General features: G+C 41.7%; 1 protein-coding gene and 1 long non-coding RNA gene across 3 annotated transcripts in view; one reads left to right on the top strand and one right to left on the bottom strand.

The window, feature by feature from the left end:
* The first annotated feature begins 3,605 nt into the window (after positions 1-3,605).
* On the top strand, positions 3,606-33,620 carry tiparp (TCDD inducible poly(ADP-ribose) polymerase). Of its 2 annotated transcripts, none has more exons than XM_003218217.4 (6): positions 3,606-4,094; positions 7,028-8,034; positions 25,448-25,616; positions 27,054-27,235; positions 31,123-31,392; positions 32,876-33,620. In XM_003218217.4, exons 2-6 carry the CDS (start codon positions 7,118-7,120, stop codon positions 33,321-33,323), a joined length of 1,986 nt encoding a protein of 661 aa, XP_003218265.3. In that variant the 5' UTR covers positions 3,606-4,094; positions 7,028-7,117; the 3' UTR covers positions 33,324-33,620. The 2 variants fall into 2 exon arrangements, with proteins under 2 accessions (XP_003218265.3, XP_062832769.1); XM_062976699.1 differs by lacking the exon at positions 3,606-4,094 and adding an exon at positions 6,227-6,653.
* Positions 33,621-61,091: 27,471 nt separating this feature from the next.
* LOC134297877 (uncharacterized) overlaps positions 61,092-72,089 on the bottom strand; it is a 17,539-nt gene continuing 6,541 nt past the window's right edge. The window contains exon 2 of the long non-coding RNA XR_010004780.1: positions 61,092-72,089. This exon is cut by the window's right edge and continues 21 nt beyond it. This is a non-coding gene — a long non-coding RNA (uncharacterized LOC134297877).

The following is a 72,089-nucleotide window of genomic DNA, read 5'->3' on the forward strand; positions in this document are numbered from 1 at the left end:
AGAGGAGAGGGGGGATAACCCAATATCTTTTTCACATGTACTGCTATCAAGCCAGGCATTCCACACACACACACATATGGAATGCCTGGCTTGATAGCAGTACATGTGAAAAAGATCTTGGGTTATATAGGATACCTGACTATCAATAGCCCATACCTGTGAAAAAAGATCTTAGAGCCCTCCTGGGCAACAAGTTAAACATGAGCCAACAATGTGATGCGGCAGCTAAAAAAGTCAATGGGATTTTGGTCTGCATGAATAGGAGTATAGTGTCTAGATCCAGGGAAGTTATGCTACTCCTCTATTCTGCCTTGGTCAGACCACACCTGGAATACTGTGTCCAATTCTGGGCACTGCACTTGAAGGGAGATGTTGACAAGCTGGAATGTGTTCAGAGCAGGGCAACTAAAATGATCAAGGGTCTGGAGAACAAGCCCTATGAGGAGCGGCTTAAAGAGCTGGACATGCTTACCCTGCAGAAGAGAAGGCTGAGAGGAGACATGATGAGGGCCATGTATCAATATGTGAAGGGAAGTCCTAGGGAGGAGGGAGCAAGCTTGTTTTTTGCTGCCCTGGAGACTAGGACATAGAACAATGGCTTCAAATTACAGGAAAGGAGATTCCACCTGAACTTTAGGAAGAATTTTCTAACTGTGAGAGCTGTTCAGCAGTGGAACTCTCTGCCCTGGAGTGTGGTGGAGGCCCCTTCTTTGAAAGCTTTTAAGCAGAGGCTGGATGGCCATCTGTTGGGGATGCTTTGAATGCGATTTTCTCACTTCTTGGCAGGGGGTTGGACTGGATGGCCCATGAGATCTCTTCCAACTCTAGGATTCTATGATCATTGATGCAGCTCTAGCCCAATATGTATTAATGTATTTTTGAAGGCTTTCAAGGCCAGAATCACTGGGTTGCTGTGAGTCTTTTGGGAGGTATGGCCATATTCCAGAAACTTTCTCTCCTGACATTTCACCCACATCTGTGGCAGGCATCCTCAGAGGTTGTGAGGTATGTGGAAACTAGGCAAGGGAGGTTTAAATATCTGTGTAAGGTCCAGGGTGGAGTTTTTCAGGCTGGATCTACACTGCCATATAATCCAGATGATCTGCTTTGAACTGGATTATATTACACTGCCATATAATCCAGTTCAAAGCAGATAGTCTGGATTTTATACAGCAGTGTAGAAGGGGCTTCAGTTGTATTCTGTCTTTACCTGTTAGATCTGCACCAACATTGAGGACTGGAAGCAACCTTTCTGGTTTCTAACCTCACCTGCCTTCTACTTTTTATGGGCCCTTCCACACAGTTGAATAAAATCCCACATTATCTGCTTTGAACTGGAATATATGGCAGCGTGGCCTCAGATAACCCAGTTCAAAGCAGATATTGTGGGATTTTCTGCCTTGATATTCTGGATTATATGGCTGTGTAGAAGGGTCCTATATATAAGATGTTTCTCAGTCCAAGTCTTACCAACCTACAAAGCCCATAGTATTGAGCAGTGGCAGTCAAAGGCCGGATCTACACTGCTCTATTACCCCAGTATCACAGATTATCTGGCAGTGTGTTGCTGTTTATTCATTAAGTCACTTCCAACTCTTCGTGACCTCACAGACCAGCCCACGCCAGAGCTCCCTGTCGGCCACCACCACCGCCAGTTCCTTCAAAGTCAAGCCAGTCACTTCAAGGATACTATCCATTGATCTTACCCTTGGTCGGCCCCTCTTTCTTTTTCCTTCCATCTGGCACTGTGGACTCATATCGGTAAAGGATTTTCCCTGACATTAAGTTTAGTCGTATCTGACTCTGGGGTTGGTGCTCATCCCCATTTCTAAGCCGAAGAGCCGGCATTGTCCGTAGACACCTCCAAGGTCATGTGGCCACCATGACTGCATGGAGTGCCTGTTACCTTCCCACCTATTCATCTACTCACATTTGCATGTTTTTGAACTGCTAGGTTGGCAGAAGCTGGGGCTAACAGCAGGAGTTCACCCCGCTCCCCGGATTCGAACAAGTTCAGCATCTGCACCACTGGGGGCTTCCCTATTACTGCCCTATTATCCTATTATCTGCCTATCACAGATTATCTGGCAGTGTGTTGCTGTTTATTCGTTAAGTCACTGACTCTTTGTGACCTCATGTTCCAGACCACGCTAGAAATCCCTGTCAGCTGTCAAGCCAGTCACTTCAAGGATACCATCCACCCATCTTCCCCTTGTTCGGCTCCTCTTCCTTTTTCTTTCCATCTGGCAGTGTGGACTCATATAATCCAGTTCAAATATGGGATCAGATCCTGGGATATAGGGCAGAGGAGATCCAGACAAAAGTGTCTCCTTTGTGGCGAGAAAAAAGCAGGGAATAAATAATAATAACAATACAGTAGAGTTCTGGTTATCCGACATAAACAGGTGGGCCAAATGTCGGATAACCAAAGATAAAAGGTAAAGTAAAGGTTTTCCTCTGACGTTAAGTCCAGTCGTGACCGACTCTGGGGGTTGGTGCCCATCTCCATTTCTAAGCCGAAGAGCCGCCGTTGTCTGTAGACACCTCCAAGGTCATGTGGCCGGCATGACTGCATGGAGCGCCGTTACCTTCCCGCCGGAGCGGTACCTATCGATCTATTCACATTTGCATGTTTTCGAACTGCTAGGTTGGCAGTAGCTGGGGCTAACAGTGGGCGCTCATTCTGCTCCCGGGATTTGAACCTGACACCTTTTGGTCTGCAGCTCAGCACTTTAACACACTGTGCCACCAGGGGCCTCTCACTGCAATGAATCACTCTGACCAGGAGGTCATGAGTTCGAGGCCCGCTCGGAGCCTATGTTTGTCTTTGTTCTATGTTAAAAGGCATTGAATGTTTGCCTATATGTGTAATGTGATCCGCCCTGAGTCCCCTTATATAAATGCTGTAAATAAATAAATAAATAAAACCCTTATCCTTTCCAGCAAGCAACCCGTTTAGAGAAGCCTGCTGGGCAGGAACAGACAGCGGGCTTCTCCAAAGTGCCAGGTGCTTGCCAGGAAGGAAAGTCTGTGCCAGCCACTCTCTTCCCACCAGCAAGCACCTTGCACGTCGGATAATAAGGTAAGTCGGATAACCGGAACTCTAGATTCACCCTGAACCAGACGTGACCGGCAGCAGATCCTTAGTTTCCCCAGGAGATCTGCTTCCTTGACATGACATAGAGATCCCTGGTTGCTTCCCAGTATTGTTGATACTGATAGACTATGATTCCCATTCCTTGGCACGAAAGGGGAGGCTCCGCACGCACCCCAGGCGCACCGCGCTGGTTTCGGAAGCTCAGCAGAGGCCCGGGCCGGTTAACCGGCCCGGGCCTCTGCTGAGCTTCCGAAACCAGCGCGGTGCGCCTGGGGTGCGTGCGGAGCCTCCCCTTTCGTGCCAGTCCTCTCCACGCCTCGCCCTTCCCAGTGACCCTTGGAGGGCAAGGAGGCAAGGGTGGGTGACTCTCTGAGCAGCACACACAGTGCTGCCTATGCAAACACAGTCAATGCATGCAAAGACAGTCCGGCAAGCCCCTCCCATGCCTCCTCCTCTTGGGGGAGGGACGCGCTCCCTTAAAGCGCAGCAGGAGGAGCCTTTGCGCTTCTCGTTTGCTTCGCTCCTCCCTCGGACCCTGCAGCTGCTGCCCAAGCCCTGGGCTTGGGGAGGAAGCGGTATTTAACGCGGGGCCCCATGTGAGAGACGCGGAGTGGAGACGGAGACGGGGAAAGGGAGAGGGAGGGGGGAAAGAAAGGCCAGACTTGGTGCAGGCGCCGCGCCCCCTTCTCCTTCCTCCGCTTCTCCTTCCTCCTCGGCATGGGCGCCGGATCACGTCCGGACGGAGGAAACGGAGCAGCAGCCTGAAGCCGCACTGTCGCCTTTGCAGACTCCTCGTCGCCCTCTCTGCCTTCGCTTCTCCTTTCGGGGCTCCTTGGCTTCGTTGGGAGACCTGTGCCGGCGCCGGACGTTGCGCCAGAAGAGCCAAGTCGGGGAACTTAACTCTTCCTTTGTCCTTTGCGAAGGAGAAGCCAGGAGAGGAGGGTTTCTCGCCTACCCAGCCTTGGACCTACTTCGGACAGAACTGCAAACCCCTACGGTTCGTTCCTTCCTTTCTTCCTCCCTTTCTCCTTCCTTTCCAAGCTCTCCAGCGCCAGGACTTTTGCCTCTTTGCGCCCGGCGTCTCCAGATTCGGGTCTTTTCCCCTTCTGGGAATCGCAGGTTCTTTTTATTTTGGGGTAAAGCCTCTCCCTTCCCGGAGTTGAGTCGCTGGAAAAGGGCTTCTTCATCCGCAGGTTTGGTCGTGTTATCCTGGCTCGTTCCTCCAGTAAACATCACCTGAGTCCTCCTCGCACCTGAGTCCCAGTGCTATCTTATTGACTCCCAGTCCACCGAAGCAAGGCGACTGTCCTGCGACTGGACCTCATCCCATTGAGCTTGGATCCACTTTAAACCCACTTTAGGAAGGAGGCTTTAAACACCTCAGTCAGACAGGTCCTGGCATCACCAAACTACAAACCCCAGAATTCTGCAGGAGGCAGAAACCGGATTTAAAGTGGATTCATGCTCTAGTGGGATGAGGCAGTCAGAATCTTTTTATTTATTGTAGCAGAGAGGACTCACTTCCCCGTACTCGCATCAGTGAGAAAATGGTTAATGGGCCCAGGAGGTGTGCCGCACAGATAATAGATTGATTTGTTGTGGAAGGCTCTCACGGACCTTCCACCAGCCATATAACCGCGAATATCAAGGCAGAACATCCCACAATATCTACTTTGAACTGAGGGCCCTTCCAGAGAGGCCCTGTATCCCAGGATTTCTGTTTGTCCCAGATTATCTAGCAGTGCGGACTCATATAATCCAGTTTAAAGCAGAAAACCAGGGATCAAATCCTGTCTGGAAGAGCTCTGGGTTATCTGAGTCCACACTGCCATGTATTCCAGTTCAAAGCAGATAATGGGGGGTTTTATTCAGCTGTGTGGAAGGGGCCTGGGTTGCTGTGAGTTTTCCGGGCTGTATGGCCATGTTCCAGAAGCATTCCCTCCTGATGTTTCACCCACATCTGTGGCAGGCATCCTCAGGGGTTGTGAGGTTTGTTGGAAACTAAGCAAGCAAGGTTTATATATCTGGAAGGTCCAGGGTGGGAGAAAGAATTCTTGTCTGTCAGAGGCCAGTGTGAATGTTGCAGTTAATCACCTTGATTAGCATTGAAAAGCTTTGCAGCTTCAAAGCTTGACTTGTTCCTGCCTGAGGGAATCCTTTGTTGGGAGGTGAATTCCAGACATGAATCAATCAGGGCCAGCTAATACCTCCCAACAAAGGATGCCCTCTTTGTTGCTCCTGGAACATGACCATACAGCGCGGAAAACTTGGAGCAACCTGATTGATTGATTGATAAGTAGGGCGGTTTCAGTGCCCTTTGGCAATTCTGGCAGGGTTGGTCTGCTAGACAACAGCAAGGAGAGTGAGGAATGGCTGAGCATCTGGTGTGCAACTGCTCCTTGTTTCTGAGGCACTAGAAGCATCCCCAAGAAGCCCACCTTATGTGCCACACAGGCTGCAGGACTCTTGGGGATATGCGGATATGCACAGGAAGGCCATTTCTGCAGACAGGACCTCATAGTTCACACTGAGTGTTCTTGTATGTAAAACTTTTAAAATTGGGACCTAAACTTATGGCTGGTGGGGTAGAGAAGGGAGGCCCTTGCCTTTCTGCTGGCAGAATCTCAAGGAATAAGGACTAGCTTTGTGTGGGGAAAAGTGAAAAGACAAGTTGCCTGTGTTTGTCTAAAGCTGGGCTTTGCAAAACAGAAGGCTATTTTGAAGACCATTTGTGGGTGGTCTTGTAAATAAACCCACCAATTGCAAAAACAAAAATCCTCATGTTCCTTCTGCATTCTGTAATAGTTTTATGTATAGATTTCTCCACACTTTGAAGCAGAGTGGCAGTTTTCCTTTCCTTGCCATGTTGTCTCATAGTTGTATTTGGTGCAGACAGAAGACAGGGCAACTTGTCTTCTGTCTACATTCATTGCAAACTTTCTTCCTGGGCCCTTATGTCTGTTCTTTCCCCCTTTGCAAACTTTTTCTTCTGGGAATCTCTCCCTGGGGCCTGCAGGTGGCAGGCGAGGCAGGCCGGGCTCCTCTGCTGTGTCATTTGAAGTCAGAAGGGCCTCAGCGCTTGGCGTGTGATTCAGAGCGAATGACTGGCAGCATGTGGGAATGTGAAACTCCTGAAAGGGCTCGGAAGGGGGAGTGACGAGGCAGTTCTGAAGCCACAAGTGGTGTGTGGTGTGAGTGACAGAAAGACGGTCCCTTTGAGGAATCTGTCCTTCCGGGGAAGAGCCGTTTTGAGCAGCTTCACATTCCCACATACTTTTAGTCATCTGCTCTGAATTGCACAGCTTGGTTTGGTAATTTCAGGGCTCAGAGATCCCTTTGTGTGACTAAAGGAGATTGTGTAAAAAGGAAATAAAGCAATTTAATAGCACCTTGGTGGATACTGCCTGGAAAGAAGATAATTCTAGCCAATGCTTTTGGGGACACAATTTACTTCATCAGATGCATTTTTAAAAAAATACCTTGGAACAGACTAACACAGCTGTCTCTTTGAATGCTTCTGGCTAAAAAGAGTGTGTGAGAGGAGTCTTTTGGAGGGGTAAGGAATGTGCAAACTGGCATGGATGGGACAAGTGTGTACTTGGTGAATGTGAATCCTTATGAGCCGGGTAAAAGAAAACACAGGGTATTTGTCCTCATGAATTCACAAAGAAATGGGGAAATCGGAGAAGACTTTAGTCTGGGGAGGTGAAAGACAGGAGAAGGGTGAATGTTTGTATGGAGGACTGAGATTTGAGTGGTACTTTGTGCCTGGGGTTAATCCAGAAGATAAAATAAAGCAGGTGCTGGTGAGAAATTAGCTGCCTTTTCAAAATCTTCTCTTGGCTTGCGTAATTGTAATTTGTGTTGGCCCTGAGCAATTAGAGTGATATTAATTGCCTCTCCTTGTTTTTTTCTCTTTTTTTGCCCTAGGTCTGGATCATCTTGCAAAGTGCTGGAAACTTGCAGAGTGACTCAGAAGAGGGTGGAGGGCGGGAGGCTACAGGAAGGATCTGAAAAGGGATGGAAACAGAGCTTGAACCTGCCTGTGTGGTTCAGCAGGCCCACTGCCAGGAAATGCAGCATTCTGCCCCTTCCGAGGTCTTCCCTCCGCCGATGAGGATTCCTGAGAAGATACCACCGATCAAGCCGTGCTTTAAGAAGAAGCAGCAAGGGCAGAAGAGGTTGGACACGGAAGCCTTGAGGGCTTTGCGGCCGATCTTCACTAGCTTGCTTGGCACAGGAACCTTGGATGGCATCTTTGTGCCCAGGGGGCAGAACAGTGGCCATAGTAACTTGTGTGAACCTGTTGCGAAAAAGAACTTGGGGGTTACGGCTCCATGCCCACAGCCAGCTAACAGTGTTCCAGTGTTGGTACCTGGAGCCCCGGATGTTCAGGGACAAATCTCAGATGGACACCCTGAGCAGGAGGCCCAAACCAGCGAGCAGGGCTTCCCCTCGGCTACCTCTCCTGCTGATGAGCCATTCCAGGACCTCTCCTTGCAGGCTGCCTCCAACAACTCTGCTGCCGCTGCCTTTCTTTTGTGCCCTGGCAAGATACTTGAAGGTTACTCTCCTGGACTGATCCAGAACAATAACAGCTGCCTAGCCCAGTGTAACACAAACCCAGTGGATAAGTTTGGGGCTGGGCTTTTCCAGAACAAAAGTGAGGAGGCATCTCTTGACCTCGTCTTTGAACTCTTGAACCAGCTGCAATATCACACCCACCAGAAAGACGGGATTGACATCTGTGTGGATTTTCTGCAAGGTGTGTGTGTATATGGCAGCGATTGTCCCAAACACCACACAGTCCTGCCATATCACTGGCAGGTCAGGAGGACTGCATCCCAAGTGTGGCAGAGTGTGACCACTGACTCACAGGAGCATCTGGAAAGACTCTACTGCAATCCAGACAATGACAAGGTCAAAGTAAGATACGGGTGAGTCATGAGCACATTGTTGTACTCTAGACAGAGCTAAGCACAAGTGGGGTTGAGAATGAAAATGAAAAATGAACCTGAGAACACTGTCCCAGATGCACATCCTTGCTTTCTATTCTTCATCTAGAATTCCATTCCACTCATCTTTCATCTAACTTCACTTAGTAGCTTTTAATGTGAAGACTTTCCCTTGTTTTGTTAAAGTATTCATAAGTATTAAATATTTTAAGGAGCTCTTTATTATGTTTTCCTTTAAAAATCAAAACCAAACCAGCAACTCTGTATTTGATTGTCTAAACTAAGAGTAGAAGAAAGACACTGGGGTGGGTTGATATAGCTGGAGTTTCTTCCATCAGTCATCATCAATCTATTGGTTATTATAGATTATAGATTCATTCATTACTATTGACCAAACCAACTATGGTAAACACAGATGGCTGGTTTTGGTTATATGGAAGTTGATATTCAATGTATTTGGTACTAAATTTTCAGGGACATCAGTGTCCCAATGAAAAAGCAAAGCAGTTTTTACTTCTTCTTAGTCAGTAACCATATGATGATTGAGGAAATTTGACTGAAGAGGGAGGGAATATTCAGAGCTGTGTGGTATTCACCCAGTGGGATGTGCAATCCAATCTCCTATTCCCATAGATTATAAATGTATGTATACAAAAACATGTATTTTGCTCCTGTAGTTTTCAACACATTACTCAAGGTAGTCAAAGCAATAAAATATAAGAAAATTACAAAGCATAATAAAAAAGTGTAGATAAAAATGATACATTATATATGACTCAACAAAATGCCAGCCAGAAATGGAATATCTTCATTGTACAGTGATATGCAGTCAGAGGGTGGTAGCATAGACTCTCCAATCAATGAATGTCAATGTTTTGGTGCAGCCACTGCAGAGGAGTTGCCTTGTATCCCACCAGGTCCCTCTGGGAAGTCCACAAGCAGGACACGGATGTAATGGCCCTCTCCAATTCTTGCTGTTTAATGAGTGGAAACAGAATAATAGATCAGCATAGAGGCATGGTAAAAGTTATTTGCTATCATCATGAAATGTTGGTGCACTTAAAGGCTTGGATTATAGAAAAGTGACTTTGCAGTTTGAACAAGGAGCAATGTAAACAAGATGAGACTTCCATACCAGACACTGACTAATGCAGGATAATAGGGTCAGGTGATGTTCCTATTTGCAACTATTATAAAGGATCACATTCCAGATATTGTAAAGTCAATAAGGACAAGAATTTGCTCCCTGTTCTTCAGTACTCTGTTACCTATATCATGGGATGGTTGGTACGAGTTGGGGTTGAGCATTGGTGATCAGAGTCAACAGCTTCATGCAAATGCTGTGGGTCCGGAGGAGATGGGTAACCTGTTATGGATCCAATACTATGCATTCAAGCTTTATCTCTTAAAGTTTATAACTATAATTAATGTGAGGCATCAGGATCAGCAGTCAAACCACTATCCCCATTATTTGGGTCTGATGAGCCCGGTAGCATTTTGGAAATGGAATATAAACATACTTCCTGATTGTGTGAGTTGTTGTTGTTGAGCAGGCACTGGCAAACTCCTGCCCTCCAGGTGTTTTGGACTCCAACTCCCACAATTCCTAACCGCCGACAGGCGGTTAGGAATTGTGGGAGTTGGAGTCCAAAACACCTGGAGGGCAGGAGTTTGCCCATGCCTGTTGTAGAGGATGGAGGAAAATGTCAGTATAATAGTTGTCTGCATCTTGTGCAGCTGAAAGAAGTAAGCCATGGTTCTTTCAAGCCAGCCAGGAAAGTATGCCAAGAGAAACCTCTTGAAGCTAAGCAAGTGTTTAATAAGCTTGAACTCTGTCTTTGTAAATGCATCCCTTTTTTCTGTTTCCTTCCTGTCATGATGGCATTGCCATGGGTTTATATTAATACAATTGTGTACTGCCCCTTGTAGATAAATCCCTGGGCTCTTGGCTAGATTTGACCTGTGTGGCTGCAGTTACAATGTTTTGCCACTTTTAAAAACTTTCTTTACTCTTGAGAGTAGTAAGGGATCAACTGCAGCAAATTCTGCGGCAAAGAGCAGATGCGGATTCTATAGACATTCTACCCAAGTCCAGGGCATTTTGCCAAATGAAGCTGTCACACTCTGTGACTCAAGAATTTTTGCCCAGGTAACCTTTGTGACATCCAAAGAATCCCAGGATATACTTAATGCTTTAAAAACAGTAATGGGTAGATGCTGGGATGCCACAGAGCTTCTCAAAAGGGACTGTAGTCTGTTTTATTTAAAAGATATTTCACATCAAGGTTGCTCCTACATACATCCCTGAGGACTACTTTAATCCCAGGAGATGCCCTTTCTAATCTAAAAGTAAACTGGAAACTGGTTTATTTTTTCTAAAAGTCAGGGGATATTGAAGGGCTGCAGTTTTCATTATCCCTGCTTAAAATCTGTTGTGGCCCCATATAATTGTTTCACTGCACTTGCATTTGGTCCGATCTTGGAGGCAGTGCTCAGAATTCTGGAACATGCTGCAAAGGGAGCAAAGGAAACCCGTAGTTCTTGTGCTGATGAAGGAAGAGCACACAGTGAAGTTTTCAACTTGCATCTGTTGAAGATCTTGGAGAGAGGAGGTGGGGCAAGGAGGCATATCTAATAGCAGGAACAGCTGGGTGGCTGAACAGCCTGGGGATGTTAATGGCATTGCTGTTCCTGGAACTAATGAGCTGCTGGATGAACATCTATTAGGGATGGGTTGGAGCTGAGAAGTCTGTCAAATATGCTCACAGTGAATAATAAGTAGATCAGTCTCTTGAGTCTCTGGCCTTCAAACTCACTTCATGCTCAGGGAGCAAGCAAAAAGTCTGTTGCAATAGAAATAGCTGTCTGGTGGCACCTTAAAAATAACATGGGTGGGAATCGTGTCTCTTGAAATACTGAAGTGTAAGTTCTAGCATTTACTTGTAGTGATTCTGGGAACTGAAATTCAGTAACATCTAAAGGTCCGTAGGATTCCTGCCCCCAGATTAATAGGTTTTGTTTGGCACAAATTGTGAGGTGTGGAGTGAGAAGTCAGAAGTGCAGAATGTTATGTGAACAGCCAGGTAACTTATATACCTGTTTGAGTAGGAGTGGGATATAGGGAAGCAGAAAGCTAAAAAGTACACACAGTAATGATTATGTTAACAGTAGTTATTTAGCACAGCTGTTGTTAAGTGCCTTTAAGTTGGCTCCAGTTTATGTGACCCTGTCAGGTGGCTTTCTTGGCAAGATTTAGTCAGAGTAAATTAGCCATTGCTTTCCTGTAAGGTTGAGAGAGCTCGACTTGCCCAGGTTCACACAGTCAACTTCCATGGCTGAGGAACAATTTGAACTGAGGTTTTCCAGACTCTTGACAATCAGACCACTGCACCATGCTGTCTCTAGTTGTGCCAGCTAGGAGTTTGAGATTGGCACTGAAGAGAACTGTGCAATTCCTACCTGTCTCAAAGTGTACCTTGGTTTCCCTATTCTGCCCAGGTGATGTTGTGTAACCTGGCAACCTGATGCAGATTGCCATGTGTTTGAACCTGGATACTGTGAGCTGCTGTGTTCTCTGTAAGCTTCCAAGTTCACATAGTGACTGCTCATATTAATCTCTTCTGGTCAGGCTGGCTTTAGAAGCCTTTCTGTGAAGCTTGCCGCCAACAAGGAAATGTCTGTTTCAGCAATTCTGAATATCCCAAGAAGAGACAAGCCGAAGCCAGCCGCGGGTAGTAACCAGCAGGGGGTGGTTGTTTGTTTCTGCTTTGTTTTGAATACAGCTTACATGGCACAGTGACCCATCATTACAGTTTGTGTCCATAATATCTTCATTGTTCCATTGCTTCAAGTAAGTTCATGGTTCTGGGCCGCTGACTCAATCAGGGCTTAAAGAACTATGTGTCTTACCACCCTGGTATTCAATACCTCTCCCCTTCCTCCCATAGCATTTCGGAACTATTTGTGCGTTTATGTTTGTGTAGATCCTTCCTGTTCCCCTAGTTCTGCTCCTTCTGCTTATACAGCTGCCGTGTTCAGGCATGCAGACCTTAACAAGGGCGAGAGGATGGGTTATAATCCTCCGGTTTCACTCTCCCTGCAGGCCAGGGGTGGGCAGTACGCATGCGTTTTTTGCAGTTAACATCACTGCAGAATCAGTGCTGCTGTCAATACTGGCAGAACAAGGTAGCTCCACTGAGACAGGAGGAGCTGGCAAGGAACTTTCACTCTTGTCTTCCAGAAGGGAAAGAAATATTCTACTCGTCCAGTCTGTGTAGGACTCTGTGGACTAGATGGTAGATTGGGGAGGGGGGTCCTTCCCAAAGTGGCTGCCCACATCTCGTGGTGGCTGCTACTTTTCAGTTGGGAAAGTTAATGAGAGGCAAGGATCCCACACTTCCTCTAGGGACAAGGTGAGACAGGTGCAGTCACTGTTTATCTATGTGCTACCACATAACCTCCTGAAAGGAGCTGAAATTTATCCAGGAACAAGCATCCTGATTTACATTTTCAGAAGCCAAAATAATTTCTGGTTTCCACATTTGTGGGCTTTTTAAAAACTGTTTTTGGTGTTGCTGGAGCTTCCAGGTGTGGCAGCATTCTGTTTATGAATATTTTACCTACATTCCTTGTCAATATTCAGGGGGACTTTGAGGAAGAAAAGCTGGGGACTATAGGAGAGCTTCCAGTGGCACCGCGGGTTAAACCACTGAGTTGCTGAACTTGCTGACCAAAAGGTCAGCAGTTCGAATCTGGGGAACAGGGTGAGCTCCTGCTGTTAGCACCAGCTTCTGCCAACCTAGCAGTTCCAAAACATGCAAATGTGAGTAGATCAATAGGTACCGCTCCGGCAGAAAGGTAACTGCGCTCCATACAGTCATGCTGGCCACATATCCTTGGAGGTGTCTATGGATGCCGGCTCTATGGCTTAGAAATAGAGATGAGCACCAACCCCCAGGGTCGGACACAACTAGACTTAATGTCAGGGATAAAACTTTACCTTTATTATAAGAAAACCACATGGGGCCAAATGAGGAAATTGCTTTCTTAAAAATGTCGGGCCCCAATGTAATGTCAGATTGCATTAAACGGTATGACAGTGTGGATGGGGCCTGGGAGAACACACTCTAGCAATTTCTGAATCTTCCAGCATGACTCAGATGGTCAGTATGGTCAATGTCTGCTGGAAGCTGGCCAAAAGATCACTTTGAGGACATAGAGATTCCGAAACAGGTGTTCTCTACAAATCTCTGGATAACTGAAGGAAGGGTCCTTCCACACAACCCTATATCCCAGAATATCAAGGCAGAAAATCCCACAATATCTGCTTTGAACAGGGTTATCTGAGTCCACATTCAGATAATGTGGGATTTTCTGCCTCGATATTCTGGGATATAGGGTGTGTGGAAGGGTCCAAAGTTGACCACATAATTACAGTTCAGGACTTAGAGATTCCTAGAGATAACGGTTTTAATCGAACCCATAAAAGTCAAAACCACAATGTAGAGGGACAGCTGTCTTTTTGTTGTTATTACCACTCCTAGAATCTGGCAGCAGTTCCAATGCTGGCTGGGAGTTGTAGACCAAAAAAAGTAACCTTTTAAACCTCTGTAGAAAAACCTTGGGAAATTAAAATACAGCACATAACGGCTTAGCCTTGTTCTTCTTGTACTACCTGTGCAGAAACCGGTAATTTTATATGTTTCTATAGACCAGCAATATCAACTTGAAGCTAGATTGGATTCCTATACCTCCGTCTCCTGCATGTGCAGTCCCACCCCCATTGAATTGGAACAGGAAGTTCAGAGGTTTCGCACAATTCAGCTTTTCAAAACTGAATATAGCAATTACATTTTTGGCAGTGAATGAAAGGGTATAAAACCACTCCTGTTGTGGCAATGAGATTGCTATTTTAGTTGCAGGTGTTTGGTTGGAAAGAAATTCTTGTGCATACTGGATCTTTTTATTTCTGTATAATCAGGCTCCTGTGACCAAGGCTCCCTTCCTTGCTCTTCTGTTTCCTCCATCCTCCTGAACTTTGGAGTTCTGTGGTCCTTCAAAACTTGATCTGAGCAGCAGTAGACACAATCTGTGAATAATTAAAACCAGTGCATTTGGCTTCAGCCTTTTCCCCTTGGGGAGTTTCTCAGAATCTCACTTGTGTGTGCTTTGTGGGTATGAGAGGGAAGAGGGACTTTTCAAAGCAAATAACTAAGCACAAAAATGGAAATTATTGCTGCTTGGCATTGGAGCAAATGCTTGGTACTCCTCCTTTCTTTGTATGCTGGATTTGCATATGAAATTAGCTTTTATCTATACAGATCTAGGGAAGGTGAAAGGCGTTTAAGAGGAGGATTTGGGAGTTGGGGCATAATTGCCAGCAGCCTATTTATTTTTGTTAGTGTGGCAGCAGTTAAGATTTGGGAAGCAGCTGTCACCTGGCTTCAGGTCTAGGTCAGCCTGTTCCTTGTGTACTCTTCATAAAAATAAAACGCATGCAGTTTTAACAGGAAGTGAAGCTGTAGGTGAGCCCAGCAATCTGGTTTCAGTCTTTAGAAATAGTTCCTGTGGGAAAGCTTGGTATGATGGCCTATTTACTGTAGCTGCTTGATTTTTCAGTGCTCTTAATGTAAGATCATAGCAAAATGGGAAGGGAGTTCCCCGTCTTTTCAGTGACAGTCATTCATCCGTGTATAGAAAGATGACAAAAGGAGCATCTGGATGATGGGATTTTAATACCCTCTCCACAGATTGTCTCCAGAGTTATCAAAACAGAAAATCCACGTTGTCTGCTTTGAACTGGATTATCATAGCCTACACTGCCATATAATCCAGTTCAAAGTAGATAATCTGGATTTTATATGGGAGTATAGAAGGGGCTATAGACAGGTGTTTGTCTTCCCTTCTAAGTCATGGGTGAACAAAATGCAAGCTGTATGTGGCCCCTCATAGGACACCTTCCAGTATCCCCACTATACTGGAATTTTTTTTGCCAACTCCCCTCTTTTTCCTTTCTCCTGAGGTCTGCTTTCTGTTTAGGGGAGTTTGGGACTATTTGGGGGCTTAATTTGTGGCTGGTGGCGGCTTCTGGGGTGAAAATCTGGCCCCAACCCCACTGAATTTTCACCCTGCTAATTTAATTCATTTATTTGACTGGTAAGTTGGGAGACTATTTATGGCTTATATAACACAATTTCCACAAAGGATTCATAACTTTCTTGCAAAACTCAGCACAAATTTACAACCAGTTACTTAAAATGTATAAATAACTTTTCATTAGATAGAGTGGTTCTGGGTTTCTTCAAAGACACTGCTCACTAACCTGTGTAAATGCTCGTATCCCCTCTTTCCCCCTAGTGCCCTGATTGTTTTATTTTGATTCAAAATATTGTGCAAGGTTGAGGAATTCTAGACTTCTGCACTCCTTTTGCAGAGCTGGTTTTCCATGGACATATTTGGGTGTGTATGCATGTGTTACTTAAATAAATTAAATACATACTTGCCACATAATCTTAGCAGGGATGTTTGGCATTAAATTCTGGACTTTTTTTTTTTTGCTTCATGCATCCAGTTATTAGACACATTGCCTTGCACTAGTCTGTGTCTTGGAAACTAGAAGTAACTTTAACCCCCATTTGATTCTATATCTCATAAGAAGTTTACAGCTGGAAACTATACTAGGTAAAAAAACTTTGCTTGCATTACACATATACACAGTTACTGTTGCTAGGGCACAAAGGGTTAGGCAAAAAGGGAACAAAGGGCTTTGTCAACTGGTTTCCAAGAGTGATACAGCAAAACCTCTCTCTCTGTTTGTGTCTATGTGTGTTTCCACCACCCGTCTCCCTCCAAACAGCAGACTGTTTACTGACCAGGCACCTCTTGATCAGTGCAGATGAGTCAGAGTATAGTCACTGAAGTGGGATCAATTTTCAGAGTATAAATGATGGGGCACATTGTCCTTCTGCCTCAAGTCAGACGCATTCAGGCCCCTATATTATGGTTGATGTTATGTGTACAGAATATTCATCTGATGATGGGCTGACCCTGTCTCGGCTTAATTATAAGTCAACTTTATTTCCCTACAGTATTATTATTATTATTATTCTATGCAGTTATTGCTTGTCTTTCCCTCAGTGAGACTCAAGGCACCTAGCAACATAGAATCATAGAGTTGGAAGAGACCTCGTGGGCCATCCAGCCCAACCCCCTGCCAAGAAGCAGGAATTAAAAGCAATACAGATTAAAAATACGCAAAAGCTTCAATCAAATTATAAATACTATTTCTTTTTTAAAGTAGAGCATTAAACTTTAAAAACATAAAAGAAAGCCAGCACCACACAGTATTAAAAGCCCATTCTGGCCAGTTTCCAAAAGCCTGGCAGCATAATAATGTCCTGCCTAATTGATAGAAGGACAGCAAGGACCTTCTTAGGAAGGAATTTCCAAAATCTGGGAGTAACCATTGAGGAAGCCTCTAAGCCCGAGAAGGTGGTAAGGCAGAGAATAGGGCCTTTCCAGATGATCTGAGGTCTCTACTGGATGCATAAAGATAAGTGTGGTCCTTCAGATAGCCTGGACCCAAGGGCTTTATAGGTTATCACCAGCACTTTGATTTATACCCACAAATAGACCGGCAGCCAGTGCAGCTGTTGCAACAAGGAAGTTGTGTGCTCCCTATAGTCCCTATAGCTCCCTATAGTTCACAGCCTATAGTTCAAAATGTTTTCTATGTAGAGTACATTACAGTAACCTAATGTGGATGTCACCAAAGTTAATTTTACCATGGTCAAATCCATCTTCCTTTTTATTTGGGACTACAAAATCAACTCTGATTAGGAATTTATGCATATACACTTTCTATCCAAACCCTTATCTGAATATGTTTATCAAGAATACTCTTGTTTGCAGAGATACCTGGCATGTAAGATGTACATGTAGCATATCCACATTGTACTGTTACAGCAGTTTGAAACCACTTTGACTGCAATGGCTCTAGCTTGTAACATGCTGGGGTTTGTAGTTTTATGGGGTATTTAGAATTCTGTGTAGAGTGCTGTAGAGCTATAGTTCAGGGAAGTTATCACAAGAGCTTTCCATTCGAGAATTATAACTACAGAACTAAAAGTCCCAAGGTAGCATTAGGCCTGAGAGTTAAAACAGTATCAAATTCCTGTAATTGTGATGTGGATATTGTCATGGTACAAGAATTAGGATAGGCGCTCTTGTGTACTTGTCTTCACACCTGGCATGTACAGGCAATGTATGGAATCATATCAGGGTGCACAGAGTTTGTTTTTATCTGTGAGTGAAACTGTGCTCACACTTTTGACAGACATGAGTAGCTAGCTAAACAATTTTACCAGATGCTATATCCAGCTAGATTTTTATAGCTACATCAAACCAAACCTCTAAAGCTTTTGCCAGTTACAGCTCTTTTGTTTCTGAATGCATTGCCTGACTCTACCCTTCAAAAGATGCAAATTGTTTCTATACTAATTTTTGTCTTGACTGGAAATCATTCATTTAACAAACAGTGAGTTGCATAATACATGGTAGTGAAGGCAAATTTTGTATACCTTTAGTATTGCGTTTTGATGTATTTGACAGGTCACAATACTGTCAGTGCATTCTCAGTCTGTACAAATTTCCCAATCAAAAGATAGAATGATAGTGTTGAAGTAAGGACAGCATTGACGCCAAGAAGCGAAAGGATTTATGGCTTAGCTGAGATTTAACTTGGGAACTGCTAGATCATGGGTCAGACTCTTGTTGTGTCTTATATTAGCTGTGCAGTTGCATGTAAATTCCATGCCGTAGGCTTCATGGTGGAGTGTGTAATAGAGACTGCCTGATTTCAACATGGGACAAGTCAGAGCTTGGAAAACTTACTTTTCTTGGGGTGCAACTTCCTGAGCTACCCAATCACACTGGGATTTGTGATCCAGAGAGAGAGAGATAACCTTTCCCAAGCAACAGGGCAACTTCCACGTCCCATGAGAAGTATTTTCTTGGTGGTGTTAAAAATGCTGAACTACTAAAGCTAACATTCAAAGTTTACAGATCTCACCAACCCAATCTGGCTTTAAAATATTTTGAGGTTGAGTTCATCTCTAGCAAATCAAAATTCCATGCTCAGAGGAGAGTCACAGTGACTTGACTCCAATGTGCCAAATTCCTGTCAGGGCACAGAGGTTGCAGCCAAGTGGGTGTTCTTGGCTGGTCTTTGAGACTGTGGCAGGGCCTGGGAAGGAAGTAGTCTGCTGCACCCGTTGGGTAGGGCTTCACAAGCTAAAGTTAACTTCTTAAGTTGTGACTACTTTCTTTATCTGAGTGAGTTGCTTGCTCATGATGTCTTGGGATTTGGGAGCCCACCAGCATATTGACTTCCCACAGCTTGCTCATCAAAAGAGGCTAGTGTATTCAGACAACACAAAATTCAAATAGCCCGAATCTTCTTAGAAAAAATATTCTTCACTTACAAACATTCTTCTTTGTGGAGCACAGATAGATAAACCTAGTTAGAGCAGCACTTCTTAGAAGTCAGAAGGAATAGTTCATTGTGGTCCCATGGATACTTCAGTAGAAGTGATTCAGAAAGAGAAAGTTTTGTATTTCATCTTGTGGGGATGACAAGACATGCAGATTGTATCGTTTTGTTTGTATATAAAGATTGCTTGCAGCAGTGAGAATATAATTTTGATAGTCACTTTTAGAAGTGAGGCAAGGAAATCTTCGAGATATCCGACTACTTTTTGACCAGTGCAAATCTGGAATATTTGTCTTCAGTTTTCAGTCCCAGCAGCCGTAGAATGTCAGTGAAGTGACAATTGAGAGTTCCTGCTACCAGTTTGTGGGTTTCCCAGATGCATCTGTCTGTTCACTTTGGGAAGGTGACTTTCAGTCTCATCCAACAGGACTCTTGGTGCACTTTCTAGCCTGTCTCCTACCACATCAGTGGCTGCTCAGGCAGACTTCTAGTTGGTTTTTTAACTTTGCATCCTAGCATCTGCCACCATTGGCAAGAGATCTTTGGAGTTGCAGTGCAACAACTTTGTATCACTGCATGATTCCTTTCCTTGTTTTTACAGCAACCAGGACTTTAAAAGGCCTTCCATTCTGGTGATTAAAGGTATGACTCTCTGTGTGATTGATTCTGCAATTGGCACCAATTATTGCAGCTGGCAGCATGTGCAGTTTCAGTTCACATGCAATAGTTACCTTAGTGTTGTCCCTAGTTGAAAGATGTAACTAGGAGGATTTGTTTTGATCAATTAAGTTGGAGCAACAACCTTCTCGTTAGGCCAAACAAAGGGGCTGAATCAGTTAGCAGATGTTGAGGGAGGAGCAATGGTAGCAGTTTCTTTGCCATTGATTTTCCTGAGCCCATTTCCCCTCCTGCTGCAAACAAGAATAAGATTAGGCTGCACGAATGACTGCCCATTGATAAATGCAGCAGAAGGAAGGAGGAGTGTGCATAAATCTGCAGGTTATATACTTTGTTGTTGTATGCCTCCCAAGTCATTTTGATTCACCATTACCCTCACTTATACTGTTTTTTTTAGTAAGGTTTTGTGAGAGGTGCTGCCTTTGCTTTCCTCTGGCGCAGAGAAAGTGTGATTTGCTTCGAGTTAATCAGTGGACCTCCATGGCTGAGTGGGGATTTGAGTCGCAGCCAAATACTCAATTCACTGCACCACCTCGGCTTTCAACATGATAGCAAATGTGTATTTCTGATTGCACACTAGTTTTTGGATATGGGGACACCCCTGGGAAGAGTGGGCAGACAGCATTGCAGTGTGGATTTTAGACCCTCCCCCTTAAGCCAATTTGTTGTGTTTTCCTTGGCTTTATGTATGTAGGGAGGGTGACATTTATGCTCTGTATCAAGCATAATTGGACCTACTCGTGACCAGCCGTGCCTGCAGATGGCCTTTTGAGAAGCATGGCACGGCCCTTCTTTCTCTGTGTGCTCTTCTTTTCCAGTTGAATGTTTTGATATGAAATGGAATGGCCTTTAGTGCTAATCAGAACATATATTGGCACTATTGTATTACTAATGTATTACTGGTATGGATTAGGGTTGTTTCCCTGTGTTCCTTATCCTGCCTCATGCAGATATCTTCTTACAAATACCCTTGATGTCAGTGACACATTCCAGAGGGATAGGAACAAACTCTGCTATCTTTAAACAGCAAATGCATCTTACTACAGGTCAGCTGCAGGGGTGGGCTGAGAAAGAGCCAGGTGGTCTTTACAATATATTGGGCTTATTTATAGATGCTTAAAATTACAGAAGGCAGATGAGAATCTCTTCTGGTGGTCTTGGAGTAATTTGTGCTAAAGTTCAACTGCCCAAACTGCTGTTCAAACAGAGCAATCTTTGCACAGCTTTGTCCTTTCTGGGGAAGCAGCCTAGTGAGTGACAGGAAACATAGAACTTCTGTCGCTCTAGGTCGAAGCTCTGGCAGGCCATGATAGATATGGTTTGTGGGATGCTGCCTTATATCATAGTTCTTATAATACTTGGCACAAGATCTCCAAAGAAATTTTTCTTTATGCAAAAAAACTCATCTCTATGCCAAATCTGAACCTGTAATGCTAGAGTTCTGCTGAAAGCTGCTTAGGAAGAGATACATGCAGTAGAGCAGCCTTTCTCAACTCACCACCTTTTAAATGTGCTGGTTGGATTAATGTTCTCAACATCCTAACCCAGTGGGGTGCAAGTGTGATCTAGTCTGAAATTTCAGGAGTGATATAGAGAAAGACAGTTGTTCTTTACAAGCATTGCAAAACCCACAGGAGGTCTGAATGTGGGAACAGGGTTGGGTCTGTGAATGTGGATCATATTCCCAGCCATTCCATATGTATTGGATCCTGTCTCTACTTTCTCTGAAGTCGTGAACAGAAACTGCCTGTTTAAAGTTCCTACATGACCTATATGTCTTCCGTACTGCAGTTGCACAGCTGATTTGAATGCTGTTGTTGATATGGCTTTGGTGGATGTAAACTTGGCTCCTGCTTGTCTTGCACCATTGAATGAATAATTTTCAGTTTGGACAGTTTTGAGGACAGTCCTTGGATATGTGAAAGTCACTGGACCCATGCGCCTCCTGGTTCTTAAAAGCAGCCCGAGAGTAATTGGCTAAGTTAGTAAGTGCAGTGGTAAATTGCCTTGCTATGGCGATCTAGTTTTCTGCCCTAAAAGAGTTCGTAATGAAGCCATTACTGGGAGACAGATCTCTCTGAATATCACCGTGTTGGCCAATCTCCAAGCTAAATTTCATGGGCAAGGTTGTAGAGATAGTGGTAGCCTCCCTGTTCCAGGTTTTCCTATATGAGACATTTTCTACACCTTTTTCAATCTGGCTTCAAAGGTGACTACAGTATGAAGACAGTTTTGGCTACTTTTCTGGGAACTGGATTAGGGGGTTATGTCCTTGATGGTTCTGCTGGACCTCACAGTGGGTTTCGATTCCATGAATCATAAATTACTAATAGGCTGCTTTTCTTGAATGGGACTTGGAGACATTATTTTATAGTGGTTCTGATTCTTTTGAAGAAGTAGAACTCAGAAAGCATTGTTGGGGGATGCCAGCTTGATACTCTGGATAAAGCAAAATCTCTTTTAAGACCCCCTCACACACACATGCATAAATGTAACCCAACTTTCTGCACCTGTTCGCCTGAAAATGGCAGACTCAGTCTCAAAGTAAGTAGCTCTGTTTTTGTCAGAAACATTCAAAAATAGATTATTATTTCTTAATGGTTGGCAAGAACCTTCAAGCCTGAAACATGGATCTGTTTCAGACTGGAATCAAATCTGAATTGGTTCCTTTCCTAATTGTCAAGATCTTAAAATTTGTGCTCTTCCCTGTTAGAAAATACTTGTTACATTTAACTTGGAGGCCTATAAAATATTAAAATTCCTAAAAGTTCCTGGAATTGTAGACATTAGTGCATTTGCTATAATAGGAGATGATAACACTGATTTTTTTTCAAAACCTTCTCCACTCTGGGATTTGAAGCATAAATTGCAAGAGTATAATATAAACTGCAGTTGTTCACTTGGAATGTGCAAGCAAATCAATATGTACTGAGTCTCACTAATGCAGTTGTCAGATTAAATTCTTAAATGTTCCATCCAACAAGCAGTGGATCCTTTTTCCATCTATGTTGGCTGCCAACAAATGGTACAATAAGATCTTGGTATGCTCTTTGTTAATGTTCCAAACTGCTTTGTAGGGATTCTGGGCACTTCACATGGAAGGTAATGCAGAAGTAATTTTGAATAGTCATTTTGAGTTTTTAATGTTAGAAGTGTTTCCTGGTACAAATATATGGTACTATTCCCCAAGTGTTCTCTATTTGTCAATCGCATGGCTCAGTATTGTAGAAATATTTTGTGTAGGCACTAAACATTTGTTACAGTTGTTAATGATTCCGTCTTTTGTACAAGAAGCTTTGGTTCTTCAAACTAGGTAGCTTTCCCCCTCCTTATCTTCTCAGCAATATTGTGTAGTGTGCATTGTGTGTTCTCCCAACAAGAGGGAGCAACTGCATGAGGATGTTCCTGTGGTCCCTGGCATCTTCTGCCTGAGGTGGCCACCACACTCTGGTTCATAATAGTGCGTAGCTGTCTTTACTTGTCCTGCCCAGGGAATTGGGCAAGAGGTAAAACCCAACATGTGCTCAGCCTGCTCCTGCAAGAACTGGCTGAATGCAGTTCATTCCTTCTTCTTTTTGCCATTCCACACCTCCTGACATCACATTGCTGGAATCCATTCTCCCCATGAGTGAGATTTACATTGTGAGTATCTTTGACTCCCAATTTTGGGAAGAAAGCAGGATAAAGACAAATATAATGATGATGGGTCTCTGCCTTAAAGATAATTTCCCCTCAGATTCCCAGAGTTTGAGAATGTTAACTAAACTTCTTATATCTCATAGGCAACAGAATCCTGGGCAGATGTTATAGCCATATGATATGTAGTTACCAAAGACCTAACATAGGGATTCCAGCCTTTGAAGAGTTAGTTTAAGATCTGATTAAGCCTCAAGGGATATCAAGTCACTTGCTTGTGACCACCTCTGAAAACAAAAGGATTACAACTATCTTTTGCCTTTTAGCAGAGGCATATCATTGTTTGACTCTGGAGCAATTTGAAGCAGCTTTTCTACACTCTAGATGAAAATATGGGTCAGGGCAATGTGAAGTTGCCTGTGGCTTTAAGAAATAAAATCAAGCTAGTCCTAGCCTTTCCATTTATTTCATGCAAAACTGGTATGATCCCCTGGTTAACCAATCAGGGGGACATTTGTTCTGCAATGTGAAGGTGACCTGATATGACTTGTATTTCTCAATACTTGAAACTAAATTGAAAGTATGTTGGGAATGTTCTTCCACCAAACCCACTCTTGAAGCTACATTGTGTTCCAGAACTAGTTGGAGAGTTGGATGCTGTATACTTAATATTCATTCCAAGCTCTTCAAACTGTGTTGTGTGTTAAAGAGGATGGGCCTCTGTGTGCCTGTCTTTCTCATAGTAGCAAAACAAATCCACTTGGGTGTCAATCTTGTAACTGAGAGAAACCAAATGTACTTTCTGAACTGTACCAGGGTCTTTCTGAGCTGTCCCCATCCTGGAAGATTATAACAAATACATCATTGTTTCAAACCCCCCACATACACACACCACACAATCCCACACACAAATGAATTGGCAACCAATGTCTATACTTCATGTAAACTTATGCTTCCTTTGTGTGGGGAGATCCTTTTGCTGTAGAACTAAAATTCCTCATGGAGCATTTGTTTTCTGAGAGGAAAAAATTACAAGCAGCTCAAGAGTACACATTAAAACGTGGTGATCTGGAAATGTCCAGATGGTGTCTAGTGTCTGGAGAGGCTATCCACCATATCTTGAGCAGATGGCTTTTTAGGGAACTGAGAACGGGTTGTCTGGCATGCCCATTTCTGCCCTTTAACAAAGAAAAATAGTACAGTTTCGAAGGCATCATGGCTGTCCTCCACCAGCATCACTCTGTGCTGCCTGAAGAGAGAAGCAGAGTTGGAAAAAGTGACATTTTTGAATGGTATTTCAACAGATACCCCAGCCAGCATGGCTACTAGTCAACATGATTCTGAGCGCTAAACTTTCTCAAAAGTAACTATTCTAATTTTCTGAGTCTAGGGCCTGACTGTAGTGGAGGAAAGTTGTCTAAGCCCTATTTGCTCTGTTTCTGTTTACAACAGACTGCTGACCTTGTAACTAGAGCTATTCCCACCCATTCCGCCCTCCTGGCCATTGTAAATGATGGTGTCATAAATCAATATCTTACAGCCTTTTACCTGTTGAGGCTGTTGCGGGTGGGAGTTGTGCAGCTGGTTCCTGTTTGGTTAGAGTTGCCCCTGGATTTTTGGATAGGGTATTCTTTTCCTCGACAACTGCAGGGCAAGAGAGTGTGGTCATATAACCTTAGAGTAGATTGTGCATGAGAACTCATGAAGAAATGAGTTGTTTTGTTTAAGATAGCTCTTCATGATGTGCTGGCTCCCAAGAAATGTTCGGCAAAGTTTTTCCTCCAGAAGTTTTTGGACTATAGCTCCCATCACCACAGCCAGCATTGCCTGGATGAAGGATGCTGGGATGTACTAAAGAGATGTACTTTGTCCACCTGAGTTCTAAATATTACAAAGGGAAAGAAAATTTGGATCTCTCTCTTTGCTATAGAGGAAGAGTTTATTGTGGTACAGCACAGGGCAGGCTTCTCCCACGTAGTGTTCATCTTGATTTACACCGCCAGGAAGATCATTATTGTTGACATTATTGTTACTATCTAATCTCCCAGTAGTCCAGTGTTTGGTTTCTGTCTCTCCCCCACCTAAAATTGGGTCACTTCAAGACAAAACTAAATACAGTGTTAAATGTTTGAAAGAAGTGACAGACATATTATTTATTAAGTTTTAATAGCTGATTTTAGCAAAAAAGAAAGACCAAGATGCGGAGGGGGTAATCTTTCCCACTGTCTTGACACCATGACCCTAATGAAAATATTTATCTTAAGTCGACACATGTATAAAATACATAATGGCAGCTCCAGGAGGGAATTGTAACATTTGTCAGATTACATTATGGGAGGAAGGGGTAACTATGTTGCCCATAGCAGACAAATCCTCCACAATGCCCCCCTTCCCATATACATGTATTCTTACCACCTAGATTTCAAAAATTTGGGTGTTAATTGCTTTCATGCACTAATACAATATTCAGCTTGGCCCACAATCTGCTGTGGACAGAATTATTAAACCAAGGTATACTGCTGATATGTTAATATCTTTCCAGTCACTGAGCAAATGGTAACAATTAATTTGTTGATCTTTTCTTTTCCCCAGGGGTCATGAATTTTTAGTAGACTTGAATGCTTTGACGCTTTATGATACGACTGAATTTGACCAACTGAGGCGGCTGTCAACACCTGGCTGTATGAATGCCAACTCCAACTACTACACAATCTGGAAATATTTCTGCAGGGATCACTTTGGTTGGAGAGAATATTCAGAGGTATTTTCCCTATCTTTGTAGGATAATATTTGGGTGGGGGGAGTAAATGTGGGAATTCTCCACCTTGTTATGAAGGCCACTCTGTGGTCTTGATTATGTTGCTATTTATTGATCTGATTCATTTTTGCAAAATGATCGATTAATGAATGGGTTTATGTAGCCTCTACACTGAAAAGTTCTGTTTGGAAGCCAGTAACATCTCTAATAAATAAGAATGTGTACAATGACTGCATATTTCTTCATTGACCATAAAATATATATACATTCACTGCTTTATAGGTAAGCTAGAGAGCATCAACCATTATTTCAAATGGGTCTAAAAATATCAGCCTGCCATTTCTTTCTAGAGGTCATGTGTCCCCTTCATCTCTACCCATCTCTTTCTCTCTTCCCTTTCCCTCTTGGATGTCCTTCTCTGACCTGCCCTTATTCTGTTAAGTCTTCTATCCTTTTAATCTCAACCTCAGACTTTCTCTGCCTCTTGCTACCTCCCTGCTTACACCTCTTATTTATTCCAGTCTCAATTTTCAGCCTATTTCTCTTTCAATTAGGGCCCTTCCACACAGCCATATAACTCAGAATATCAAGGTGGAAAATTCCACAATATCTGCTTTGAATTGGAATATTTGAGTCGACACTGCCATATATTCCAGTTCAAAGCAGATAATGTGGGATTTTATTCAGCTGTGTGGAAGGGGCCTAGTATGACCCAATCAGTTGTTCCTGGAGACCTCATAATAATCTACCTCCCAAAATCCCTTGTCACCCCAGGGAGTAGATGAAGGATTATAGGAAAACTCTTGACATGTTCAGAGAAAGAAAGCTTCAGTGGTATAGGGTTCTCTGCAAAATCCAGTTCTAAGAATCTGGTTTTTATTTTATGACAGTATAACCATATGATACATTTTCTCCCAGCATTTAAAAGTCTTTAGGACTTCCACTTTGAGTTTTTCTCATTGATTTGAACATGTGTATTGCAAGCTTTTTCTTCCAAAACCAAATGCAGTAGTGCCAGCCTGTAACTGGTGTTGTCATTTAGAGTTTGCATATAAAAATACCAGTTACAGTAGAGTTTCACTTATCCAAGCTAAACGGGCCAGCAGAAGCTTGGATAAGCGAATATCTTGGATAATAAGGAGGGATTAAGGAAAAGCCTATTAAACATCAAATTAGGTTATGATTTTACAAATTAAGCACCAAAACATCATGTTATACAACAAATTTGATAGAAAAAGCAGTTCAATACGCAGTAATGTTATGCTGTAATTACTGTATTTACAAATTTAGCACCAAAATAACATGATATATTGAAAACATTGACTACAAAAATGGCTTGGATAATCCAGAGGCTTGGATAAGCAAGGCTTGGATAAGTGAGACTCTACTGTATATGTGTTAGCATCAATTAAGTGTGTGTGTTTTTTTTCCTTATAACAGCCTGTTGTACGATTGATAGAAGAAGCCAACTGTCGCGGGTTGGCGGAGGTTCGGTTTGTTACATGGCACAATCGTTATATCTTGAACATTAAAGATGGCTTCCAGCAGAATGCATGCATCCGAAGAGAAATCAAGAAGAGACCTCTCTTCCGCTCCTGCGTGATCCTCATGCCATACTTACAGTAAGTAAAGACATGCAATGGAAGCCCTTCGCAGTTATTCTGGGGACAAACCCACCCTTTGCCCTGTGCTTAAATTACATACAAGTGAGTTGTGTGACTTTAACTAGAGTTCCTGACATATTTTATTATTTGTTTATATAGAAACTTAACGTTTGCACTTCATAGCAATTTTAAGAACCGCCAACAACAATGAAGGTCAGCCATAAAATCCTCCCCACCTCAAAACAATACAATACAGAGAAAGTCTTTGAATTCATTGGACTTTTAGATGTTCCTGATAGGAGTGAGCTTGTACTGATGTGTCACAACCTCCTTCAGATGTCTTCTTAAGAGTCTTTCTCTCCATTTGGCATTGTGAAATATACATCCTCTGCTACTGGATGTAATATATTGCCATCATAGCTAATCCCCTTTCAGAACTCCCCCAACCACCTGAGGAGTCAATTCTTTTTACCTGACCTGAGTCTGCTAATATTTATCTGCATTTGAATGAGCTGGGCTGCTTGATTTGCAAGACAGGGAAAATTATCCTTCTCAACTTTATCCTCGTGTTACATTACTTTATACACCTCTAACTTGTTCCCCTTTCATCTTGTCTCAAAGCTAAAAAAAAGACTTCAATTATAAGAGAGTTTGTTCAGCTTCTTAATTACTTTAGTTATGCAAGTTTATCCTATGTGGTACATTTTTGTTTTCTCCCCCTCCACACTTCATCTTGGTCACCTGGTCTTTTTCAAGTGTTTTTCTTCCTTTGCTCCATAGTTATATAAACACTTTTCCCCAAACTGCTTTGCAATGAGTGTTGTGATCTTTTAAAAAACCTAACAAATAGGAACATAGACAATGCTTCTTTAAATATAATTCTATAAACTTTTCTTCTGTGTGGTTGTGGTATTGCCGGCGCAGCTGGAAATATCGAAGTCTACTTGTTGTGAACATAGTGTCCTCTTTGCAACACTGCTCAAACAATTAGTCTGCACAGCTGCGCCTGAGCCACTTAGAGGAAGCCAGGCTTTGTATGCCGGAGCTAGAATACCCATTTTAGTGTGGTTATAATAACCCTGCAAGCTAAGAGAGAATTGTTCTTCTTGCAGTTCCAGTATATATAGAACAGCAAAGGTTTAACAATGTAAGAATAAGCATTTAAAGGCCAGTGATTGGGTGGGTGGAGGGAAATAGATTGCTTCTCCATAAGCTCCATTTTAATGAGCTTAAAGGTAACTTTCTAACTAAGATAAAAAGAAGAAAGGAAGTGGGGAGAAGAAATATAAGGGCACCATTAAGATAATTGGTATTTATTTTTGCATCAACTTTTGTGGATATAAACCCATTTCTTTCATTTCATTTCTGTTGATAAAACCTGAAATGAAATTAATACTAGTTAGTCTTAACGGCGCTACATGCAGTCATGCCGGCCACATGACCTTGGAGGTGTCTACGGACAACGCCAGCTCTTCGGCTTAGAAATGGAGATGAGCACCAACCCCCAGAGTCGGTCACGACTGGACTTAACGTCAGGGGAAAACCTTTACCTTTACCTAGTATTAATGGTGCCTCCACATTTCTTTTTTCTTTCTCCCCTTTCCTCCTTTTTATGCTGTGAGAAACTATCACAGTTACTACTTTGAGAAGTTCTCACTAGGGGTAGTAATACATCAGTTCTATTCTACTCGCTGGTCTTGCAGAAGGAAATAGCAAAAGTATGCAGCCATAAATGCTTGAACCAGGCTTGGGAGAATCTTATTTTTACATAGTATTGTATTAGAGGGATTGAGACACGGAAGGTAAATGGGAAATTTTGCTAATTATTTTAATTTTGAGATCCACAGTTAGCCTAGCCTGATGAGATTTGAAAATTGCACACTACTGTTGTGAAATTATAGTTGAACTAATAAAGATATGCTTGCCTGTGGATTTTAGATTGTGTTTTGATTTGATGGGTGAGCGTAGTAATCTTCTTTTTAATTAGCATTAATTGAGGAGAGAGATCTTTCCTGGAAATATGTGCCTCCCCTTGCTAGGAAATGTTTGTGCCGGTATTTGGTGGGTGTTAATAATGCTGGTGGCGTGAGAGGACTGTAGAACGTGCGGCCAGGAGAGAGCTTACTGAGAGCTTGCATGTTCAGAAAGATACAATCGTTCACATTGAGTCACCCTCCAGTCCTCAGTTCTTATCTCAGCAATTTGAATGGGCTGATAACAAGCAAGGGTCAGCCTGGGGAGCAGCTCTGTCATGTTTGGATTAATGGACGCAATAACAGCAGTTAATGCATGTGCAATGCTGCATTTCAGCTGCCCTTTTTATGACTGGAGAACAATGTCCTGGGAGTCCCTGACCCTAATTGGTCTCCTGTGGTTCTTAGAAGACTAGCTGAGCTAGACTTCAGGGCATGTGTACTCAAATGTCCTTCATCACATACATCAGTTGAATACCATTCCACAGGCCTGTGAGTTAGATTCAAAGTCATTTTATTGTTGTATGCCTTCAAGTAGTTTGACCTGTGGCAATCCCTATCTCAGGGTTTTCTTGGTAGAATTTGTTCAAAAGAGCTTCACTATTGTCTCTTTCTGTGACAAGAGTGTAACAAGGTCACCCAGTGGGCTTCATGGTCGAGTGAGAATTTGAACCCTGGTCTTCATAGTCATCGCCCAGTGTTCAAACCACTACGCAAGACTGGCTGCCTCTAAAACAGTGGTTCTCAACCTGTGGGTCCCCAAGTGTTTTGGCCTACACATACAACTCTCAGAAATCCCAGACCAGCTGTTACAATTTCTGGGAGTTGGAGGCCAAAACATCTGGGGGCCCACAGGTTGAGAACCACTGCTCTAAACTCATTTAGTTGCTTGGGAGTGACTTCTGATGAAATCAGTGACACTTGAGCACAACCGGAAAAGCTACAGGAGGAAATTCTTGGTGTTATAATCCTAAAAAGTAACTTTTCCACTTGGTAATGACCAGCTATTCACTTTGCTTTCATCAGGGCTAAAGGTGCAACTCAATCTAGATCCAGCCTTGTGTGTGACAGTTAATTATTATCTGAAATTAACAGAAGGAACACTTCTGACTTCGTGCAGTTGATTACAGTTGCTGCTAGACAGCTCCAACACCTGGCTTTTCTTAAGAGGAAACTCTGCATGCCCTGTGCATTTCTTACATTCTTGACTGCTGCTTAAGGAAATGGAATGTTCCTCTTCATGGCACTCAACCTCAAGGAGGGGAAGGAAATTATTCTCCACCTGTACTTGGTTTGGGCAAATGTTAGTAGGGCTTGGGAAAGTTGCTTCTTTGGAATGAAACTCATAGGATCCCTTAGCCAGTAGGTTCTGGCAGCTCTGGTCCCAACCCATCAATTTTGCCACTTCAACAGGAAGGCTGGGCTATTCAAGACTGCATCAAGGCATTCAAATGCTTTGTGTTACCACAAAAGTAGTGGAGGAATACAATCCCTTATCATTCAGTGTTTGTAAAAAACAAACAAAAAAACAGCTGTATTGTGAAAGCTGTCCCTTGCTGTTTGTTGTATTTGTTTTCCGGGCTGTATGGCCATGTTCCGGAAGCATTCTTTTCTGACATTTCACCCACATCCTCAGAGATTGTGACCTCACAACCTCTGAGGATACCTGCCATAGATGTGGGCAAAACATCAGGAAGGAATGCTTCTGGAACATGGCCATACAGCCCGGAAAACACACAACAACGCTGTGATTCTGGCCATGAAAGCCTTCAACAAAATATTTGTTTTCTATTAAGAAAGTACAGTTGTATGGAAAAATTGCTCTTCTCAAATTCTCCTGTAAGACAACATAGTGAACAAAAGTGCTAAATCATTTCAATTTGGATTGACATATTGTTTCATTCTCTTTATTTCAATTTCTCCCCACATTAGGACCTTGGGAGGCAGCCCTACAGTACCAACAGCTGAATCCATCTCTTCACAAGTCTTATCACCGACTGCTGTTACCTCTCCGAACTTCTACCCTGAAACTTGGATTACCATGGATCCATCTCAGGACTTCATTCAAGTGCCTGTTTCAAAAGAAGACAAAAGCTACCGAACCATTTATAATCTCTTTCATAAGACTGTGCCAGAGACCAAATACAGACTTTTGAAGATTCTGAGAGTTCAAAACCAATTTTTGTGGGAGAAATACAAGAGGTGAGCCAACATTCTGTCAATAGCCTCCTTAATTATGTAATTCGATTGAGATTATGCCTCAACAGATTTTGTTGAAAATTGGTAAATGTCACATCAAATTCTACATCTAATTTTTACAGCTCATTAACACAGTGGGTAGTGCCCTCACAAATCCTTTACTCAAACAGTAAACCATTGTTGTTAGCAAAATCTATCAACAAAAATATGTTTAAATGCAAAAACTGGAATAAAACCATAGGAAACAAAACCAAAGTTTTGCCAGTGCCAGCTCATTTTAGATAGAGGTAGAACACTTATTGCCTTTCTATACTACTTTCTGAGTCATCTTCACAACCTAACATACAGAGTTCATTAGCCATACTGGGTGTCACTGTAGCAGACTTGTAGATTAAATCAGGCCAAAGGTTTCCTCAGCCCTATTTTTAGTAGAAGCATATGTCTTGCACTGGCTCTTCTCATTAGAAATGGCTTCTAAACTGAGATGGATAACCTCTGGTCCCTTGGTTCATTTTCTATGTGGCCCTTGACAAGCTGTCAGTTCACATAAGAGGAAAAGGACTGCAGTTTCTGTACCTGTTGCATCTGTATCTCAATCCCCATATTGCAACGGGGATTTCTCATCCCTGTCATCCTCCAGGCAGTTATAATATTTCCATCTTTTAACATTACAGTCCCATGTTGAAATGTTTATTTCTTGCCTACTCTCTTCCCTATGGACGGAGGTGGGGAATGACCACAGAAAACAGAATATACCCAATATGATTTTCAGGCACTTGTTTTATTTGGTTGAGTTTATCTTGAATTGAGTTTATTGCCTTTTCTTTAAACTAGCTAACCTAGAAGGGCCAATGGAAACCTGTGTGGGTTGGAGAGAGGTTCCTTTTTATTCCAATAACCCATTTGCTCATGGTCTGTGCATCACATAACCCGATGAGCAGGACCTCCATCTCAATCAGTGGAAGAGTAAACAATTTTGAACAGTTCTCTTTATATAGTCTAACTTTCAGGTAGAAAAGCAGCCTGGCTCACAGATTCTGGGAGCTGTAGTTCACAACAGTGACTTTTCTCACTGCTTCAAGGATTAAACTCGTACAAAGAAAAAATATAAGACTTTTGGGAAGTTGTGGTTTTTTGTGGTTTGAAAGAGAAATAGAGTCAGGATGTGGTAATGAAGCTTGTGATATTGTTCACTGAAGTTTCAGGAACAGACTTAAAATCTGATAACAGAATCTTAGCTTTGTTTTAGTCATATATAAGGTGGACATTTTTGTCCTGTGCACAACCTCTGCATTTAGTCAAGGTCTCAGAACCAGAATTGGGCATCTGGATGCACTGAGTTAAGTAGTGGTCATTCAACTCAAATGTTGCACAACACAATCGGTGCATCACTCCACATGCATAGATTTGCACTGGGTAGCTATGATGTAGGATCTCTACTGACATGAATTCATATTATATGCATATATGTGTGTTTCATTTACAGAAAAAAGGAATTCATGTGTAAGAAAATGACAGGAGCTGACAGGATGATGAATGAAAGACATTTATTCCATGGGACCTCCCAAGAAGTCGTTGACGGTATTTGCAAGCACAACTTCGACCCCCGGGTCTGCGGAAAGCACGCCACCATGTTTGGCCAAGGCAGTTACTTTGCCCGGAAAGCAAGCTACTCCCATAACTTCTCCAAGCGGTCACCCAAAGGGATTCATTATATGTTTCTGGCTAAAGTACTGACGGGGAGATACACAGTTGGCAATCACACCATGAGGAGGCCACCTCCTGTCAACCCTGCCAGTGTCACCAGTGACCTGTACGACTCCTGCGTGGACAACTACTTTGAGCCTCAGATCTTTGTCATTTTTAATGACGACCAGAGCTACCCCTATTTTGTTATCCAATATGAAGAAGTTAGTAACACTGTTGTGATCTGAAAAAAATACATATATATTTCATGTTGATAAATTATTGTTGTAACAAACTTTAACCTGAAATTTGTAGAGTGGCCTCCTTGGTTGGATCAGAGAGCAGAGGGAAGCAATGATGGAACTTTTCCAAGGGGACAGGGTGAAGAAATAAACATTTTTTTAAAAGTCCTGACAAGACCAATTGTGCACTTGCTATTTTTTGTGCAAACTGTACATATTTTCCATTGTTTATAGTTGAAAAAACAACTGTGCCTTTTGTTATAAACACTATTTATGTTAGTAAACTTAATGTTTTAAAAAAACCCCTCAAAGTGCCGTAATGTTGTCTAGGATGTTTGTTAAGTCTGGCTTGCCTGGAGAGTTGTCATCTTTGTAACCAGTTCCTGCTTCAGTATTTTGAACAGCTGTTCTACAGACACTTGGCCTCCATACCATTCAATGCTCCACCTGCTAATTTTCAGCAAATTACATTGTGGTTCAAGACAAAAGGCATTCTTCCAATATGATCTGGTCAGTTGGAAATCTTACCTCATTCAGTTGGTTATCTGCAAGCTTGAAGAAGCAGAATTGGCACCTGTTGAATTTTGGGTGAAATCATTCTTAATTTCATTGATGTAAAGTAGTCATTCCCTCATGATCCAAGTTCAGAGAAGAGATTGAAATCTGCAGCAGGCTTTTGCTATCGCCTGTGTAAATTTGAGCCTAGCTGTATTTCAAGGTCTGGTCACAACTCTGTCTATGTGCACGATGGGGAAAACCATTCTCCTGTGCAATATGCCCTGGCCAGTGTTATGTGAAGAGAAGGAATACTTCTGCATAGAGTACTGACAGAAGAAAGGGGAAGAAGCTAGGTCCCTGAATTCCCAGTCCCTGGCAGTATTCTAACATACTGAATGTTGTATGCTTGATTTTGCATGATTGAGAAATGCCCGAGACCAAAATCACATGCTTGGGAGGAAAACAAGAGCCATTTACATGGGTTTCTCCCATCTCCAGGGCCCTTAAGCTGTGGAATGTCAATGCGCAAAGGCAGGCATGGGACTGGAAACCCGAATTTCAGGCCAGGTTGAGAGCTTGTTTGCAGGCAAATGAGAGCAAGAGTTCATAAATAAGGAAGTTAGTGCATACCTTGCCTGCGTGAGAGATGCATGCCTGTCTGATCACCATGCCTCAGTCACCTGGAACCTAGCTGTATATAATGTAGTTCTTCTTGGCTGAGCCATTTACTGAATGGCAATAAAATTGGGAAGGGATGTTTGAACAAGATGCCCTCTGGACCTAGATTTGGACCTCATTAATTTAAGTACACGATGGTATATTTCCCAGGAACTGCTATTCAGTGTACACATCTTCCATTTCCCTTTAATCAAGAGCTATTGTAGGGGTTCTGCTGTTCATGGATCACTTGAAAATAGCCCTCGCTGAACGGGCGCTCTCCTGATGGCTCACATATGCCTGGCTGAGGATAGTGCGAAGAGTAGTCCCAAGACAGTTGGAAGGTGCTGAAAGAAACATAAGACCATTTTTGAATGGCATGTACAACTATGTGGTTTAAGAACTGCAGGAAACTGGTGCTACTGCAACTTTGAAATGAAAGTGAAGATTCAGTCTCTGAAAACAGGCAAAATCCTATCGTATTCCAATGCTATTAAATAAAAACAAAGATGGCTAATAGGTTGGGAATTCCTTGGCTTCATCTCTAGGGTCTTCTTACCTCAGCCTGTAAATTAATAGAAATTGTGCTGTTGTGTATCCATGGTAAATGTGAGGTTCTGCCTTTTTAAGTTGAACATATTGATAAATCCTTCAGTTGCTTTTCATCTGACTGCAGATATGCATGTGTGGGTGTGCATGCCTTTCATTGTTTTACTGGGTTGTTATTTCTTCTGGCTTGTCTATGTCACGTTGCCCTTTTGTGATGAAGAAAGAGACAACTTCTGCAACTCTCAGCACCTTGGAAGCAATGATTTGCCACTTGCCTAAGCAATTGGCACCCTTTACAGGTCATCCTGCTTCCTGGGTCAATCCCATTTCAGCAATGCAGTCATTCAAACAACATTAGACCAAGATAATACTGAAAGGAGTCTCTCTGATTCAGAGCTGGTATGATGTAATGGTTTGGGCACTGGACTGTGATTCCAAAGACCAGGGTTTAAATTTCCATTCAGCCATGAAAACTAATGAGGTGACCTTGGGAAAGTCATACTTCTGCCTCAAAAGAGGCAAAGGTATAGCTCCTCTGAACAAATCATGCAAATAAAATCTTGTGACAGGTTTGCCCCAGGCTCTTCAGGATTTGGAAATGAAGGTGCACAACAATTCAGAGCTAGTGGTATAAGCAGCCTTCCAACCTTCCATATCATAACTGTTGTCATCCCTCATCACCATTTGTATTAACAAGAGCTGATGGAAGTTGTAATAGTATTCTTGGGAAGACTGCATTATCCTCAAAGCTCAAAATGGGGTTTTGTTGTTTATTTGTTGATTCGCTTCTGACTGTTTGTGATCTCATGGACCAGCCCACGCTAGAGCTCCCTGTCGGTCATTGCCGCCCCCAGCTCCTTCAAGTTCAATCCAGTCATTTCATGGATATCATCCATCCATCTTGCCCTTGGTCAGCCCATCTTCCTTTTTCCTTCAATTTCCCCCAGCATCATTATCTTCAAGTTTTCCTGTCTTCTCATTATGTTGCCAAAATGTTTCATCTTTGCCAAGCAGACGGACATTATTTCCTGGAGTATGGACTCATCGTATCTTATTGCAGTCCAAAGCACCCTCAGAATTTTCCTCCAATACCACAGTTCAAAAGTGTCTATTTTCCTTTGCTCAGGCTTCCTTATGGTCCAGCTTTCACATCCATAGGTTACTACAGGGAATACCATTGTTTTAACTATGCGGACCTATACAACACCATGAATACATATATTAAAATGCATATTACAAAACTACATAACATTAATAGAATGTACAATTAAAATTTTGAAATTGATTGGGTAGGCCTCATGGAAAGCAGGAGTTGTGAGGCTTTGAAGGCAAATCTGTCTCAGCTGTCTTCAACAGAGAGTGAGCTTACTCACTGGAGAGAAGGCACTTCAAGTAGAAGATAAATATAACTTCTATGTCAAGAATTAACAACCTTTAGTTTTGGATTAACTCCCAGAATCTCTCACTATGGGACATAGAGTTTCTAGGAATTGAAGTCCAAAGTAGCTGAAGGACTGCAGATTAGCAACTGGGTTTTGTGTGTGTGTGTGTGTGTGTGTCAGGAGCGACTAGAGAAACTGCTTCTGGTGTGAGAAAATTGGCCGTCTGCAAGGTGATGTCCAGATGTTTTTTTGATGTTTTTACCATCCTTGTGGGAGGCTTTTCCCCGTTGGGGAGATGGTGGCGGGGTATAAATAAAGTTTTATTATTATTATTATTATTTTCTCATGTCCCCACATGGAGCTGGAGTGATAGCTGGAATTGGATTCAAACTGGCAACCTTCAGGTCAGCAATCCAACCTTCAAGTCATCAGTCTTGCCAGCACAAGGGTTTAATCTACTGCGCCACCAGAGGCTCCACAATTTGCGGTTGAGATTAAAAGAATAAACACGGAAGACATTGACTGCAAATTTATTTCACCCAGGAACTTTTTGCCAGGGCACTTTTCATTCTTTCATCCATTCCCTCTGTTTTTCAGTGTTTTAATGGGGAATGGTATTGGAAATACCAGTATACATTTGATGGAGGATTACTATAAGGATAAATAAACTGTTTCAGCCTTCAGGCTCAGTTAATCTGAAAAAAGGTTAGGCATGGCTTTTCCGTGCTGGGAGAGGCCAACTATAAAAGGCCAACTTAATTTGTAGCTAAGCTTTAGGAGTCTTTTCAGTCTTTAAAATGTGGGAAAACCCATATGAAAACCAGAAAACTACAAAAGGGAATGGTCATTTGGGCAATCCCTGGAGATACTGAAACCCCACACTGGGTTTGACCTCGAGGTCAGAGTTTCCTCCCTTGGATTATGTACCTGAAACACTTTGAAACACAAAAGGGATAGCAATGACATCTCTTTTTTACTGTAGATCCAAACTTTACAGGGCTTGGATCCACTTTCTGAAAACTTTTTTTATTTTTGACAATCATATTGCAAAATTATATTTTTAATCAAGATCAAATACAAATCATTGGTATGATTGCTCCTCCCCTCCCCCTCCCAGAAACTATACATGTATGTATACATAATGCGCATATACTTCAGAACAGTGCCTACACCAATTGTTCCCCATTACACTGTTTCCCCCCATTCACCCTATTTAATGGTTAAGAATGTAGAAAGAGCGCTGCTTGATCGACCTGTTTTAGTTCAGCATCCTGCTTCTACAGAGGACAATCACATACTTTTGGGAAACAAGACACAAAGTACAGCACAACATATTCCTCAGCAACTACTATTTAGATCAGTGGTTCCCAAACATATTTGGCTTACCGCCCCCATTCCAGAAAAAATATTACTCAGTGCCCCCTGGAAATTATTTTTTTTTTATTTTAATAGCAATTAAACAGAAAGATATATGTATTAATGCATATGGCAAATGCACCTGTGGCCATCACCGCCCCCCTCGATCACTGCAGCGCCCACCACTTTGGGAATCACTGATTTAGGTCCACAATGTCTAATGGATATAGTCAACTTGACTGATGACTACTTTTTCATCATTGATTTGTATATTCCCTTTAAAACCCACCAAATTGTGCCACTACATTTTCTGAGGTCAAGTTCCATGGTGTCCCTTTTGGAGAACTCTTTACAATCTTTTTTTCCCTCCCTAAGCATCTTGAATAGTTTGGTGTCATTTCAGACTTGTCCACCTCACTGTTTCACCCCTAATTCCAGATTATTTATCTGTTGGAAAGCAGATAAAAGCTAAAAGATCAAAAGGCTACTAAGGAAATTAGCATTTAAAGAAGAAGAGGGAGGGCAGGCACAATGCAGAGGAAATGCATATGAAGATCCATTAAATATTTGTCCTTCATTAAAAATTTAAAATGAGCATCTGAATCTTACAGACTTAATAGATGTATCTGTTGATGACTTCTTGAGCAGATCCCATTTACTATGTTGTTTTCTCCCAGATTCCTGCATCTTTTCATGTGTGTGCACATTGCTCACTGGATCATATTAGCTAGCTATCCATATTTTTAAGTATTCTGTTAACTTCACTGCATCCTACTGCTGCACCAACCACTATACTTAATGATTATTGCTATTTTGCTGCTGTCCCATGAGTTTATTATCAGAATTTTTATCTTTAATATTGTGGAAATCAGTTTGCAATGACTTTTCTGAGAAGTGTATGTATGAGAGAATAGTACTCGGGGCGGAACACCTGGTTTATATTTTATTGCCTTCCTTTTCAGTACATTTCACAGTCCTGTGCTTTAGTCCATTGACAGCCCTCCATTTCCCGAGTACAGAAAACAGATTGTGTGATAGATGGATAAACTACCATCTGTAATGACTTTTATCTTCATTTCCCGCACACAAAGGGCACACTCTACACCTAGCAAAGGAAACACTTAACTTTCATTGCGAGAAGAAGCTGTTTCTCATTGCTCACATAATGTGATTTCTGCCAGTTAGGTACAAGCAGTGGGCGAACAGGAGGAATCTGTTCTTCAGCATGGAAATTATTTTTTGTACATATGCCCAGGGATGTTAAAAGTTTGAGCTTAATATTAACCAAGCAAATGCAGGGGGGGAGACACTTAAATCTACTCTTTTTATTTAATAAAGAATGGAATATTTATTTTTGTGCTTAAATACATCTATAAATACTTGTCTCCACTCTGAATGTTAGTCCAAAAGAGATCTAGCAACTTGGATAGATTCTTTAAATTTCAAGAGTAAATCAGGAATAAATTCTCTGGCCCATTTTTTGTGTGTGTGTCAGGAGCGACTTGAGAAACTGTAAGTCACTTCTGGTGTGAGAGAATTGGCCATCTGCAAGGACGTTGCCCAGGGGACACCCAGATGTTTGATATTTTACCATCCTTGTGGGAGACTTCTCCCATGTCCCCCACATGGGGAGCTGGAGTTGACAGAGGGAGCTCACCCACTCTCCTCGGATCAACCTGTCGGTCAGCAGTCTTGCCGGCATAAGGGTTTAACCCCTTGATTTGCCAGGCCCTTCTCAGCATCCTGGACTAAGTCCTGTGACTTTCATAGTGAGTAATCTGGTTTTGATAATCATGTCAATACTATCAGGGGATATGTTATTAAAATCAAAGTTATTTATATGTTTTTCATTTGCAGAGCCAAAAAGAATTGAATATAATCTGCCAAGACCTCCAGCCATTTTCAAGTTAACAAGGGTGGGGGGGGGGGGGAATTGAGAGATACAGCTGTAAGAGAAAGATAATATTCTCTTTTGGCTTGATCTTTGGTTCAGACAAAAGTGACACCTGGTCTGGGAAAAAGAGAAGAGGATGAAGTGATCCCAGAAGATGTAGGAAAGATGAAGCTGTAAACGTTTGGCTGGAATAATTCAACAGTGATTAGAGTTAACAATTAATGCATATGGTCCATCTTCATCTTTCCTTATGGATTCAAAAGAAAAGTGGAGGATGGCTTTGAGAGAAAATAAATGCTAGAGATTTTTGATGATTTTGTCTTCTGGAAAGTGGATGTATAGATCCTTAATCTTATGGATATTTTCTTGGTTTATTCTAATCTCAGCTAATTTATATTTCCTATAAATGTGCTTTATGCTTTTTCCAGTCCTCTGAGATTTTCTTTTGAATTAAAACAGTTCAGGAAGGCCTAGTGCAAAAGCACTGCAAAAGAGTGACAGTATTTGTGTTGTTTCCATACCAACGACTCTGGGAATGTACTGTGCATCTTGCAAACTGTTATCAAATTAGTGACTCTTTACCATATGGCAACCAAGTTCTACTCCTGCATCCAAATGAACTCATGAATGTGCCTCTTGCATGAGTATAAAGTGATGGAGTTGTTCCATTATGAGTTGGAGACTTCAGAATTAAAACCATACATCTTTGGTCTTCATAACCTTTATGGTTATAGGGAAAATGTTCAGAAAACATTTGCACATTATCTGTTCAAGAGCCGATGCCAGGCTCAAGTGTGGTAAATGAATCATTCTGTTCCAATTGTACAAAACTATCATTCTGGCACTGCAGGGTGTAATACTCCAGGTGTGATGTGGATGGGAAGATGCTTCTTCAAATAGATTTAGGTCAATCAAGATAATACACAGATAGCAGGAGTAGTCATACTGTTTGTGCAAACAGAATAATCACTATCTAACCCCCAACAATGTACATATGGGACAAAGGAAGGTGTACTTAGTTGACCAATGTTGGGTAGAATACCAGAGATAGTTCTCTCCCTTTTTGGTGACTCTTTGATTTTGCCTCTGATTGTTCTGGTGTCTTATCAGGAAATCCTGTCACCAGCCTACATGCCCATCAGCCACCATTGATAGAAACATTGGCTGAAACACTTCACAACACAACCTAAGGCAGGAAGAGAGATGTTGTTGCCAACCACTACTGCTGCTCAGCTACCATCTATCTGAGTTGGACAGAGGCAAGAGGGATTCTGTGGGGTGCCCTGCAGAACTTCTGAGACATAAACTATATCTTAGGGCACCCTATGAATAATAAATAATAAATAAACTTATTTGTAGACCGCCCTATCTCCCTGAAGGGACTCAGTGCGGCTTCCAACACATGGCAATGTCTTGCTCACTGTGTGGGAAATTTTGCCTAAATTGAGAAGTTCTCCTAAAATTTATTTATTTATTTATTTGATATATTTATATACTGCCCTTCTCAACCCCGAAGGGAAAACAGGGCGGTTCACGGTGTTGGCAATAATTCAATGTCCTCGATAAAAAAATAGCATAAAACAGCATAAAACATCAAAGTTGACCCTCCCCTAATAAAACATTAAACACATCACATAAAATAACATCATATATCATACAAAGACATAGCCGACAGTCCTGGGTCATTGCACTTTCAACTTTCACTTCTGTCTGCACTTTGCCAGCTCCAATGTGGGTGGTTGGCTGATTTCTGCAAAAAATACCATATCTGTCATAAGATGGACCAGAATTTTAAATACCAGGGGCACCTCCTCACCAAAGCCTATAAGCTAGATTCCTGTAGAACATAACTATGAATATTTAGTAGTCACGATTTCTTCATAGCAGCTAGTTTAGGTAATATGTAGAAACTGTGAATGTTCCCTATACTCCACCTACCAGGAAGCAACCAATTTGATTGACAGGAATCCATTCCCATGTCATTTGATCATGGGAGGAGATGGAATGCAAATCTGATGTTTTCTTAGCAACAAGGAAATAGACTCCTATAAATCGCAGTGGGTAAGTGCGGCTTTGAAGTGTCAGGAAAGGATTCACCACATAACAACCATACTATGTATTTAAGCATATGTAAAACCCCAACAGGATTCTGGCCATCATTTCATTATTTATCAAAAACCTTTGTAACATACAACAAAATTAAACACAGAGTTCAAAAGACAGAAATTTAATCATAGCACAATAAGCAGAGTTATAGACACATGTTTCAATTCAGGATAGCAATACCTCTGATCAGATCTAAGATCACCCTGGAATTTTCTGGTTAAAATAATTCTGGGTTTGTCTCTTAGTCCAACTCTTTATATAGGACTCAGCTAGATGACTTCTAAGGCTGAGTGTTCTCATCGTCTGACCATGTTTGAAGTTACTACCAATAACTAATATGATTAATATGCCTCTATTTCTTATGAGACAGGTCATAAAGCTTTGTAAACATGATATATCTCTAAACTCTGGCTGACACAGCAAAGCAGCTGGTGCCCCTTGACTGCTGCACTAGTGGATTTTGCTGACAAAGAAGCCCACTGTACCATCTTATAGCTGTTGTCAAGCTGTGTTTCACTACTTATCTCATAATGACGAGAACTATCTGATGTATTTCTTATTCTGTAGGAAGCAAATGTTGTTGGATCTCCTTCAGCCTTGTCATCATTGGCCAGCTTCCTGGACTAACAGGTGTTTTGGGATTAATTGTAGAGCTCTTGCCTCATAGCTTGTATGAAGTATTTGCAGAATATGGTTTAGTTACGTCAGTTCTTAATTCCATAGCTATTAAATTACCTGTGGCATTTCTTCGGGGCCATTGTCATTTTATTATCCATCCCTATATGCTTCTTAACTATGGAACAATGGGTATTTTTAAGAAATAAAAAACTTACATCAACTGGCAAGAAGTGAGCTGGAAATCTTCTATTGATCTTTCCATCAGTGGCAATGTAGGAAAACTGTTGTATGAAGGCCCCATGGAACAAGGCATTTAGAAGCTGAGTGGCTCAGCTGTGTGCCGAATATAACTGTATTCCTATCAGCTGTCTTTCCACCAATGCTTTTCCAGTACTATTTTTCTATGGGTAATCCCACCAATATTTTGCTTTGGAGAACCAGACTGACAGCTTCACAGTGGCAGAATTAGAGAATGGCAACAAAGATCTCAAGGGAGATTAAGCTGTTCTAATAGTAACACATCATTCGGGCAAACCCAGAACACAGAGCTGAGATCCTTCATTAAGAGACAAATGCATATTATTTAGCTATGTCTCTATAGCTATTGCTTTCAATGCTAGTCTCCTAAAACTCATGTTATAAGAAGAGCAGCACCCCCAGTATGGCCATTTGTATGGTATCAGATAGCAGGGCTTGAACAGAGATGGATCCACCTCTCCCCTTGTGGATAGAAATGCCATGACTGGCTTATTCAGAGACCTCATTTTTTAAAATCTATTATGAGCTTTGCAGATGATACTATAGTAGTATTTCATGATTTCACTAACGCTTTTGACATGGTTATTCACAATATTCTCTTAAAGAAGCTAGTTAGATAGTGTTTTTGTTGTTGTTGTTTACTTTCAAATCATTTCTGATATGGTGACCTTAAGGCAAACCTATCACAGTGTTATCTTGGCAAGAGCTGTTCAGAAGTATTTTTCCACTACCTTCTTCTGAGGCCCTGATGGCGCAGCAGGTTAAACCGCAGAGCTGCTGACTAAAAGGTCAGCAGTTTGAATCTGGGGAGCGGGGTGAGCTCCTGCTGTTGGCCCCAGCTTCTGCCAACCTAGCAGTTCAAAAACATGCAAATGTGAGTAAATCGATAGGTACACTTCAGCAGGAAGGTAACAGTGCTCAATGCAGTCATGCAGGTGACAATGATTTTGGAGGCGTCTACGGACAACGCTGGCTCTTTGGCTTAGAAATGGAGATATGACTAGACTTAATGTCAGGGGGAAACCAACCTTCTGAGGCTGAGAAAGTATGACTGGCTTAAGGTGATTTTCCATGGCTGAGTGGAGATTTGTCTCCAGCTTCCTGGCAGCACTCAAACCACCACACCTTGCTGGTTCTCAAACATTGGATAGACAGTATTAATATTAGGTGGATCTATAATCTATTGACAAATTGAACCCAGAGAGTGCTCACCAATAGTTGTTCTTCCCTCTGAAAAGAAGTGACAGAGTGGTTCCACAGGGTTCAATCCTAGGCCTTGCTCAACATTTTTATAAATGACTAAGAATGAAACACAAGGCACGCTTACCCAATTTACAGATTACACCAAATTTGGGGAGATGCAAATACCTCAAGGATGGGATCAGAATTTGAAATGAACTTGATAGATTGGTGAACTTGGCCAAAACTAATGTATGGTACTATATCTAGGCAGGAAGAATGAAATTACAAATATAGGATGAGTGACACTAGATTTAGAAGCACGGCATGTGAATAGGATCTAGGGAGACCACTGGCTAAACATGATTAAAAAAAAGCAATGCAGTTCTAGGCTGCATCAACATGGAGTATAGTGTCCAGATCAAGACAAATAGTAATGCCAGTGTATTCTACTTTGGCCAGACCTCTCCTGAAAAACACTGTCCAATTCTGAACACCACGGTTCAAGAAGGATATTGAGAAGCTGGAATATGTCCAGAGAAGAGCAACAAACATGATCAAAGGTCTGGAAACTAAGCCTTATGAGGAACAACTTAGCGAGTTGAGTGTGCTTAGCTTGGAGAAGACAAGACTGAGAAATGGCATGATTCCTGTCTTTAAATATCTGAAGGAGGCTATTGAAAAAACAGTGAAATTACAACACAACTTAATGAATTCAAATTACAAGAAATGAGATTCCATCTAAACACCAAGAACTTCTTTATTGTGAGACCTTTTCAACAGTGGAATGAACTACCTTGGAGGCAGGTACACTCTTCTTCTTTGGGAGATCTTTCAACAAAAGTTTAAAGCTTTTTAAAGGAGAGCTTTGGTTGTATATTCCTACATGGCAAGAAATTGGTCTTGGTGGGTCTGTGTGGCTCCTTTCATCTACACACACACACACACACATTTACACACACTGTAAACATGCATACTGGTTCCAAGTCAGCTTGAACTGTTCCTGTGGGTTCCTTTACATAAATTACACATTATAGCTCTATCATGGATGGATCTGTGTGCACTCTGTGGACATCATATAAAAGAAAACAAGGCACTGGAGTTTGCATAATTTTTCCATCCTAAGATCCAGTAAAATGAATGGCTTTGCTTATTGTTACATAATAAACTTTAACTACCATACAATCAATATTGGGTTTTTTTCATAGCAGAGCAACACTGGCCATAATTAAAGCTTTATGATTACAAACAAATTGTTATATTTCAGCAATGGAGAAACTGACAACAATAATATGGTTAAGACATGGGGAAATTGCCAATTGGAGAAAACAACAGAAGACAGTATAATTCACTAATTTCAAATGAGGAACTTAATTATATTTTTAGTGGATGTGTAGAATGGTTAACTGTATCTTCCAAAATGTAGTAAAGCAGCACCACTGCATAGGGCACCTTATGATTATATTTGATTGGGACCCTGGGCTTCTGCCCCCAAATTTTATTCTGTTGATATCACTGGGTATCAAGGATTACACTGCACAGTTTTCAGTATTTTCCATTAACTTCTTTGTTTTCTCATTGGGGAAAGCAATTTCATTAAACTTGGAGTGTACCTTTGAATTGGTCTGATATCTATATATATAAAAGGATAAAAAAAATCAGCCTAGGACAAAACAACAAAACTACACATCCCAGAAACACTAAACTTGGCAACACAACCCCTCATCCATGCCTCTACGTTCATACAACAAAAAGAAAAGAAAAATAAAGTCCTAATTAGAAGGAAAGGAATAATTGTTTTTTATCCAACTACTGCCAGTTACAAGGCTAAACTCTGCCCACTTGGTCTCCTAGCAACCTACTCAGCCCAGGGGACAGGCACAGTTAGGCCTCAGGCCTCTTCCACATTGCCTATAAGATTCAAATTATCTGATTTTAACTGGATTATATGGCAGTGTAGACTCAAGGCCCTTCCACACAGCTATATTACCCATTTATAATCTTATATTATCTGCTTTGAACTGGATTATCTTGAGTCCACACTGCCAGATAATTCACTTCAGTGTGCATTTTATACAGCTGGGTAAAAGGGGCCCCATATAATCCAGTTCTAAGCAGATAATATAATGAGTCTTCTTCATCCTGGAAAGAAGTGACAAGTGGAGTGCCACGAGAAGGGTTCCGTCCTGGGCCCGGTTCTGTTCAACATCTTTATTAACGACTTAGACGAAGGGTTAGAAGGCATGATCATCAAGTTTGCAGATGACACCAAACTGGGAGGAATAGCTAACACTCCAGAAGACAGGAGCAGAATTCAAAACGACCTTAACAGACTAGAGAGATGGGCCGAAACTAACAAAATGAAGTTCAATAGGGACAAATGCAAGATACTCCACTTAGGCAGAAAAAATGGAATGCAAAGATACAGAATGGGGACACCTGGCTTGACAGTAGTACGTGTGAAAAAGACCTTGGAGTCCTCGTGGACAACAAGTTAAACATGAGCCAACAATGTGATGCAGCTGCTAAAAAAGTCAATGGGATTTTGGTCTGCATGAATAGGAGTATAGTGTCTAGATCCAGGGAAGTCATGCTCCCCCTCTATTCTGCCTTGGTCAGACCACACCTGGAATACTGTGTCCAATTCTGGGCACTGCACTTGAAGGGAGATGTTGACAAGCTGGAATGTGTTCAGAGCAGGGCAACTAAAATGATCAAGGGTCTGGAGAACAAGCCCTATGAGGAATGGCTTAAAGAGCTGAGCATGGTTAGCCAACAGAAGAGAAGGCTGAGAGGAGACATGATAGTCATTTATAAATAAGTCATAGGGAGGAGGAAGCAAGCTTGTTTTCTGCTGCCCTGGAGACTAAGACTTGGAACAATGGCTTTAAACTACAGGAAGGGAGATCCCACCTGAACATCAAGAAGAATTTTCTTCCTGTGAGAGCTGTGGAACTCTCTGCCCCAAACTGTGGTGGAGGCTCCTTCTTTGGAGGCTTTTAAGCAGAGGCCGGATGGCCATCTTTTGGGGGTGCTTTGAATGCGATTTCCTGCTTCTTGGCAGGGGGTTGGAGTGGATGGCCCATGAGGTGTCTCCCAACTCTAGGATTCTATGATTCTATTGTCTTGGGGAGCTGAAACTGAAGAATCATTAACAGCAGTTAATGATTCTCCTGTACAATTTTGGGTACTACAGATAAAGAACCTATGTCTTCTATTTGTCTTTTGTATGTCTTTTCTCCTCCCCCCTCCCCAGGTTTCAGTAACCAGTACTGTATTTATACCTACTGGATATACTTTGATTATTTCCCAAAAATGCTCTATGCTCCTATAGTTTTTTTTTTTGTGTCAGGAGCCACCGGAGTTGCTTCTGGAGTGAGAGAATTGGCCGTCTGCAAGGACGTTGCCCAGGGGACGCCCGGATGTTTTGATGTTTTACCATCCTTGTAGGAGGCTTCTCTCATGTCCCCGCATGGAGCTGGAGCTGATAGAGGGAGCTCATCCGCGCTCTCCCCGAGTGGGATTTGAACCTGGCAGCCTTCAGGTCAGCAACCCAACCTTGAAGTCACAAGGCTTTTATCCCCTAGGCCACCGGAGGCTCCTGCTCCTATAGTTGATAGTCATTCAGAACACCACAGACAGTTTGAAAGAATGTGCTGTTGCTCAGAAAATTTTTGGTCTCCCTGACATCTCTCCCAACAACTGTGACCATTGCAGCTTGACTCTGCAGGAACAGGGAGTGCTGCGGTGCCAGGTGGCATCCGAATTCCTGCTAATCGAAAAGTTTTAGCACTTTGACCCTGTGTAGTCTGGCTTCACCTCAACACTGAGCAAAACTAGGTTTCACTCTCTGACAAAGGCTGTGTAATTGTGAGAGGTGATGCAATGTTTAGTGAACCGTGCCTAGAAGAGGTTCAGCAACAGAGCACGTCTTTATCTCCACATGTTTTCATCATGAGGGTGTTCCAGTCAGATAGGGGCTGGGCTCTGCGGGCGAGACCTCAGTAGCTATTTCTAGCTTTGTGGGAAACTTTGCAAAGAAGTGAATGCTCTGGGTTCACTTGGCAGAAAGGTGGTTCCAAGGCAGGCCTGCACAACCTGTGGTCCCTCAGGTGTTTTAGACTTCATCTCCTAGAATTCCTGACCATTGGACAAGCTGGCTAGGGCTTCTGGGAGTCCCAGACACCTGGAGGATCGCAGGTTGTGCAGACCTGCTCCAAGAGAACTGAATTATGGTTTGACTGAACCATCTTGGTTTTCCTGGAGCTGAGGAGATGATAATGATGATGATGATGACAACAATGATAATTCCACCATCGTGTTTGTGTTTTGAGCCTCCATTTTTCTAAAATAAAGCAAAACTAAAAGCTTAAAATAAATACCCATCTGAGAGACTGTCTGTATCAGCCATGTATATACAAGCAACTTATTTTGGAGAGCAATGTACACAATTGCAAATTTTGTCCACACAAATTAGTTAAACAATCCAACCTTCATAAGAGGGCATAGGATATAGCTAACATAAGTAGAGCATTTGTGGGACTGCAGTATCTGAGACTGAAAAGCACATTCTTCTAGTTCAGGCTGAACAACTATGAAAAGCTCGAAGTCTGGAGTAACTTGCTCAAGATTCCTTAGAGAGCCACATTTTGACTGCATCTTGCATTTTGACTACAAAAAAGAAAATAAAAAATTGCTCCCTAAGTAGTTGATCTCCAGAGACATGGTTGCATTCTCACCATGTTTCTCTTGGCTGAGCCTACTAAGCAGTAGTGAGACAGGCACAAGAAATTACACCCCCAGCTTGCAATCTCAGTCTCCCACCCAGTAGGGCTTTTCCAAATGACGAGGAGTCTTTTGTTTATGGGCCCAAATAGTCAACTTATGCTACTTGCTGTGAAACATTTGCTAAGTACTTTGAGCAAAAAGTTGTTCACATTTGCTCAAAACATGACACCACACTTGTTACAGAGCCTAGGGAGTTATTCAATATACCATCTGGTCAGTTTTTAAAAAAAATGGGGATCAGTTTCATTTATTGTGTCTGATGACGTGAACAAGATGTTTGAAGCAGTTTGGCCCACCACATGTAAGCCTGACCTTTGTCCTTCTTGGCTGATAAAATCTTGCAGTGATAGCTTGACCGGGTGAATCCAGGGGGTGGTGGATGCCCCACTAAATCAGGGAGAGGTGCCTGCTGCCTTGAGAAAGACAGTGGTGTGCTCTGAACCCAGAAGTATATGGGAATTCCTGCCTCATCGCAAATATCCTCTCCAAGGTGCTTGAGCATGTGGTGGTTTGGCAACTTCAGCCATTTTTGGAGGAAAAAATGGGGGGTTGGACTGGATGGCCCATGCGGTCTCTTCCAATTCTACTATTCTATGATTCTATGAAACAGATTATCTGGATCAATTGCAATCTTGTTTCAGGTCAGGGTATAGCACTGAAATTGTATTATGTGCTCTGATTGACTACCTACTCCTAAGGAAAGATCGGGGGAGAGCTCTCTTGTTCATCTTCTTGGTAACTTTTGATCCTGTCAATCACTGGACCTGCTCTGTGGGATGAGAACAGGAGGCACTGTTCTACAGTGGCTCCACTTCTACCAGGAGGGCTGATCAACATTGTGGGATTCCTGTTCAGTCCCAGGGTGATTAGCCATGGGCTTTCATTTAATTCCCCATGCAATTCAATAGCTACATGAAGCTGCTGGGCATGTCTCAAGGGGATTTGGAATGGGGTGCCTTTAGTGTGCTGATGGTATTCAGATGTATTTCTGTTGGAATAAATGTGATTCAATTATCCATTCATGGTATTAGACTTTAACTCTCATTAGTCAGTAAAGCCAATGGTACGTGATTATGGAATATGCACCCCAGCAGCAACTAAATGGCCATTCTGAGTCCCCCTCGGGGTTGAGAAGGGCGGGATACAAATGTGCTAAAATAAATAAATAAATAAATGTGCTCTTCAGCCCAGGACTAAAAAGCTTTGTAAACCCACAACACACAGTTCCTACCGATCATACCAAAACCCATGGCAAAACAATGCTATCAGTTGCCATTGATATGAAGCCACTCAATGACTTTGAAGAAAATCTACACTTAAAAGGCTGTTTATATGGGCCAACTTCAAGAACAAAGTTTTGTTACATCATGGGGTAACTGAAAAAGGAAGGGAACGTATTATTGGAAAATGGAACAATAACTGGCAGGAAAAATCTATGGGACTGAACAACCTGTGCTATTAAATGCACAGCTTAACATAACTCATTGGTGTAAGTATTTTGACACTGTGTGGTCTCCATTATCTTGTCAGCAAAAAGAACTGAGCAGGCAAGATAGCTGAGAACAAAGAACACATAGATCCAATAAATATGGGGTTTTAAAGCCTCCACCCACTGTTGCTAAGGTAACTTATAATTTCACAGAATGATGTCAGAGCAAAAGGTTATGACAAAACCACTTGCTGGTGTTTGTAGCAAAACTAATAGGTTGCTATGGCCTCTTTCATTTCTTTTATAGAACATTTCCAACTAGAACATTTCCAACTTCTTGTGTTTTCAAAGGAGATTCTCAAGATGAGTAGGGGCAGAATGTCTCTCTGACCCTCTTTGGTTTCATCTGGCATCACATCTTATGATATTTATTATCTCTAATAACACAAATATGAAAAGGCACTGTGGTACAGCGGTTAGAATAAGGGTGGACAAAATACAGCCTGTGAGCCATATAGGCCCAAAACTGATTTTAGAAGCCCCTGGACTCCTCCCAATTTATTTTTCTCTATCAAAATATTAGCTGAAAATCATCAAAACAACTATAAAACTGCACCAAAACACAGTAGTTTGGCTTTATTTTATATTTAACACTCTGTGGGCATGTTTGTTCTTTCAAGGGGCATGTTGACTTATGGTGACGCCAAGAATTTCACAGAGTTTTTTTTAAAACAAGGAATATTCAAAGGTGGTTTGCCATTATCTTCCTCGGAAATATAGCCTGCAACACCCGATATTGCTTAGTGATTCCCCATCCAAGTATTATCCAGGCCGGCTCTGCTTAGCCTCCAAAATCAGGCGTCTCCAGGATATTTAGGCTTCCTCATCACCTTAACACATCCAATAGGAAACTGGCTAAAAGTAAAACTGTGGGCACTTGGGGATCATGGGGTCACTTCTTGGCCCTGATCTCAGTTCTGTTGACCAATGCTGATGGTCAATGTTTTACTTGGACTTGAGAGATACTTATTCAAGTGCCAACTAAAGCATGAAACTCGTACACCACTGTGAGTCAGGGCCAACCACACACAATCTGTCATCCTGACCTAGTTCACAGGCTTCTTATGAGGATAAAGTTGAAAGGAGAAAAGACACGCATACCACCCTTATAATGGAGGAAAGGCAATGTATAAATGCATATAAATGGCTGGAATACCATTGGTGCATGGATGAACATCTATTCCTTTAAAAATCAGATCCTGTCTAATCTTTGAAGCTAAGTTGGTCAGTATTGCTTAGAACTTGAACTGGAGACCACCAACAAATACCAGGTACTGTAGTCTATATTTTAGAGGAAGGAACATGCAAATCCTGCCCTAAGAAAATCTTATGAAATTTGTGAGTTTGCTACAAGCCAATATGCAACTTGAAAGTACACACACACACACACACAAGTCCCCTGGTGCATATGGTTTTATTTTTTATGTCCACCAAGTAACATCCATATTCAGCTCATAATTACAAGTGTAACCACTTCAGGTGCATTTGAGTATTATTACATACAGTGCAACTATTTCTCAGTGACTTAATATACCACCCGATTAATTGGAACTGTGAAAACAGCTACTGTGCACCCTCACGTATCACAATGAGACATAAAGCAGACACATTGGTGGATTTGCAATAGGCTGCACAATGTTCCTATTCAGTAGAAGGATGGAGAAGCACAACTTTTAAGAATTTGTTTATTTGCATATCGATCATAGAGTCACACTGGAACACCTAGGGATTTCTAGAAAGAACCCTACTCTAGGAATGCTTAGATCCTCTTGGATGACTTTATAGTCAACTTCCACTGGAGACTTGGAACCCTTCCACACAGCCATATTACCCCGAATACTAAGGCAGAAAATCCCACAATATCTGCTTATCTGAGTCTACACTGCCACATATTCCACTCCAAAGCAGAAAATGTGAGATTTTATTCATCTGTGTGGAAGGAGCCCTAGAGATCCCTAGAGAAGTGTTCTATCAGGTGGAAAGAAATCATTCATTTTCATTCATAGTTTTCCCACACTCACAGGTGATCTACAAACTTAACCCTTGAGAAAGTAGCAAGTCTACTGTACCTGATTGTATATTTACATGACAGAAACACAATGCAGAATTTGGGCCAAACATGACAGACATATTTAATGTTGTGCCAGTGTAGATGGAGAAAAGGATTTTTTTCCTTATCCCTGATAATATTAAGGCATTTTTCAGACAAGGCTTTTATTATGCAGCTTCCTTTCTTCCTCATGGAATTTCCATCCTCCATTTGTAACCCTCCACTTTTTCTATAGTTTTTTCTACACACAAAAATATTAAGAAGGACATGGTGGAACCAATGTACAATGTCTGTTAACTGGCAGCACAAGGAGCCCTCTGTCGGAAGCACCCTTGATCTCCAGAGTCACCCAGTGAAACTAGCTGTTGATTCAAGGCAAACAAATCAAACCTCTTCACATTAGGGAAGTCAAAAATGCTTTGTTACCTGGAACAAGGAACAAAGTGGTCTTCATTCCTATTCCTGCTACAAAACTGACCATACCAGCAGCTGAATCTCCCTTCAGAATTGGTGATGAGCAAAACTAGATTAAGGTGGTTTATGGCTATGGACCATTTCCAAAAATCAGGCAGTCTGGTCAGACATTAATCACACTAAGTATAAGCCTACCATGTTTCTTAACCTTCCCTTCATATTATATTTCTAAAGTCCCCTATATATATGCAATTCAACCTTGAAAATGAGATGACACACTGCATGCGTATGCTTCCACATTAACTACCATTGTTCCCACCTATGGACTCCTATGATATTCCGGGATTACTAGTTCTGGAAGGAGCATTTAGAATTCTTGGTCAAGGGGCACCACTGCCCGAACATACTAAAATCTCCAAAGTTTCCATAGGATGCAGCCATGACAGTTAAAGTGGAATCATCATAGTATAACTGTACAGTGTGTGTGTGTGTGTGGGGGGGGGGGATGAGAGTTATTTTCTGAACACTCTGCCACAAAACCATCAAGTGACTCTGGATGTTTACAACAAAACTTTGATTGAAATCCTGTTATGAGTCCTGGCTAAATCAATTGGATTTAACTATTGAGTGGGTCTACTCTAGGCGTGATGATCAGCAGGATTTCAGTCATAATGTTGGCAATGACAGCTAGAACAAAATGTGGTGGAAAGTTCAAACCATTTGCCACACTGAGATAAGAATGAGAAAAACAAAGTTACTGTTGGTGATTAAGTATGCTTTGAAAGCAATTGCTGTGAATCAACATGAGAGTGAGCAGCAACAAAGTGGGATAGGAACCTTCCCAGGCACTAACTACAGTCTATGTTCACTGGGGTTAGGGGCACTGGATCCCCATGAAAGTGAAAAATCATAAATCAAGAAATTATTATTATTGTACCTGAGAGCAGAGCCGGCCCTAGGTATTTTTCAAGTGTAGGTGAACAGAATTTTGGCGCCCCCCCCCCAAAACCAATCACTGAAAAATAAAAGCATTGGATAAGCGAAAATGTTGGATAATAAGGAGGGATTAAGGAAAAGCCTATTAAACATCAAATTACATTAAGATTTTACAAATTAAGCACCAAAACATCATGTTTTACAACAAATCAACAGAAAAAGCAGTCTCGACTGCACCCCCGTATGTTTTGCGCTCGAAGCGACCGCTTAATTCACCTCATTGTTGGACCGGCTCTGCCTGAGAGAACACTTATCTTGGAATTTCTAGGACTTCCAGCACAAGTCTTTGGACAACATCCACTGGAAGGTGATGACAGAATCATATTGGAGGACCTAGATATTTCTAGATAGGAGCTCTTTCTTGAAATCTCTAGGACCTCCAGCATGACCGGAAAAAGTTGACCTACTGGATGGCCTAGAGATTCCTAGAGAGAATGGTTTTAATCGTATATATAGTGCCATCAGTGGAGTAGAGCTATAGCCAATTGGGGCTGTGGGATTGCAACACAAACATTCAAGCACACAAACACATTTGAACACTTTCTCTTCCTAAGTTTTTTCCTCTGTCTCCTTTTATTTCAACTCCACTTTGCCTTCTTCCTCACTCCCCTCCCTCCTCTTTCCTTTGCTTTTTCTCCCTCTTCTCCACCCTCTTCTTTATGCCCACCTTTGCCCTTCTCTTCTCCTGTCTTTTTTCCTCTTTCCTTTGTTTCACCCTCTAGTTAATGAACCCTTTCCTGTTGCAGGACTAAGCAGGATGGAAAGCAGGTCTTGAAACCCCAAATCTAACTCCTTCAACTCTTCGGTTCTCAGGTAATTTGCGTACTGCTGATGTTTGCCAAAGCCTGACCCAAAACAAATCAACACCTGGAACTTTCTGACCAGAGCTGCTTGAGCTTTACATAATGAAAATGACTGTTCAGGCAGTCAAAATCAAATAGTTAATATGCCAAGAAGCTCACGTTGTAGTCAGGCTGTGGATAATCCAAGTGTCATTCTGCTCTCCAAAACTGTGGGAATAGGTCAAGACGATCCAGTTGGCACAGTTAGCTTGACCGCAAGGTAGCTTTGTTCCTGATAACTTCTCCACAGTAGTGACTCATTCAGCTGCTGCGGCCCCCGAGGCTAGGCCTCGACAGAGTTATCCTTTCATCAAACAGAGCTGGCAGGCAGCCGTGGCTCTCTCGCTCTGCCCACCGCCTGTTTTCGGGTGCAGCGTGTCTCAGGATGCAACCAGCAGCACCCATGAGGGAACAGGTTCATTCTGCCCTGCCCCATTACAAAGAAGGTATTTACAAGGGAAAGCTGTGTTTCCTGTTATGCTGCGCTCAAGTGTTATTGCCTGGAGCTATTTGGGAAATCACAACAAGCCTGGGACGTGGAGAACTGCAAGTCCTCCACCTCCTCCTGCATTTGCAATGCATCTCATTCACCTTATTAGGCTGTTTTGCCTAATAGAGAGCATGAGCCAGGTTGGCACACACTTCCCTCTGTACAGGAAATGCCACTCAGTCAGTAGCAGCTCCTAATTGCCATGCCAGTGTGGTAGGAAAGATGCGGTGGGTTTTCATTGGAACTTTAAGGGACCTGTCCATGGTGCTGAATCTAAATTGTGTTGGTGTTTGCCATCCTGAACAGCTCTTTTAAAAATCTGGACTAAAACCAAGAGAGATTGGCTGTCTGATTAATATATAGACTGCCACTGGAAAGAGAGCTACATGTGCTGCCTTGAGCTCATTGGAAGAAAGGTGGAGTGTAAATGTTTGCTATTGTCATTTCTGACATATGGTGACTATAAAAAGAACCTATCATGGGGTTTTCTGGGACTGAGAATGTGTGACTTGTTCAAGGTCACCCAGTGGGTTTCCATGGCCAAACAGGGAATTGAACCCTGATTTCCAGAATTGTAGTCCAATGTTCAAACCACTATAATATACTGTCTCTCAATACAAATGCTACCATTCAGTTAATCAATTAGCATCCGTATACTCATTCCAAACTGCTTTTTCTGAGTCATCAGTCACAGGGCAACAGAGGGTACCTAAATGAGAAAGAAGGAGAAGCTTGAATTGTTTGCTACTGCTTCTGAGTAGCTCCCGGTGGAGCAGCAGGTTGAACCACTGAGCTGCTGAACTTGCTGATTGAAAGATTGGAGGCTCAAATCCGGGGAGCTGGGGGAGCTTACGCTGTTAGCCCTAGCTTCTGCCAACCTAGCAGTTCAAAAACATGCTCCAGTAAGGAAGTTAAAAGTGCTCCATGCAGTCATGCCAGCCACATCACAGGCATCTACGGACAATGCTGGCACTTTGGCTTAGAAATGGAGATGAGCGCCAAGCCCCAGAGTCAGACACGACTAGACACGACTAGACTTAACCTTTACCTTTACCACTGAGTATTCCTTGTGTAAAAAAAACCCTGTAAAATTCATGGAGTTATCATAAATTAACAAGTAACTCAAGGGCCCACACATACCCTAGAGAAGTGAGAAAATGTAGGCAAAGAAAGCAGACCTATTTGTATAGTTTATCTGAAAACTCTCTATGTGCATATTTGTCTGGTGAACAGGAGGCAAAAGCTGACATTCAGGCTCTCCTTGTCAGTGGATCCTTTCAGGGCCCTGAAAGTAAGAGTAACTTTCCCCAATCAACTGCCTTCCAACTACCATTGGACTGTGACTCCCATCACCTCTAACCAGTATGGTTTAGGTCTGAGATATTCATAATATGGCATCAGTGTGGCAGTGCTATCATTTCCCCTACTTCAAATCCAAGAACCTATCATGCTCCTAGCTGACAATGATTTGTAATGTAACACATTGGGATGGTTGACAACCTTAGGAAGCTTGGTTGGCTTAAATGTGCTACTAGATGGCTAAAGGAAAAGAAAGACAATCTGTATTGAGCCTGCATTCTTTAAAAAGCAGTTTGCTACACAGAAATCAGCTGACTATGAATGCAGTCATTTCCAAGCCTTGTTAAAGAGACAGCTGTTATGATGATGGGGGAGGAAGTGGAATAGAGTTGTTTGCAGCCCACATGTGAGCTAGTGCCTGGTGTTCAAAATGATTGTCTGTCAAGCTAAATACATGACAAGTAAGAATAAAATAAACAACAAAGCTTCCTCGATTGCATCCTTCTCAACTTCTGAACTTGTCAGACATGCTACCTTCACCCACCAAGCTTTTCTTCTCAAACAAGATGCCATGGGCCAGATGAAAGTGATGCTCACTCCAATGTTTAGCCTTACACGACTTAAAAAATAAGAAGCTCATTAGGTGGGGGGGGGGGTAGGTGGCTCACATCAGAACTGTAGGATGGTGTAATGAGGCTTTAGGGCCCCTTCTACACTGCCAGATAATCCAGGTTGTCAAAACAGAAAATCCACATTATCTGATTTGAACTGGATTATCTTAGTCTACACTTCCATGTAATCCAGTTCAAAGCAGATAATGTGGATTTTATACAGCTGTGTAGAAGAGGCCTAAGACTTTGCTCCTACCAAATTCTCAGAACTAAAGGTCCATCTGCTCAACATAGCTAATAGGAGTTTGTTGCCACTTGATCTGCTTTGGCGTTATCGTATGGAATCCTGGGCTTTGTAGTTTGTTGGATATTTCAAGAATTTTCTGCTATGTAGCTCTAGTCCACTCCCTTCAACTACATTTCCCTATTCTACTCCTAACTACCTCTACTCCATGAATCTTGGGAACTGTCATTCAGGGAAATGCATTAAAGTTCTCTTGAAGAACAAAGCCAAGGATTCCTTATGACAGACATAGTATGAAACTAACATGTGCATGCATAGGTTTGAAAGAAAAATAGAGCACTCGGAGCATATATACCTGGTGGCTTGAGTTCAGACTATTTACTCTAGCATCTTACATATGCCTGTTCCAGTCTGGTGCCCTTGGGGACAATGGGATTTATAGTTCAATAATCTTGACCTTACCAGTTTGAGAACATTTCTTTATATATGCTTCTATTGGATGTGAATGTTATCACAAAACTGTTGAATGTTTAAAAGTGGAGTGATTGCTCCATGATTGTTAATGTTAACAACTGAAAATGTGATCAGGTTTAGTCCCCCCCCCCTCAAAACAAAACATGAGATTTCTAGAAAATGGCATAAGGGATGCCTGTGTTAATCCCTAGTGGCACATTTTGTTATTGCTTTTTGTTATACAATAGTGTTCTTTTGATCCTTTCCAATTTGCCTTCCCCATTTGGCACTTTCCAGATGTCTTGGGACTACAAATAGCTGGAGTGGTAGGGTTAGCAATGTAACACACCTGGAAACTGCCACATGAGGAAAAAAGGCTGGTCTCATGCATGGGACAGAACAACTTGTGAAATTAAGTTAATGAATGTACGTAGTTCAATGTATAGTTCAATGCTGGGAATGTGCCAGGAAAGTCACATAGGATTTAGGGTCTTTCAAATGCAATTTTGTTCCCCCTTTTCTGTGTTTAGTACAATACCTATATTAAGAGGAAAAATGAAAAGAAATATTGTGTTCATTCAGTAAATACTTTCCCATTTTTTTTAAAAAAAAAGATGGATATTTCTTTTTAAAGTTCCCCAGCACTGCCCACTCGGTGAAACGCAGCTGTTTTTAATACTTCCTAAGGAAATGAATGATGGCTCTGTTAATGCCCCTTTCTTAGAAACAGTGGAGAATAATGTCCCCCCTCTAGCATTTTGGTTTTATAGCTGACATGTTCCCTGCTGAGGTTTTGTACACATAAGACAAGCCCAACACACCCTGCTTTCTGAACTTTGATCCAACCCATTAAAAAGCCATGGCTAATATAAGTCTATTCACCAAAACTGCCTATAGAGACAAATTGTTCGACATGGAGCACCTCCATGTGAATTTATTGGTCTTTAAATAAATGTTAACCCTTGCTTTTCTTTTTTTTAATTGAGGGAAACTTTGTAATAATAAAACCAAGCTCTCCGTTTACAGTCTTGTGTTTGGTATCTCCATGACAACAACACAATAACAATATTTTTAGTAGAGGCTCATGTGAATTATCCTCCTTGAAGAGCCAATGAGCACCTTGTGTTTAGAGTGATGTTTATCTTTGTATGGCTAGCAAAGAAAAATGATCATACTCAAGGCTTCAGGTGAAAGCAGTAGAAAATCTGGACTTCATAATAACAATTTCTAAAGTCGAATAAAATAGGAAGGGTAGCCATTCCCATGTCTTGTTTGTTGATCATAATGTCTAGGGCTGATGGGGACTTGAATTCCTTTTGCTGCCTGAGATGGAGGGCAAGATGGCATCGCTCCTCAACAGAAGGTGTATGCGCAATTTACTTATTTATTTACAGTATTTATATTCTGCCCTTCTCATCCCGAAGGGGACTCAGGGCAGATTACAATGGACATATACATGCCAAATATTCAATGCCATTAGACATACGACATATAGACACACAGAGGCAATTTAACATTTTCCAGCTACTGGCTTCATGAGGGTATCCTCAATTCCAGTCACAGGGGGAGCTGCCGCTTCACCATCCACTTGTGGCACCGAGTCCTTGAGGGTATTACTTTCTCATTCCTTTCCGCGTGCTATTGGCAATTTTATTGTGTTGTAAATTAGTTAAATTAGTCTCCCCGGTACCTAAATTTCCTACTTATCAGATGCAATTGTTTTCAGGCTGCTTAGGTCAACAGCGAGCTAGGCTATTAATGGTTGAGGGCTTAACCTGACCCGGACTTCCATCTGTAGTGATTTATTGCAGCTGGCTACTAACCAGTTGTTCTTGTAGACCTTCAGGTCATTTCTGACTTATGACAAAATTAAAGTGGAGCTATCATGGGGTTTTCTTGGCAAGATTTGGTCATATCAGAGTCACTCTTGCTGCTCTTTGAAACTAGAGAGTGTGACTCTAGAGTGCTAGTCTCTAGCGTAGTAGTGTCCAACTTTTGGGCCACCAGGTGTTTTGGACTTCACCTCTCACTATTCCTAACAGCTAGTAAGCTAGCTGGGATTTCTGGGAGTTGAAGTCCAAAACACCTGGAGGCCCAAAGGTTGGGAACTACTGCTCTAGAGTCATAGTCCAATATTCAAACCACTACACCATGCTAGCTCTCAAATGGACTAAGAGTTGGATGTTACTTTATCAGGGTTTATAAAGTGCTATCTTCTCCCTAAGGTTGTAAGATCTTGATCACCAGGCCAGACATCTCTTCTCTACTTCTCAGAGAGGGAAGAATCTCAGGGTGAGAGCACATTGAAGACACATATATTTCCTAATTTTTTTAGACGTGTTGTTCTTTGCCTGAACAACATATTTTACAAATCAGAAAGATGGGCACATATACATTGTCCTCATTTGCTAGATTATGTTTTTATTTTAATGGCATACTCTGTTCAACATATGACATGCTATTCAACATGAAACCACTGGGCAAGATTGTCTGGAGTTTGAAGGTTCAGTATCATCAATATGTTGATGACAACCAGAACTTTCCGTGGTTTCTACCTTAATCCAAGCAAGCTGTTTTGCTTCTAAACTGGTGCCCATTAACAGTAATAGATTGGATGTGGATGAACAAATTGAAGCCAGACAAGAGAGAGTCAGTCAGGCCAGATCAGGGAAGAGAGGCTGACGATGTGATGGATAGAGTTACACTCCCTCTGAAAACACAGGTTTGTTGTTTGGATATGCTTCATGGCTCAGTTTTGAATCGGATGCTCAGGTTTTGACAGTGGCTAGAGTTGCATTTGCACAATTAAAACTATTGCGCCAACTGAATTGGTTAATTGGAATATCTGACTTGGACATTGTGCCTTAGTTACATCCCATTAGGATTATTTTAACACATCCTTATGGGAGTCCGCCTTTGAACAAAATCCAGACAATTCAGAGGGTCCAAAGAGCTGCAGCCAAATTGTGAATAGGAGCTAATTGTTACAATACCATAGATCCCCTGACTGCTGGTTTGTTTCTATTCAATTCAAAGTGATAGTTAATGGTTATGACTTGTAAAGACCTATTTTGTTCAGCTTCAGACTGTCTATAGTGGATTTTCCCATATGAACTTGCTAAAACTCTAAAATCTATGGGAAAGGCACGTCTATTGGACCACTTTCACAGACACACTTAGTGGAAAAGTAGAAAATCTTCTTCATGGCTGTTCTATGGCTACTCTGGAACTGCCTTCCTAGGGAAACTAATGAAAGTATATATTCAATTGTATATAATAATAATAATAATAATAATTTTTATACCCTGCCCCATCTCCCCAAAGGGACTCGGGGTGGCTTACATCTTCAATTCTAAGATGTGTCCTCCCCTCCATAAAAACATCTTTAAAATAGGGTGTGTCTTAGAATCACGAGTGCTTTATACATACAAATAAAGCTTTTTTCCTATTGGTGGTACTGAAATTGGTGTGCATTTTGCAATCAATGGAGTCATAGAATCAAAAAATGTGGTAATAATGCTTATTTATAATGCTCCTTTCACCAAATGACCAAACATCAAATGTACCGGTATACGATCAAAGACCACAAAACACAACCCAATACAATAAAACCCTTGTATTCACAAGATCCATGGTTCCATTGATCCATGTCTGACAAAATATGTCTTCTCTATGCATTATCTAGATCCACCAGTGTGACTCTGTTGTATACTTGACTGAAATTCCTTTCTTTCAATAAGGTTTGCTATTATTCACATTTTTGTGTATCCACACTATGTTGCCATCAGCTCTTTTGGATGGAAGATATAAAAAAGTGGAATATTCCAAAATGGTCTGTTCTTGAGACTTGGTCTCTGTTGAAACACTTCACAATTCTTTGTTTGTTTGCCCAAATATGATAATACACAGATCAAATATAGGAATTCCATTTTTCACAGTGTTCTCAATGACAAAGGTGTTATAAAATTCCATATATTTTGAACAACTCTGATGCATTCTTTTGTGAGACTGTTGCAAATTTTGTCATTGAGATTAATAACTTTTATGTGATTTCCTTTTGTTGTACTGTATATACCACTGTTGTATGTCAATTTTGTTGTTGTATGCCAAAAAGGCTGTATGTGTGTGCCATATTCCCTCATGGATATGGAAGTTGTACTTTATAGATACCACAACATTACACCAGCCACTTTCTATTCCAACAACATCAGGGACAACTGAGCTGCATTGTCCGGCAAATCAAAAAGAAAAGTCTTCAGCACCTTTTACAAATAGGTGAAATTCTCTTCCAGTTAAAGGACCAAAAGAAGACTATTTCACAGATGTAGTGCGGGATTTGATAAGCTTCGAAACTTGACAGAGCTGTGCATGCCAGTTGGATAGATAATAATCCATTTTAAATTCCAAAATGGTACAGATTATGTTATCTGAGCTGTCAGGTACTGGCAGAGAGTAGAGTACAGAGCCTAAAATACATGAGCCAGAAGTTTACTTGGCCCAGGATTTAACTAGGCTGGCTTTATCTTAGCTGTCCTCTCACCCTCGTCTAAATATGTTTCTATTCCAGCAGACATTTGGGAACTGGGGGTTCTATATAAAGGATTTTCTGTTTTAATGCTGTAGTGTTTTAATGAATGCTTTTAAATGTATGCTGCATGAGACTTTAATTCTACCTTTGTGCATGTTCTCAGCTAGACATGGTTTTTCTTGTATCTCTTTCTATTCTGTAAGCCATCCTGAGTCCTAGCCTTGGGGAAAAGATGAGATATAAATAAAGTGATGGATTGCTTCCAATCTCTAGGGATGAGAATAAGTGTAGTTCAACAACAACATCTGGAGGACACAAGTTACCCAACCTCAGTTTGGAAGGGGTTTTTCTAAGACAACATGAACCATGCTAGTTAATTTATTACATGTCACACATGTAAAAAGTCTAATTTAAAAATTAATCCTGTTTCACTCTCGCCCTGTGAATTCAAGCTAGATGATTTCTCCCTACAGCATTTATATTTGATCAGAAAGCTTCAAGAGTTCAGCTTCTCTCATGCAGAAAAAAAGAGAGTTCAGATTGTGTACAATGCCTAATTAACTTATGTCATGAAATTTTAATAGGCTTCTGTGATAGCCATTAACACAAGGAGTTTCTAAAAGGACTGGGTTTTTGAAAACAGAGTTTGGGTCTACTGGGAGGCACTAGCCCTTGCAGCCGAGAAAGAAAAGAGCATCCCATTTTAGAGGCATTGATATCCCTGGTATAAAGATGAGATACCATAAAGGGAAACCATTATGATGGATGCATTTGTACTTGGCTTGGCATCTGAACCTCTCTCAGACATTTAGCTTGCCAATATAGAGACAGGAACTACTTCTCTGTGTGAGGGGTGCTAAAGGTAAAGGTTTCCCCTTGACATTAAGTCAAGGGGGGGTGGGGGTGGGTCCTCATCTCCACTTCTAAGCTGAAGAGCCGGTGTTGTCTGTAGCTGCCTCCAATATCATGTTGCCAGCAACATTACCATTACTTTCCTGCCAAAGCAGTACCTATTGATCTACTCACATTTGCCAGTCAGTCAGTAGCCTTTATTTCAATCAACAAACCATTGGCTAAAGTCAAGTGAGAGTACAATGATGGAATACAGCATTTAAATTATTTGTGACATTGCATTTGGTTTATAGTTAATGATAACAAGTATCTCCATTCGCTATTGGTTAAAGGACTATCTTTATAATCTAAAACAAGAACTGATTACTCCTAGGTACTCTTTGTTACACTCTCAACACTTACAGATTTTTCATGAAGCACTTGCAGCTTTTTGCTGCTGCAAAGGGAAATTTGGCACCTGCTCCGTTACCTTTCTGTCAAGATCAGACAGGAAATAACTGCAGTACCAATTTAGGGTTCTTCCTGGCCATTTGGTGAGTAGAAGGGATATTAACCTTAGTCTTTCATCCTTGTAAATTGTACAAATAAAAAGTACATGTATTACAGTTTCGACTTTACCCTCCCCGCAAGGGCATGTTTTGTGCTCGTATTCAGTGCCTTTTTATCTATCCTCTAGTATGGCTGATTTCAGTGCATTAAATCTGGCCCAACTAAAAGCAAGGTGACATTTTGGGATATTTAAATTTTCTGGCTATTTAGTATCTCCCAAAGAATTAAATGTTAGGCCTAAACTTAATGGGGAGCATGGGGAGTGTAATGAACCTTACCTATTAGGCCTAGAATGAAGCCTTGGTGGCAGTGAGTAAGGCAGCTTCCATTTTGTTGAGGAAGGCCAGGCAGCTATCTTGAGTGTGGTTAGAAAGGGGGAGGAGCTTAGAGAGAGATTCTTAGGATTGGCTAACCAGAGCAGATGGGAGGAGCCAAGTCTTAGAGTGCAGAAAAAAAAGAGCTCCAGGCAGTTCTGGTTTGAGGTTTGAAGAAGTAGAAGAGTTCTGTCTGAGGGTTTGAAGAGAGCAGTTTGGTTTTGGAGTTGGCAGAGTTTGTGTGTGAGAGAGAGGACTGAAAGCTGTGGAAACTGACAGGTTAAGTCAGGCAGCTTGGATCTCTTGACTCTCACTATTGGGCTGGTTAATAGAAGGACTCTAGGTTAGAGTTAATTAACAACCCAGGGGAACTCGTGTCTATTCTCAGCAAATAGAGCGAGGGTTTTTGTGACCAATAGAGATAGATTGGTTGGTTGGAACTGTTTGAAACTAAGTGAAGTAAATCTGAAACATACAATTCAGTTAAGCTGAAGAACGTCTTAACCAATTACGCTTATGAACCTCTCTGAAGTAATCATTTACCTGTTTTCAAGAAAATAAATTTTTATTCTATTTTTCAACTTTCAAGAGCCTCCACAGTGTATATTTTTCATCAAGAAGTCTTAATAAAAGTTCCAGCAATACAACAATAAAATACCACAGAAAAGCCTCATAGTGAACATCAGTTTGGGAGTTTGGGGCGAAAACGGTGTGGCAGAAAATGGAATGAAGTTTGCCTCAAACACATTTAACAACAAAAATCCTAAAGACATTTTAGGTTGGTGGCAGCTACCAGTTTTAAAAGAAAATCTGTTATAATTAGTCTCTCAGCCTAGCCTCCCACTTGCTCATTTCCATTATATTGGTGGCGGAGGTGGGGTATATTATTATATAAAAGATTCCCCCCGCCATCATTTCCGTTATATTGGTGGCAGTGGTGGGATATTATTAAAAGATTTCCCCCTTGCCCCATATTTCTTTATAGGGAGCATGCCAGAGTCATTGATCATATTTGCATGTTTTTGAACTGCTAGGTTGGCAGAAGCTGGGGCTAACAACAGGAGCTCACCCGGATTCAAACCATCTACTTTCAGTCAGCAAGTTCAACAGCTCATCAGTTTGACCTGCTGCACCATTGGGGGCATATAGAATGGCAAAATCAAAGTTTGGTTTTTAGATTTTAAACAAATATTTTTAAGCAATGAGAATTCATTAATAAAGAATCCATGGGCACAGAGGGCTGACTGCGTAGGCTTATTCAAGTTTGTTCACACTAACTGGCAGCTATTCTAGTTTCAGCTAGTAGTCTTTCCTAGACTTACCAGGAGATTCTAGAAGTGAAACCTGAGATATTCTGTATCCAAAAGTATATGGTATACCACTGAGCTATAATATCTCACAATTTCAACACACTTACTGCATGTAGGCTGTACAAGTAAGTATATAAAACAGTAAGTAATGGAGATATGTTTTAACAATGTTTCCACTATTAGGGGAGAGAGAAAATTTTCACTTTTGCAGAAAAGAGGTGTAATGTGTTCTTTTGGCTATCTTGGAGTAAGCTTCATTGTTAAATCATTTGTCTCTTCTGGGTATTAAAAAGAGTCTGCCTGTTCTTTCCTGATAGCATCATTTCAAATAATTCTTTTAAAAGCCCCATCCCAAAGTAATATGTGAGGTTCTGTTTACAACCAAAGAGAATCAGTTGATAACATCATTGTGAGTTGCATATCTAAGGGTATTTATTACCATTAATGATACATATCTCATGGCAGTGACGTGAATAAAAGGAAGTGAGCTGAGACATTCTTAATATGCAAATTTTATGAGCAAGACCCAATCACAGTGTCTTCCTCACCTCCATACCTTCCCATCAGAACTGAAGACATCCTGTGTCTAAGTTATATTGAGTCAACACTCCTAAATCTAAGAAGTCATTTTTGTTCACTTCCCAAAACTTTAGCGTGATAAGGAGCTACTAGCCATTCTGCTGTGTATGGGAATGTTTTGGATCCCCTTTAACTTTTTCAGGCCAAGAAGAATTTACCCCAGAAATTAAGTGACTTTTTGGGGGGATGGATTATCTGGATTTTAAAAACGAGGGGAATGAAATGACCATTTGGGGACAAAACTGAAACAATTTCACCATCCATAGTTTTGGGGTTGAGAATCACCAGGAGTGTTGGAAGCCTGCAATAACAATCTTGAGGCCACTTGCCCACTGACTTGCCTTTTCCCCATTGCAGCTTTGTATTAACTTTTGTTCATGCTGATTTATAACTAAATTGAGGCTAAAACTCAGAATCTCAAGCCATGGCTGATACCGAATGAGAGACTCCCTCCTGGGCACACAGAAGACTGGGCAACTTGGAAGGCATTGAACTGACTGTGCTCTAGGACCACAAGATGCAGAACTAACATCAAGAAATGGGGCCACAAAGTGGAGTCCACGACATGTAAATATGGAGATGACCAAGCCACAGACCACCTACTACAATGTAGTCTGAGCCCTGCCCCATGCACAATGGAGGACCTTCTTATAGCAACACCTGAGGCACTCCAAGTGGCTAGCTACTGGTCAAAGGTCATTTAATACAATGCCAGGTTAACTTGTGTTTTTAATATACATTACAACTTTACCCTCAGTTTGCTTCTGATATGACAAACAAACAAACAAACAAACAAATAGGTCATTTAATATAACGCCAGGTTTTTAACTCTGTGCTTTTAATATACATTACAACTTTACCCTCGGTTTGCTTCTGATATGATAAATAAATAAATAATATAACTAAATTGGTCCAAGGCAGCCAAAATGCCAAAGCAAAAAGAGACCATTAATTAAATAGTACAGTAATCATTAACAATCAAAACTGGGTAGTTTATATAGATGAGTTCATATCTATCTGTGTTGAGTAGCAAGGCTTTGTTGTTCTTCAATCACAAGAGATAGCAATGAACCTCTTGATTAATTCACATCCATTCATTCTTATTTAAAAACTAGATACCAATCAGGAAAGATGAGATCCAGCCTGGTATAATAGTTGGAATGTTTGAATGGGACCAGAGTTCAAATGCCCACTTGGCCATGGAAACCCACTAGCTGGCCTTAGGCAAGTCATGATCTCTCAGTCTCTGAGAAAGGCTCTGAGTCATGGTAGATTTGCCTTAGGGTCACCATAAACTGGACATAACTCGAAGGTACACAAACGTAATCATCAAGAAAGACTGGTTTACCAAAAAGAGAAGTAAAATGTTTGTGGATTTGAATGGGAAGTGCACACTCCCTGGAGAATGGTTAACAGAGGCTCGAGGGCTGAATTCCTAGACACTCGCTTTTTGTGGGCTTCTCCCAGGCAACTAGTTGAGTGCAGTAAGGAGAGCATCTTGGGCTAGAAAGGCCTTTGTCTGAACCGGTAGAGCTCTTCATACATTCTTAAAACACAGTGTTATCATCATAAAATAAAGATGCAGCCTTTCCCACTGGACCTTTATTCAAAGTGCATTCAAAATGCTTCCTCAGTTCATAGTGATGGTTTTACTCCAGTTCTGCCTAGTTGTATTCCCCACCCAGCAGCTTTCCTACTCAGGAAAAAAGAAAAAGAAAAAGGGAGCAGCAACAAGATCTTATCTTTTCCTTGGTGGGTGGAAAAGAACCTGGGATGATATATGTATGAAAGGAAAAACCGCACATGGGCAAAATTGTTCCGCATTCTGTGCTCTTCTTCCACCTTGTTTCCATCTTTATAAAACAAAAATGAATGAACAAAACCTGATTCTGTTTTATTTGCCATGCAATACTTGACTATCAACACCAGTTGGAAGAGGCCACAGGGGCCATTGGGTCCAACACAGAAATATACAGCTGAAACGCTCCTGAAAGATACCAATTCAACTTCTGTTTAAAGGCTTTCAAAGTTGGAGATCCCATCGCCCTCCAAGGCAATCTACTCTGTTACAGCACTAACACTACAACAGAATTATTAATGTTTATATTGGACTCTCTTTTCTTGTTACTGGAAGCCATTGGTTTGTGTTCTACTCTCTGGGGTAGCAGGAAACATGCTGGCTCCATCTTCTCAGAAAGCTTTAGTTGTTGCCACAGAGCTTCAAATAACAGTGTAAGTCGGAAGGAATGCTGAATAGTTGGAGAGGGAAGTGGGTTTATTCTTTTTCCAGCAGTTAGTGCTGAACAGAGTTCCAGTTACATGGTCCTTCACCCTGAAGCTTCTATTACCCTGTTTTCCCCAAAATAAGTCCTACCCTGAAAATAAGATCTATCATGATTTTTCAGCATTTTTTAAGATGCTCAAAATATAAGTCCTATTTAAAAAATAAGCCCTTGATATAGTCCAAAAGGTCCCAGGTTCAAATCCCAGGAGTGGAATAAGCACCCTCTGTTAGCCCCAGCTCCTGCCAACCTAGAAGTTCAAAAACATGCAAATGTGAGTAGATCAATAGGTACCGCTCCAGCAGGAAGGTAACGGCACTCCATGCAGTCATGCCGGCCACATGACCTTCGAGGTATCTATGGACAACACTGGCTCTTCGGCTTAGAAATGGAGATGATCACCAACCCCCAGAGTCGGTCACGACTGGACTTAACGTCAGGGGAAACCTTTACCTTATAGTTCATTTAAAAATCAATTTGGAAAAATAAGACTGCCCCTGAAAACAAGCCCTAACACATCTTTCGGAGCAAAAATTAATATAAGACCCTGTCTTATTTTGGGGAAACAGGGTAGCAAAAATACAGAGTTTGTGAACTCCCAGATGTTCTTCCTGGATTGCAATTTTCCTTACTCCTCACCATTGCCTCTGTTGGTTAGAGCTGATGAAAGTTATGGTTCAACAAATGGACCACAAGGCATTTTAGACTGCAACTCCTAGAATCCCCAGTCAACATGTCCAGTAGAGTTGCATCCTTTGCAGTACTCAGTTTCCAGATTAATCCAGCTCAATGGGAAATGGAGTGAAGAAGAATTATTCTATATGAAAAGACAGAAGGTTGTATGAGTGTGGGAACCTGAACTTTTACAATTTAAAAAAATCATCTAGATGTGAAACAGGAAAGGAGCCTAAAACCACTCATAGGTGAGGCGCGAATTGGTCAAGACTGTGACACTACAGGATCCAAATCCCCTTTCAGTGTTACTGAAAAATAGAAAGAGGAAGGGAAACTATAGTTCTGTCTCCCACCACTTGTCATTCCAAAAATAGTAGTATCTTGGAGAAGGGGTTGTCTCCCCCTGTTAACAGCTTGAGCCCTGATCTATTAGACTCAAGCCATGGCTTTTCTGAAAAAAAGTCTTCAAGCCCTGACTCCATCAACTCATCATCTTGTAGACCAGTGGTTCTCAACTTGTGGGTCTCCAGATGTTCTGGCTTTCAACTTCCAGAAATACTAACAGCTGGCTAACTGGCTGGGATTTCTGGGAGTTGTAGGCCAAAACACCTGGGGATTCAGAAGTTGAGAGCCACTGTTGTAGACCTATGTGGACTATAACTGCTATTATCAACCAGCACACATGGTAGTTGTGTTTGCTCTGAATGGTGGTGACTGTAATCCAGTACATCTGGAGAGCACTGGGTCAAAGACAGCTGTTGTCAAATAAAAAATTACTAGAAGAACCATCATCACATTCTGTCAGATCTCATCTGACATCAAGGAACAAAGAATATAAGCAGAGCTTAGAAACATTCTTGTTTAACATTTCAACTCCCAGGTTTCTGCACTGACTATGCTAGCAGATCAATTCTGGGAGTTGTAGTCTGAAAAAGGAACTTCTCTCAACCTCTGGGTTTCTTCACAGTTACTTTTGTCTGAGGTGAGAAGGTGAAATGGCTGCTCACTTCAGCAGCACAGAGCAGAAATTTACAAAAATAGTTTTCGGAAAAATAGTCTAGAAGACAAGGCTCAAATGGGGGCTTTGATAGGTCTTATTCCCCATTCTCGCTCTACCACGCTTTGAGCAACAGAATAAAAATTCTGAAAGCATAAATGGCAAGGGGCAAGATCATGCTTGTTAGCGCTGCCCTCCTGATAATAACAGGCATGACAGTTCCACTTTCTGATACAGTGACTGCACATTTGGCAGTCATATGAAGACTCCTTAAACATATTACCAATATGGGGTCACAGTTCCTCATCACCTAGGACTTCTTCACAGAGCTGCTGAACCCAAAGTCAGCCAAGCTGGGCCAGCCCTCTCCTCAAGCAGAGTGTCTCAGGCACTGGATGTTGGAAAAGCAAATATTACAATAGAATTAAACTAATCACAGTATTAAAACAATTCCTACCTGAAGTTAAATGAATAAAATGCAATTAGGAAGATAAAAGGAGCCCCGGTGGTGAAGTGTGTTAAAGTACTGAGCTGCTGAACTTGCAGACCGAAAGGTCCTAGGTTCAAATCCCGGGAGCGGAGGGAGAGCCCGCTGTTAGCTCCAGCTTCTGCCAACCTAGCAGTTCGAAAACATGCAAATATGAGTAGATCAATAGGTACCTCTCCAGCGGGAAGGTAACGGGGCTCCATGCAGTCATGCCGGCCACATGACCTGGAGATGTCTATGGACAACGCCGGCTCTTCGGCTTAGAAATGGAGATGAGCACCAACCCCCAGAGTCGGTCACAACTGGAATTAACGTCAGGGGGAAACCTTTACCTTTACCTAGGAAGATAAAAATTCTCTTTAAAATAGTTCAGTCAAAACTGTACAGGACACTCATTCTTTAAAAACGTTCTCTTTTTATAGCCTTTCAAAATATTTAAGGTTTCATCCTACTGACAGAAGGACAAGGAGCTTGTCTACGCTGATCCAAAACCCAGATTTGGGCCAGACATCGCTTCTGGATTTCCAAACAACTTTCAGGGACTTCTGGTTTGTAACGTGGGGAAAACATGGTCTAACACTTTTACTCCACATTATGCAGAGGCAGTGAATGCTCTGATACATAAAGTCTAAAATCGATTCCACTTACTTTCTCATCAAAACTTTTTTTGATAGAGAAAGTAGGGTCTCTCCTCCAGATGATCTCAGAGCCCAGGACAGCTTATATAGGGACTTCTCTCCCCATCCTCAATATACTCTACTGTCCTCAGCTATGGGAAAGATTCTGCCTCACCAGTAATATTGAACTAACATTCTAATATTTTTCCAATTAACTTTTCTATGTGAGAATGGGACCACCATCTTGTCCATTGTTTTTGTAAGCTATATATCTCATGCTAGATTTGAACATAGGAAGCATAAATTCTGGCTGTTACATCTATGGCCTTTTCATGCATGGTTACAACCTGGGGATGGAAGGGTTGTCCTATGGTCTAGTCAGCAAGTGATCCAGAAACCAGGTGGTTGGAGGATAAAAGCTGTTGAGTTATTTAAATTGAGGTCCATCACAGGGTATCCACCAGCATGAAGAGAGAATCAGTAGAGAGGACATCAATTGGTCCAGAAATTGGTCAGCAAGTTAATAGTCCTGATAAACAAAGCCAGCAAGAAGTAAAAGAGAGTAATAAATCATAGCCGGTCCAAGGTTAGGAGAACATGAATATGGAAAAGTACTGCTAGTTGCCAAAAAAAAGAGAATCGAAAGTAACAAAGCTGCCAGGGCATGGTTGGAGATTTATAGACAGCTATTCTAAAACACCAGGTGCCTAATTAGGTCAGAGTCAACTACTTCACAATTGCTGGGAACAACACAATCTCTGTTTGTCTTTTCATCACTCGATGAATGATGGTAATAGGACTTTAACATCTGCAGTTGGGTGGCAGAACTCCCTTCAATCTCATCCCCCAGTTTTTTGGTCTATTTTCAGGATTATTGTTATCAGGAGCTCCAGATTATAGGCAATGTCTCCTCCATTTTGTCTGAATCTTCTGACTCCAGAAGAGTAATGTCAGAAGGTGTGTATGATCTGCCCATCTCTGCTAAAACATGTCATCTATACAAAACAAATCTTGAATTATGATTTAACATTTTTTCTGTGCTCATTTCAATGTAGCCCTATTTTATTTAGATCAAAGGGATGGAGGGAGCAGAGAACTAATAGCACAGAGGAGTTAAGGAAATGGGACACATTTTTGTAACTTTTTTATCTTCCTCTGTCTCGCTTCTTCCCCTTCACTCTCTTTCATAATGCCTCGTGCAAAATGCTCTGTTTCGTGTGCAGGCTGCTGCTAATTTCATCCCAGTAGACCCCATGAAACATTGGAGTGACAAATTAATATGTTTTTTATTAAAAAAAAATAAAGGGCTGAAGAAATGGATGGCAAACATGGAGAACACAGCTGGAAGCAGCACTCCTGGCAGGCTTGAAGCGGCTTCTTAGTTATATTGCTTGGTAGAACATCAAGAT

The sequence above is a fragment of the Anolis carolinensis genome, chromosome 3 (genome assembly GCF_035594765.1).
Source record: "Anolis carolinensis isolate JA03-04 chromosome 3, rAnoCar3.1.pri, whole genome shotgun sequence".
NCBI classification, from domain to species: domain Eukaryota; kingdom Metazoa; phylum Chordata; class Lepidosauria; order Squamata; family Dactyloidae; genus Anolis; species Anolis carolinensis.

What these genes read in the sequence shown, in the direction of transcription:
- tiparp (XM_003218217.4), top strand. Translation starts at nt 7,118, where the DNA reads ATGGAAACAGAGCTTGAACCTGCCTGTGTGGTTCAGCAGGCCCACTGC. An exon ending in GTTGGAGAGAATATTCAGAG is followed by an intron (nt 25,617 to 27,053) that starts GTATTTTCCCTA and finishes TCCTTATAACAG; the next exon opens with CCTGTTGTACGATTGATAGA. An exon ending in TTGTGGGAGAAATACAAGAG is followed by an intron (nt 31,393 to 32,875) that starts GTGAGCCAACAT and finishes TTTCATTTACAG; the next exon opens with AAAAAAGGAATTCATGTGTA.